The sequence below is a fragment of the Rhinichthys klamathensis genome, unplaced genomic scaffold, assembly GCF_029890125.1.
Source record: "Rhinichthys klamathensis goyatoka isolate OS25496 unplaced genomic scaffold, OSU_Roscu_1.1 h1tg000403l_1, whole genome shotgun sequence".
Taxonomy (NCBI): domain Eukaryota; kingdom Metazoa; phylum Chordata; class Actinopteri; order Cypriniformes; family Leuciscidae; genus Rhinichthys; species Rhinichthys klamathensis.
In genome coordinates, this window is record NW_026606904.1 from 155,751 (window position 1) to 227,839 (window position 72,089).

Consider the following 72,089-nt stretch of genomic DNA (forward strand, 5'->3'; position numbering starts at 1 on the left):
TGGGAGCTGTTATTTGCTAGTGTCTGTTATTTGTGTGTGTGTGCGTATGACATTCTATGTAGGTTCTGGACGGTCGGACCAGACACCCCGGCGCCCTTCTCTAACCTGCGAGGCCACCACAGACCTAAATCCAATGAGTGGACGACAACTATCTTTACTAATGGCGATAGGCACCCCTATCTCCTCACATGTGTTAAATTGTTTAGGCTCTTAATGTTTCTTAGCCAATGAGAATCATTCAACCTGTAAGCAATGACGTAGCTTAGACCTTGGAAATGGTATAACTGCTGTGATCTTTGTAACTGTAAGCGGGGCGGCCTACGAACTCCTGTGTGAGTCTTGAAGCTGACTTCTGCTGATGAAAATGCAAACTATCTTCAGTAAAACTTTTCTTTAATTTTTTATAATTCTGACTCCGGGTCTTCATTCTTCATATCTGGTTCTGGGTCTTTGACTGTATACCCCTTACAGTTATGGTGGAGGATGCGCTGGCAATTATTCTCGGTGACACCCCTGGCAAATCAACAAACAAGGTAGTAAGCTTTTGTTTATTGTTAGGGCTGTCTGACTGGAAGAGATTTTGAAGGAGAGCGGGAGAGCTTCACTCCGATGAGGCGAGTGAAGGAGTAAGTTAATTATACTGCTGACAGTATAAGAAGTCGCTGAGAGCGTCGTTAAGGGTAACGGCAGCAGACAGCGCAAGCGAAGCGTGCTCTGTGGGGGCCCCGCTGGGCATTACTGGTGTAGCACCACCCCAGCAGAGTACGTCCCTGGGCTAGAGGTCCAGTGGCACCGTAAACCTGCTCAATCTCTTCCATCTCAGATAGGGGATCCCCGAACTTAGTGAAGTGAATCAGGCAGTTAGGGATACTAACAATAATAGGGTTGTTTGCCAGGGATGCATCAGGAACGATTCCGAGAGAAAAATTAAAAAAGTTGTGACCCAAATTGGCATGGACCAGTATATGTAACTGTGATTTTGGAGTATACTTTGCAGTTTCATCACGCAGAAGCCAAGCTGTGTTGTTCAAAGATCGCCGCCTCCATTTCTGCAATAACTTCAGGTGAGTATGAACCATGATTAAGATATGACAGTAACCTGAACAGTCCTGAAACAAATAGTGAGACAGGAAAGCAAATGCTGTAAGCAGCTGTGCTCTAAAGCCCTCACTTTAAATAAATTTGCAGAAATGATTAAGTAAATGGTAGTCAGGATTTTGATTCTGATTGGAAATTTAAACAACTTGACTGGCTACAAACAAACAAAGAAACAGAAAAATTAAAATGTTTAGCCTCGTATTGCTTACGATGATTACAAGAAGCAAGTGAAAGAAATTCTGGGTCAGGGATAATTTCCCTCGACAAGCGACTAAAGTTAAACAGACACTTTGTGAAAACAACTTAGAATATTTTGCAGCTTATGAAAATTAATGTTCTGCCAATAATAATGATGAAGATTATGATTGGGCTATTATGATTAAATCCGCCACTGGTGGACTGTAAAAGAATACAGAGAACTGCTTAATCAGTAGCTCTGTTTACATTCCTGAATGGGACACACACTGCTTCAAGGGCGTGTAGTAAGTTGGAGCCGTTGAGGCTGACACACGAACCCTTTTGAAGAAAAGATCTATAATACTAATTTTTATAAGTGAATTGATGAATACAGGTTGATGTAAAATGAATGACTCCAACAAATGTGAGTTGCAGAATATATCAAAGTAACTAAAAGGATGATTGTGTTGCCATTAAAATTTTTAAAAAGGTTTTAGATGATATAGAGAGACTAATCTCACAGATGATTTACCATAACTGCAAAAGTTTCACAAGCAGAGAGTGCTTGCCTCGTCAAACTTAGTGTGAATCCTAATTGGAGATTGATAAACTCCAAGAGAAATCTTAAGTCAAATATTAAACTATGGTTGAGAACTTGACAATTAAAATTGAGATTGAGAAATGTGAAACGTTATTGAGAACTAGAATAATTATTTTTATGTAAGAACAAATAAGCAGAAGCAGTACTGGATTAACAGTGGCTAAATGCTGATTAAACAAACAGCTTGAAAAGTTGACCATGAAAGAACTAGAAGCTGATGTTTTGCTTTCAAAAGATAAGTTTGTTATTGGCTGTAATGAAACAGTTTGCTTATCTGAATCTGATGTGTGCTGTGGCTGAAACTGCCAGTGCAACAGACTCAATCTGAGTGGAAATTTGTAATGTCTAAATTCCCTGATGTGTGGGCAAAAGACAAATATAAATAATATGTTTATTTGAAACCGTATGTAATATCTGGCAAAGATGCCTTAAGCTGGGATAGAGTTAAAAGATGGTAGATAAAGTTAGACGTTCAGAGTGCAGTGTACCAGTCCCTCTCTCATTCAATGTCTCTCTCTCAGTCAATGTCAGCTAAAAGCTGTTACCTGAGTCGGTGTCATAAGTGATAATAAGCTATTTGTAGTGACATCTTTGATTAGGTTATTTTAGGAACAGTAACTTCTTTGTCTGATCTTAGTCCCCACCATGAAACGGGGGAGGGGCCGACGGAAATGTACACTGAATGTACGGTTGTGATCTAAATTCACTGAGTATAATCCAAGTAGCTAGGTTGCTGCTTTTAAGATAGTTAATGGATTTAAGTGATTAAATACTGTTGTTATTGACCTGTCTCCCTATGTGAACACTATTAGGCAATCCGAATGGCTCTGGTGACTCTTGAACGTGCCTTTCCTAAGCTCTAGAAAACAGCTGAGTTCTGTTGAAGCAAACAGCCTGTGATGGGAAAGAGCGGTCACCAGTGGGCACGAGTGGCTACTCAATGACGGGTAAGACCTTCTATTGGCCAGACAGGGGGCAACCTAAGCCAGAGTGGATCACGTAAAGTCACTGGGCATCTCAAGATGGAGGTGTTTATGTGAGAAAGGTATGAGAGTGGAGCGGATGACTGTGAGGCCAGCAGCATCCTTTATCGTTAGGGCGGATGAGCTGTGAGGAGTTACAGGCAGTCTGACCCCGAAACGTGAGTGTTCCTCTATACCAATCACAAGAAACCGCATTAGTTGTATGGCTTGTTTTTTTTATTGTGACAAGCGTCTGCAAATATGCCAGGGGAAAACACCCTGATGGAGATTATAGATAAAGGGCTAACAGAAATGGGCTTTCAAGAGCCAGCTGAGGCCATGAAGTGATTCCCATTAGTTGTTGTGGAGACAGTAGCAAAACTTTTATGTACTGGTTTGCCTTATGGGCAAGGAAAATCATAGTGTTGATTTTGAACTAATAGGTCTATGACATAGTTTTAACTCCTGAAGGTCGTTAGACATGGTGGTGGCTAAAGATGAAGACAGCTCTTGTAGATTTGAGAAAAGTCTGGATAACAAGGTGAATGGTCAAAGGTTATTGTAATTAATTTAATATTACATTATGTCTAAGTTACAGCCTTAGAAGGCTGTTGAAAAAGATTATTTATTTATAGTGAGAGAGACTGCTTGAGCAGAGGAAGGGATGGTAACTGTGTCTGTCTTTCCATTATTGGCCTGCTAGAGCAAGCTGAAGCAAAATAATGATAATGAAACAAAACAACCCAGCTGACCTTGTTAAATTCTAATGAATAATGAACAAGACGTGCTTTGAAACTGGTTGGGAGACCATGTAAAATTAGGTAGAAGCTACCGGAAAATGGGAAGTTTAAAATCTTATTTAAAATTTAAATCTTTTAGCAATAATATAAAGAAAAATGAACATTGAAAATGAACAGTTAACATATGTGTGTCTAGTATGAGTGTGTGTGATGGTGACAGCACTTTATGTCTTGTATGTGTTAGTTTGGGGTACTATTATTTCCTGATTTTGAGGATATTGTGTCATTAACCTCTGGAATTAGTGTTTTATCATTACAGATGGGTTAAGTGAAATGACCAACTTTAGAAAAGTTGATAATTCTAAGTCAATCTGATGAAAAGACAATGCAGAACATGGGACGAGCTTTAATTGGAGTGGTTCTCCAGCTCTGTCTGCTATTGAGATGAAGAGCTCATTACTGATTCAAACACTCGATCATTAAAGAGGGTGTTTCCTGTGGCGCTTTTCCCGGATCCGGTTTTACCGATCAACAGCAACCGGAGATCTTCATCAACATCATCTCCTTCTCCTCTCACCTCTGTGTTCTCAAAGCTCTAAAAACGCAGAACAACACAATTGATGTTAGATTAAACACCTACTGTACATATGCTTGTTAAAGTAGTAAAAGTGTTGTTCACCTGATATTTCATGGTCTCTGTTTGCTTCTTCAACAACACTTTCTCCAAGATGTATTCACCAACACTAAACACCAACAAAAACATTGCAGGGTTATACAATACAAATAGGCCAATTGAAGCAGGAAAGATCAACATGATTATTACATTTGATTTCTGTAAATTATTTGTTTCTGTTTTACAAATTTGAGGACCTAAAAACAAACAAAACATTCACAGGTTCACTCGTGGGCCGGATGGGCTGGATTTGTCCAGGGCCGAATTTCAGCCTCAGTCACCCTGTTAACTAATAACATTGTAGTAAAATAACATTGAAATCTGTAAATAGAAAGTGAGACGTAAATGTGAGCACTGCAGTGATAAGCTATTCAGTTTGTACGTTTGGCTATTATAGTTATCTAAAAAAAAGCTCTTTGACTGCTGATACAACAACAACCAATCAGCTGTGCCAGAGACAGTGTTGTAGTCGAGTCACCAACTGTCGAATCTGAGTCGAGTCTCGAGTCCCAGTGTTCGAGTCCGAGTCCAAGTCCGAGTCACCAAAGAAGAGTCAGAGTCGAGTCCAAGTCGAGTCACTACCTGAGTTCAAGTCCGAGTCGACTCTCGAGTCCCGTGTTCGAGTCCGAGTCGAAATTATATACACTTAAGCCAAATCAAGCAACATTTTTCAGGCACTCTTTCTTGCAGCTAGAAATGTGTATGATATCACTAGAATTGGCTTTGACCTTAGTTCAAATCATTGTCAACTAGCTGTGGCACAATTATATTTATTTAATTGTTTAAATACATTTTTGGATGATCAGTCAACTGGAATGGATAAAGAAAACAAAAAAGAAAGCCTAATTGGACAGAGGAGGAGAAATGCATTCTTCTTGACGAATATGGTAAAAGAAAAACAATTTTGAAATTTTGAAAAGCAAACTAAATCCCAATGTAACTGCGGCAAAAAAACAGAAAATGCAGTGCTATAACATTTACATTTACATTTAGTCATTTAGCAGACGCTTTTATCCAAAGCGACTTACAACTGAGGACTAAACCAAGCGAGACATCGTGAATAGACAAAAACAACGCAAGAAGTGCTCAAAATATAAAGTTCAGACATTGCTCGGAGTAGCATAAGCCAGATAAGCAAGGATTTTCAGGAAAGTTTTTTTTTTTTTTTTTTTTATAAGCAGTTGTTAGTCTGCAGGAAAAGAGTGGTTGCGATGTGTGACATAGTCAAGGTCGCCATCTAGTTTGTTAGCTAAAATAAACATAATTGTGTTATTGTATGATAAACGAGATTAAGCGCTGAGCGCGTCCGACTTTGGCTCAGCGCCAGCCATAGCACGAAAGCACAGTTTAAATCTGGCAGTTATGTCACGTCACTGTACATTCGCTCCTTAGTGGTCAGCTGCTGCAAAGCGAGCCAAAATCAAAATTTCTGATTAGATGAAGAGGAACTTATCTAGTGTTAAATGAGTGTTACGTTATTTCTCTCACGAGAATGCAGCGTAAAGTGATTGACGTCAGTGAGTGTGTTGTCAAGCAAGGAGAGCGAGCGGTAGCAGTATCTGTGAGGGAAAAAATAGATCACGGCCGGTCTTGGACCCCGAAACAGGAAAAGTGTAACATCTTATATCAAATTTTTATAACCTATTTAGTCAGAAACAACGTCATTCATTTGATGAATAGACTTCTATAATTCAATGTTAGGCTGCATAGATTAGGTCAGCCGGAACTGGGAACACTTCCCTTAAATCTTGATGTACTCGTTACATCATGAGAAGAATGGCATCTACGCTAATATGTCTTTGTTTATCCCGAGGTTTTCCCGCAGCCTGCCGGATCCAGGCCGTATCCAGATCTGACGAAGGAGATCCGCCTGGACCCGATGACAATGCAGTGCTGAAGTGTCAACTATCCTCTCCCTATGGAGGATCCCTTTCCCACTCTACAGATAAAGCGTTGTGAATTTCGGTTCGCGTACCCCGAAGTGATAAAATAAAACAAAATTCTGTATCAAAATTTATAGGCAAGACAAGTAGTTTGTTTAGGCATGGGTTGTATGGAATTACAAACCTGCGCACATATTTTCAAAAGCACATAACTATAGAATCAATTCTGAATGTGCATGTGAACGCCGTCAGCGTTAATCACAGGTTCGCGTTTAAAGTCTGATCATTTCGACGGAGGTGAATCAATCAAAATTAACTTTAGCTGGAAATCTAATTATTCAAGAACCGCTATAAAGCCAAAACAATCTCTGTTACCTTAAATTATATGTTTATCTATGTAAAGCTGCTTTGAAACAATCCATTGTTAAAAGCGCTATATAAATGAAGATGACTTGACTTGACATGAATGCTCAAGTCCGATTTTATATATTCTCGAGTCCGAGTCCAAGTACTAGTCATCAGTCCGCGAGTCCAAGTCGAGTCACGAGTCCAGAGAATGGAGTCTCGAGTCGGACTCGAGTCCAGAGAATAAGGACTCGAGTCCGAGTCCAGGACTCGAGTACTCCATCACTGGCCAGAGATAACGATGAGATGCTAGCAGATTGAGCTAAAGACCAATCAGCTTGTGCCATTTGTGAATGTTGTGAGTTGTGAATTTCGGTTCGCGTACCCCGAAGTGATAAAATAAAACAAAATTCTTTATCAAAATTTATAGGCAAGACAAGTAGTTTGTTACCTTAACAATCTAAACAATTGTAAAACAATCTCTGTTACCTTAAATTATATGTTTATCTATGTAAAGCTGCTTTGAAACAATCCATTGTTAAAAGCGCTATATAAATGAAGATGACTTGACTTGCCATCTCGAGTTTCAAGACAGAACTTTGTATTAATACAGTATCAGAGGTGGAAAGTCCAGGGGTCAGAAAGTAAAAGTCCTGCCATATTTTTATTCCACCCACAGCAAAACCTCCAGTGTTAAATGAACTTTACTGGGAGTTTATTTGGATCCAGACTCAAGAGTGTTAAAGTGAATGAGATAATTAAGTGAATAATTGAGTGATGATTGAGATATTATTGAAGACACCAGATGTTAACTAGCAGAATCACTGAAGGAGAAAATCTATATTTTAGTCACCGTTATGGTGATCAGTGTTTGCTTTAGTTGGGCAGGTGACCTTTAAATGTGTAAATAAAGATTTTGTTTGGCTGTTTTAACAGCTGGATGAACAAAGAGATCAGATCAGATCAGATGTTCTAGATCATGTTTAGACATAATCATCATTTGACCTGAATCACTGAACTCATTTAAAGCCTACTTTCTGACTTAAATGTAAAATGATCATAACAGTCACACAGTGATTCTATAACATTAGATCCAGATTTTTCAAAATAAACCAAATGATATCTTAAACGTTGTTCTGAGAAATAAAAATCTTTCTTTTAGGCACACACAGACATCAAGATTCAGTGTATGAATCTCAACAATGGTGACAAACAGAATATTCAATTAGGAAAAGGAAATTACTAAGACAATTCAGATCATAATTTATTCATACCGCATTGCATGATGGGAGCCATGAATGAGTTTTGATTGGTGGCACCCAGAATGCACTGCAACATGCTATATAATTGTCACCATTGTTGAGAATCACAGGCTGATTCTTGATGTCTGTGTGTGCCCATATAGTATTTATAATAGAACAGCTTTTAAGAAACCTTTTGGATATTTAAATTTCTGAAAATGTTTTACTGTGTAATCAAAAGGTTAAACTCTACAAATGAGTTTTGTGACAAATGATGATTATGTCAAAACATAACCTCGCCCAGCATATCAGCTTTCCTTGTTGTTCATCTGGCTGTTATAACTCATGTACAGCAGCCAAACAACATCTAAAGTTAATGATTTAAGGGTCAAGAGTCCAACTAAAGCAGACACCGAACGCCATAATGGTGACTTAAAAAATGTGACGTTCTCCTTCAGTGATTCTGCTTGTTATCATCAGGTGTCTTCAATAATGCTCAATCATCACTCAATTATTCACTTAATTATCTCATTAACTTTAACACTCTTGAGTCTGGATCCAAATAAACTCCCAGTAAAGTTCATTTAACACTGGAGTTTTTGCTGTGGGTGGAATAAAAATGTGGCAGGACTTTTACTTTCTGACCCCTGGACTTTCCACCTCTGCACAGTATAAGTGTTTTTGTTATGCTCCTGTTCTCATGCTCCACTTTCTTGTGACTTTTATGTGTAAGTGTTTTTAGTTCCTGTTTGTCCTGTTCCTTTGCACCTCTTGGCTGCATCCAAAATGTCTTCCCTACTATATAGTAGGCAAAAAGCAGTATGTAACAAAAGTAGTATGTCTGAATTCACAGTACTAATAAAAGAGTGGGCAGAAAGTTCCCGGTTGACCCACTTCTTGACTGAGATTATGAAGTGTGCATTTGTTACTCCTCCTGTCCAAACCAGCCCCACTCCGAGCGGGACTCAAACTCTGGTCGTCAGCGCGAGACGTGCGAATAACAAGGAGGCTAAAGACCATAGTCTGTCACATCAGTCGATAGTGTGCCTATTGAGGTTTACTTGCACAGCTCTCTACCAGCTGATCTTCATTACACATTCGATGAACACTTTACTATCCCATGAGGCAACAGAGAGTATTTGTGAATGGAAGTAGCTTCGAGGTCCGTGTAACGTAGGCCTGTAGCGGCGCGTCGATGACGTCGACGCTTCGACGTCAAAATTTCGTCGACGTCATATTTTTTTGTCGACGCTTCTTTATTTATGTATTTATTTTTTTGCACCGTTCCCGGCGGTACAGCTCGCCACACACACGTGGGAGACCGAAACATTGCAGAATCGAGGACGAAACAGCAACCGAATTCACAACAAAGCCATGCAAAAGTCACATCAAAAGAAAAAGTCCTAAAAAAAACAGCTCGCACTAAATCATCAAAGGTATGGGAATACTTCAAATTTAGTCCCAAACGTAAATGTGTCGTTATTTGCGCTCTTTGTCAAATGGAGTTGACATCCCAAGTCTCCCGCATATTGATAGCGGCTCCCTGATGCCCGCAAATTAGTTAAAATCTCCCGGAGTCTAGAGCTCGCGAGCTCCAAACCGTGTAGCGCGCGGCAGAGAGAGAGAGAGCGAGAGACCTTGCGTGTGTGTGCAAATGTGCGTGTGTTCCTTATGAAGCGCATGTAAACCCCACCCCCGTCAACAAAACCGAAAAATCAGTCCGGATGTTTTTTATGAGCACTGAAAACATTAAAATGAGCACCACATCCAAGTGTGATAGGGCTCATTTGAGTAGCCGACCAAACATTTTACAGTGTAGATACTCCGTAAGAACCAGATCAAAATTGTTGTGGCTTGAATGTGCACTCCTGCAATTTCCATGTTACAAAAAAGAATCGTTCAATTAGTCGTTAGATTAGTCGACTAATCGATAAAATAATCGACAGACTAATCGTTTGATTAATAATCGTTTACCCCAGCCCTAGTGTAACGCTTCACAATTCAGTTTTCAGACAATACAATGCAAATGCAAAAAAGAAAAATTGAAACCAGATATTCATTTTTCTTGTTTTTCCAGTTACATTATCAATGGATAGTTGCATTTTTCTCAACTTTTTTCAATTTTACTTGTGCTAAATTTTTTCCATTTAATTAATATTGCTATTTATTATTTATTTCTTTTAATTTTGGGCTAGTCCTATTGAAGGTTCCATGTTAGGTCTAAATAATGAAATGTAATATAAAATTAAAAGAAAGAAATAATTAATAGCAATATTAATTAAATGAAAAAAAAATGTAAATATAGCTGCGAGCAGCGATTACGGGCCCAAGCCGGTGGCACCGCTACCCCGGTGCCTTTAGTTCCCTACCTAAAGGGAACCGGGGTGGCGGTGCCGCCGGCTTTTGTGGCAAAAAAATTTACACCGGTGTGGTGAAGTGCTGGGTCCCACTGAAGTTTTGGCCCCATTTTGCTTGGCTGTGTGCACGGCTTTTGTTGTACCAGCGCGCGCGGCGACGCGTCCGAGGATGAACGACTTCAAGCCGAATCTGCCCGAGCATGTACGTCTCACCGCACCGGCACCCAGTTTGCGCGTCTAAATTGCAAAGTTTTTTTCAATGTTTTGTTTACTGTGTGTGATTTATTTAATGGAAAGCACATTCACTTGTAGTTGTCTTGCTGTTAATTTAAAATAAACGTAGAGCAAGTAGCTAATCAGTGTCTGCTCATTTATTCAAGTTGTTCTATAACAGACGAACGTCGCTCTGCATACGTCATCTCCTTCATCGCTCTGATTGGTTTTAGGTCTATCCAATTGCGCCCAGAGGCATTTGAGCGACGTCCGTTGGTGACACCCCTTTGGAAATGATTTTTCTATGAAGCTTTGCCAGACCATAACTCAGTTACTACTGCAAATGTAATGTAAGCGGAATGAAACCACTCGTTCCCAGCCAGCACAGCCATGTGGGGCCCACATGGGTTTGACGTGGGCTATCTAACTGGGACCCAGCCAGTTTTGCTCCCAGTTTCCATGTAGGCCCCACATGGGTTTGCCCAGATGAAGTGAACACTGCTCAGTGTGCACACTACAGGCTGTTAAATGTAACACTGATCAGTGTTGGAGTTAATGAGATAATTAAGTGATTGAATATGATTGAGCATTATTGATGAACACCTGGTGTTAGTAAGCAGAATCACTGAAGAAAAGAGAAACACAAGAGCTACTTCCAGTCACAGCCTTAGATGAAATCAACTGAAGATAAAATACACGAAATCTCTCAAGATCTGATTAAACAACTCCACAAACAGCATTACCAGCTTCACTTATTACCAACCAGGTTGCCTTTAATTCTGTCAGACGTCTGCAGAAGTTCTTATTGAAAATTAACAGAGGTTAAAATGTTGATTATTGAAATCAACATATGATTATTGAAAATAATAGTTTGGTTTGATGTTACTTACCATTATGGTGATAAGTGTTTGCTTTAGTTGGGCTCTTGATTTTTTAACATCAGTTTTTCTCTGCTCAGTTGTATCAGATTGTTATGTTGAGAACACCAAGAGAAAATGCAATCAGAATCTATAAACTGATTGATGATTAGAATATAATCATCATGTAGGGGTGATCAGAACTAGGGCTGGGCGATATATCGCATGACATTGTTATGCGCATTTCATCAGTAAAACCGGTTCCTTGATTAGTAGTAAATCACCCTCACCTGCTTTCAGATGGAAGATATGACGCAGATATGAGTGTTAAATTAACACTCAAGAGTGTTAAAGTTAATGAGATAATTAAGTGATTAATTTAGTGATGATTGAGCATTATTGATGAACACCTGGTGTTAACAAGCAGAATCACTGAAGGAGAAAATCTAAAATTGTAAGCCACCGTTATGGCGATCAGTGTTTGCTTTAGTTGCTCTTGACACTTATACTTTCACTTTAAATTTTGTTTGTCTGCTGTTATTGATTTATAACAGTCAAATGAACAAAGAAAAGTGTGATCTGGTTGTGTTGGTTATGTTTTGGCATAATCATGCTGTGATCTGAAAAACGATACTTATTGAGATTATCTGGTTTAACTTGTTAACAGCGCTTTGTGATTCTACAGCGTATGATTATCAGTATTTTTTTTTTTAATCTAAAATATTTCATAAACATTGTTCTGATCAAAATACTTTCAAATGAAATTATTTAGAAACACAGACATCAATAATCAGCCGGTGAATCTCAACAATGGTGATAATAATAATGCATGTTGCAGTGGCTGCCACTAATCACAGCTCATTAATGGCTCCCATCATGCATTGCGGTATGAATAAATTATGATCTGAATTGTCTATGTAATTTACTTTTCCTAATTGAATATTCTGCTCGTCACCATTGTTGAGATGCATTGACTGAATCTTGACGTTTGTGTGTGCCTAAAAGAAAGATTTTTTTTAAACAACTTTTAAGAAATACTTTATAGTATATCTAAAATTCTGGATATTTATGCAGTATCACAATTATGCTGTAACCCAACAGCATTAATCACAAACATAAAGTTGAAATGATGATTGTCATAATATAACCAACACCATTACATCACTTTTGTTTTTTTATCTGTCAGTTATAAGTCAGAAACAACAGCCAAACAAAATCTAAAGTTAATAACATAAGGGTCAAAAGCCCAACTAAAGCAAACAATGATCGCCATACCGGTGGCTTACAATTTTCTCCTTCAGTGATTCTGCTTTAGTTGTCTTCAATAATGCTCAATCATATTCAATCACTTAATTATCTCATTAACTCCAACACTGATCAGTGTTACATTTTACAGCCTGTAGTGTGCACACTGAGCAGTGTTCACTTCATCTGGGCAAACCCATGTGGGGCCTACATGGAAACCGGGAGCAAAACTGGCTGGGTCCCAGTTAGATAGCCCACGTCAAACCCATGTGGGCCCCACATGGCTGTACTGGCTGGGATTATTGTGTGGTTGACGGACCGTTTATCAGTTTGGACCAACGCAGGCCGATCTTGATCATCAGCACTGTTACTACACAGCCAAATCCAGTAAAGAAAACACTTGAATTCGCCACTGAAGTAATAACATCGCTGCGAGATCTAGTGAGAAACATTCGCATTTCTCCGTTATTAACGGATCAAACAACGGTGACGTGGAAACCAGGAAGAAACATTATGCCATGAATGAACTATCCAGTGTCCACAGATCTGCAACATTCATCATGGATTTACTGTAGTAACACTACTAACTGTAACCATGGGAGTTTGGCAGGAATTGTAGGCTATAATGCTTTCAAGTAACATTACGTCGGTTTTATTTTGACATTATGAATACAATTGCTGCCCTCAAATGTTAATCTGAACTAAAATAAACCTTTGTTTATAACTACTACAATATTACATTTAATTTTGTCCAAGGAGCTGTTTTGTTTTATAAGCTCCTAAGAAAAGTCAAGTATAGCTCCATCATTGCTCAAAGTTAAAAAATAGCATACTTTATGATGTTAGTATTAATAAAAATATAATAAAAAAAATTAAATCAAGGAAATTTCTTTCTTATTGCTGTATCGGAAACGTACCGAATCGTACCGAACAGAACCGTGACACAAGTGTATCGTATCGAACCGAACCGTGAATTTTGTGAACCGTTACACCCCTGAGAGAGAGAGAGAGAGAGAGAGAGAGAGAGAGAGAGAGAGAGAGAGAGAGAGAGAGAGAGAGAGAGAGAGAGAGAGAGAGAGAGAGAGAGAGAGAGAGAGAAAGCCTTATACTCATGTTGAAGTTATATACAACCCATATGCAGTAGTCTGTTCAATATAAAGGCCAACTAACAGATTTTTTAACCTTCCATAAGCTTGAGATTTACATAATTCATAATCTTTTTTATAAATTATTTTTATATTTACTTTTTCTAGACTTTAGGTTTCGTCAGCGTTGTTTGTTGATGTCATTTATTAGCACAGCTGTTTATGCTCTCGATGTCATGTTAATCTCGTCCCATGTTTAATTTTGTATAACCTTATATTTTAAAGGATCACAAAACCGTATAGGCAAATAGGCCGATTAAAGTTCTGGTTCGTTTTACGTTAGTATTACCCAAAACCGAAAGCATATGGAGACCTAAACCTTAAAACAAAAACATTTCTGTAACATGTCCTATTATGTATTTAAGATTTCACATATACTTTCAGTAGCTTACAATGAATTTGTTAAATATACATTGACATGAATATAAACTTACCGATACGATCACAAACAGTCGATGTAAGATGTCTTCCGTCAGAAAGGAGCTTGCACAGAATGTCCGTATTGAAATGTTCCTTTCACTTTCAACAGTGGCTCTGAATCCTGTGACGCTGTTTGTCTTCAATAGGAGGCGCTGTGATTCCATCAGGTGAAGCAGCGACGACTGAAATAACTAAATCCTTTAACATATCATCAAAGCCTTATCATTAAGCTTTAAACTTTGTCTGAGGCATTAAAATGGTCTGTGGGTAAATCTGGCCTGAGTGAATGAATAATGTGGACTACAGGCAGTCAGTGGTTATGGCCACACTCTAAAAAGAGATGTGTTAAAAATAACACATGTTAGTGAGTGTGCTTAGGGACAAAACATGTTGTGTCAAATTTAACACAATAAATGTGTAAGTCATTTTAACACACAAATTGTGTCAGGTTTACATACTCAGATGTAATTTTAAAAGTAAAGCGAAAGGGGCAGATGTAAAAATATGAACCATTTAGGTAGCCTACTCAATATTTGAGTACAGAATGCATGTGCATGTAACAGAGTTAAAAATGCACTTTATTAATTCAAATTTCTAATTTATGTTTAATTAAATTTTAACCATATTTGAATTATCATTTAATCATTTGTTGGGTATTTGTGAATTTTATCTTATTGAGTTTAATTAATTTAACATATTGCTATTGTACCTCCTAAGTCCTAACTGTACGTTCACACCGTCGCCGACTTGAGCTTCCAAACTACCGGAAGTCATTCATTTTCAATGGAACCCTGTCAACACACCGATGAGGGGCCCATAAGGGTTGGATATGGGCTGGTGAGTGGGCCCTATCTGGGCTGCCCAGATGGGGCCCAGTTAATTTTGTCCGGGGGTTCCATGGTGGCCCCATGTGGGCAAGCCCAGATGGGCTGAAGGTGGGCTTCACATGGGCCCTAGCTAAAACCCACATGGGCAAGCCAGGTTTCTCCCATCTGGGGCCCACACTAGCTGGGCCCCATGTGGGCTGATTATGGGTCCCTGCTATTCTACCCATATGGGTAATAACCGTTATTATTATGGGCAAACAAATTCATTTTTGGGGCTTATTTTACAGTCAGCCCATACAGTTCTTTAACCCTTGTATGTTAATAGTTTTGTTTACACAGCCAATATTCCCGGGTCTGGTGGACCCACCACATTATTAGGCTTTTAAATCAGCCATAACAATTTATGTAAAAATATTTAACAGATGTTTACTTTAGCTCAATATTACCAATGTTATATACATAACTTATGGTTCATATTCACCATTTACCCCTGTGAGATCACAATTATGATCATATGATCTTTTTTTTTTTGTGAGAAAACAAGGAAATTCAATTATATATATTAAAAAAATAGAAACAAGATTTTTGATCATTATTGGTGCTCATTTCTTATAACTTAATCAGAACAGGTGAAAGTGCTTGAAATGTAACAATTTTGTAACTTTGTGTGGGAATAGCAGGTGCAGAAAGACAACATTTGCGCACACAGACAAGACACACAGCAGGCCTAGTTAGGAGGAGGACACAGTTAAGTTTCATAGCACCAACAATTAATGTAATAGTTGTGTAGGAGGGTGTACCATGTGCAGTCATTGAAAATAAGTTCTTTTTTATGTTCTTCACAGAAAATGAGCCAGGGCCAATGAGTTTGAGTTAGAAGAAATAATATATACCATAACTTTTTCTTTTTGCAAACATTGAAAAAGGGTCCCACAGACCTAAACACCTTGGGTTAATAAACAAGCTATAACAAAGAGACCAGTAATACAATTAATTACGCTTTTATTAAATTAAAATTTAAAACAACATGCTTTTGCACAGTGTTCCCTCACTGTCACAGACAGAATTAGTTTATTTCCACCTCAAATGAGCGTTTTTCATTAAGCCTCTTTCAAGAAACAAATATAACGGTCACTTACTTCATATGTGCCAACACAACTCTCAGCCAGGACTGTAAAGACAACTATGTTAAGAAAAGCGCTATATAAATTAAGATTATTATTAGAAATACACACATTCTCTTGAACACAAGCTACGCAACTGAGAGACATGTGCGAACACACTGCTCAGCCAGGACAACAAACGCCCCATTCACAATATTTAAAATCGACATGTTTATAATGTTAGGGTATTGTGACACCTTGGTACAACTTAAAACATTATCCACATGCGTACCTACCATATGTTACTTCATACAGTTTTAAGGCCTTGAACTCTCCCTTCCCATTTCGGCCCAGAAAGTTATACTGCCTGGAAAGGCCATGGTCTAGGAGGAAGGTCATCATCCTTTTTGTGGCCTCGTCAACAGTCCAACTCGTCATTTGCTTTTCTCTCCACTGTACCGAACTCGTACCGAACCGTGATGTCTGAACTGACCCGTTACTTCTGTGTACCGTTCCACCCCTAGTGTGATCACACTTGAGAAGTTTCAGATCAAATTCACTGCAAGCCCCCCAATAAAATTGAATTGAGTTTCATTACCCTAGACTTAACATACATACCAGTTCGGACATGAAGTTTGAGTTTGACAGTTTCTCTTCCATGATTTCCACATCCCTAACTGTCTTTAGGGCAGTGGTTCTCAACTCCAGTCCTCGGGAGCCACTGCTCTGCATATTGTGTATGTCTCCCTTATTTAACACACCTGATTCAGATCCTCAGCTCGTTAGGATAGACTCTATGACAGGGGTCCTCAACTCTGGCCCGGAAGCGAATTTTTTTTTTGCAGGGTGGTAGGGGAAGACTCATTAATATTCATTGGGGAACTGATCCGCAATTGGTTCGCTGTCACACGTCACTCAGATTGACGTGGCAGATCAAGACGGTGTCCCCGCAAAGATACAGAAGTTTGCGAAGTTCGTGAGCGGTCTCCGCACAAATCTTCCGGATTTGGATAACCAAATGTTGACGGGTATGCCTTACCTTCGCGAAAGTGTCTGTTGTCACGAAGGAGACGATGTCTGTTTTCTCTATCACACCTCATTAGAGATGCGTCACGGCGAGCCAATCAGGGATCAGTTCCCCAATGAATATTAACGAGTCTTCCCCTACCACCCTGCAAAAAAAAAAAATCGCGGCCCGGAAGATCCACTTTCCTGCAGAGTTTACCTACAACCCTAATCAAACTCACCTGAACAAGCTAATCAATGTCTTCATGATTACTACACCTTACAGCAGTGGTTCCCAAACCTGTCCTGGCGACACCTCAACACTGCGTGTTTTCTTTGTCTCCCCAATCAAACACACCTGATTCAACTCATCAGCTCATTAACCCATGTGATTATGAGCTAATGAGTTGAATCAGGTGTGTTTGATTAGGGAGACAAAGAAAACACGCAGTGTTGAGGGGTCGCCAGGACAGGTTTGGGAACCACTGCCTTACAGGAACACAGAAAAATTCCCAGTGTTAAATCAACACTGCTCAGAGTACATATTGTCCCAATCTAAAGAGTGTTAAAAGTGGTAAAGTTAATGAGATAATTAACTGATTAATTAAGGGATGATTGAGCATTAGTGATGAACACCTGCTGTTAACAAGCAGAATGACTAAAGAAAAGAGAAACCCTATTACAACTGACTTCAGCCAGAGTCTTAGATGAAATCAACTGAAGACATTAAATCTCTGAAGATATCAGCAGAGGAGGATTAAACAACTCCACAAACAGCATTACCAGCTTCACTTATTACTAACCAGACTGACTTTATTTCTGTCAGACTTCTACAGAAGTTTTAGAAGTTTTCAGAAGTTTTGTACATTGAGAATTAACAGAGGTTTAACTCTTTCATTTGAAGTCACCATAACAGTGATTAGTGTTTCCATTAGTTGGGCTCTTAACTCTTATGGTGTGTTCACACCGAACGCGAATAGAGCGTCAAATAAGCGTCTATCGCGTCTAGTTAGACGCTTGAACATTCGCTCGAGTTCAAACTTTTCAACTTGCGCGGAAGACATTCGCGGCAAACGCGCCGCCCAATTCGCATCATTCGCAACGCGAATAGTGGTGAAGTTAACGACTCATCGGCCAGCGAGCTTACTCGGGAGATTGTTGCGTCTGTGGAGGACAACGGCTTAGACCTTTCCAAGTGCAGAGGGCAAGGGTACGACAGTGCCGCAGATATGCGCGGCATATACAGTGGTGTCCAAGCAAGGATAGCTGCCAAGGAGCCAACTGCCGTGTATGTACACTGTGCCTCACACAATTTGAATCTCATCCTTAATGATGCGGTGAAGATACAAGAAGTAAGACAGTTCTTTGACATTGTTGAGCGCATTTATGTGTTCTTTGGGCACAGCATAAAGAGATGGGCAATGCTCTCAAATAAAACACACAGTGACGACACAAACAATGACTCCAACATAACACAATAACGCAGTAACCGCTCTGAGATATCGGTACAGTGTTGTGATGAAGGCATTGGCAAAACTTTCACTGACAAGCAGTAAGAAAGATGAACGGGACGAGGCTGCATCGTTGAAACAGGCAATTGAGAAATTCTCATTTGTTTGTCTTGTTGTCCTCCAAAGCAAAATCCTGGAACGAACTAATGTGATATCAAAACTTCTACAATCCCAAGACATGGATCTGGCTACAGCAGTCCAGCTACTGAACAGCGCCATCAGAGACCTAACTGCGTTACGAGAAAATTTTGAAGATGCCAAACAAACAGCGAAGAGCTTTTCAGAGAAGTGGGGAGTGAGCAAGACATTTGAGAACACTCGGTTGAGAAAAGTGAAAGCGCATTTTGATGAGCTGTGTCAAGATGAACGTTTAGCAGATGCTGAGTCTTACTTTCACGTCCATGTGTTTAATGCCTGCCTTGATATTGTCATCTCTCAGTTGACCCAGAGATTCGCCGGTTTACGATCAACAGTTGACAATTTCAAAGTTTTACTGCCCGAGACTCTTTGCACTGCAACAGATGATGAACTATTTTTGCAAGCAAACAGGCTGGTGGAGATTTACAGAGATGACATTACCACTGATTTCCCAATGCAATTGTTATCATTCTGTTCATGCTTGAAAGACCGTATCTCACAAATGAAAACAGTGCAACAGCTGACGAAGATGCTGATCGTCGAGAACAGCTGCATCACTGCGAGTTTCGGTGAGGTTTGCACTGCTTTCATGCTTTTTCTGACCATCCCAGTGACAGTGGCCTCTGCAGAGCGTTCTTTTTCAAAACTGAAACTGATAAAAAGCTATCTCAGGAGTTGAATGGGACAGAGTCGTCTCTCTGGACTTGCCATACTGTCAATTGAGAATGCCCGTGCGCGCCATCTGGATCTTAAGGATTTAATCGACAACTTTGCACAGAGGAAAGCCCGGAAAATGCCGCTATAATGTAAGTGAGCAACTTTTTTATGTATTTGGACCTAGGCATATGTGTGTGTAGTCATAGCGGTGAGTAACAATGTGTTCCCTATCGGTCAGTCACTACAACGTAGGTCAGACTGACCAATAGGAATCTCGCTAGAGAGGCCAATCTACTTCGAGTGAAACTAAAACAAGCCAATGCACATTGGCATGCAATCATTTGCATCAGCTGCGCGTCCTCGTCAGCGCGGGTATTTAACAGCAGCTGTTATGATTGCACGCTAGCTTTTTGCTTCGGAGCCAAACGCTTCATGTTTAATCCTACAGAGTGTGACTACGAGCCTCTTCTTTGGACCTCTCCTTCCCGGTGCGGGCGTTACAGCACGGCAGCGCGAACAGTCGTCTTTTTCTCTCTCCTGTCTGTGGTATTGAGCAAAACCAAAAAGCTGTTGTAACAGCTGGTAAGGTGCGCCGTACGAGCGCTCAAAAGCTGTTTTCACAGCTGGTAAGACAGCGAGAGAGAGAGAGAGAGATCGCGCACAGACAGGTGCACATTCCTGTCTGTGTTCGCAGTGACTGTTCCCCTGCGTGTTTCAGCACCAGTGAGAGTAGTCCCTAAAAGAGCTTACACAAATAGAGAGCGTCTTTTAAAAAGAAAAAGATGACTTTCTATTTGTGTGTTTCTGGATGCGGTCGTTACCTGGGCTCACAGGATGGTCACAAACGCTGCCTCGTGTGTCTGGGCATTGAACACGCTGAGGCAGCGTTTGTGGATGAGTCATGTACCCATTGTGGGAAGATGACCATCGCGGAGCTACGGTCGAGACTCCTGTTCCTGCAAAGGGGCGGAGTCCCCGTGCCTCTGCCTCGTTCCAATCCTCCTCAGAGGGTTGCTTCGGGCGGGGGCGCGGGTGACCTGAGGATCACGGTGAGCGCGTCTCCTTCGGGGAACCAACCCCCTAGGAGCCCTCACCCCTCTCATGCTCCGCAGCCAGTTGAGCTTCCATTGGAGAAAGCTGGACCATCCTCGAGGTGTGTACCGGTTGTCTCCTTTGGGGCTCCCAGTGACCAGATGTCGATCGCTGCATCGGAGGGTGGGTCAGACTTCTCTGCGGACGACGACTCGGCACCGCTGCCTCCTTCGGGGGTGCCAGCGGTGCCTGAGACGGACCCGGAGATGATGGCCATGCTCTCCCGGGCCGCCAACGGGGTCGGGCTCGTGTGGAATCCTCCACCGTGTCCCGAACCCTCGAGGTTGGATGATTGGTATCTCGGGGTGGCGCGCGCTGGTTCTCAGCAACCCACCCCAGTGCCTTTCTTCCCGGAAGTGCATGAGGAGCTTACGGGAACGTGGACGGCACCTTTTACTGCCAGAAACCGTTCCGGTGGCTCCTCCTCCCTCACCACCCTTGATGGCGGGGCAGCTAAGGGATACACGCGCATCCCGCCAGTGGAACGGGCCGTTGCTATGCAACTGTGCCCTAACTCCACTTGGCGTGGAGAACCGTGTCTCCCTTCCCGGGCCTGTAAGTACTCGTCGGATTTAACCGGCAAGGCTTACAAGGCCTGTGGGGAAGCTGCCTCTGCCATGCACGCCATGGCGTTGCTGCAGGTCCATCAGGCCAAGGCACTGAAGGACCTGCACGAGGGTGGTCATGATCCCCAAGTTCTTCAGGAACTTCGCATCGCGACGGACCTCGCGCTTCGTGCGACGAAGGTGACCGCGCGGTCGGTGGGTCGTGCGATGTCCACCATGGTGGTCCAGGAACGCCATCTCTGGCTGTGTCTGGCTGACATGAGGGAGTCTGACAAACTCCGGTTTCTCAACTCCCCTGTGTCCCAGACCGGCCTCTTCGGCGACGCGGTCGAGAACTTCGCCCAGCAGTTCTCGGCTGTACAAAAGCAGACGGAGGCCATCAAACACATCCTGCCGCGGCGGCCAGCTGCTGCCTCCACCCCGCCGCCCGCGGCACCTCAGTCTGCTCGTCGCCGAGGGCGTCCGTCTGCGTCTGCCCCTGCTCCCGTGCCGCAGCAGCAGCCTCCACCTAAGCGGCGCCGTGGAGCCAGTCGCAGGCAGGGCGCCCCGCCCGTCCAGGCCCCCGCCAAGAGGGGCGGCAAAGCCAGGGGTAAGCGGCCCTAGGACGGGCGACCCGGAGATGGAAGGGACTGCTCTCCAGGAGACGATGACTGCATCGCTCCCTCCCCCGGAAGAGGGCCGGGTGGAAAATCCTGTGTTTCGTTTTGTTTGTGTTCCGCCGCTGGCCTTAAAACCAGCGGTACCCAAAATTTCAATAAAAGAGCAGTTTCTACCATCTCTGGGTCCGAAGAGGACCCGGAGAGCAGTGGGGGGACAGAATCCTCACCACTCTCATCCGCCTCCTCTGTCGCCAGTGAGCAGCAGTGTGCAGTTCGAGAACGCCACCGAGCCGCCTCCTGCACCTCCTGCCCCGTGGAACCAGGTAAGTGCTGCACAGCACACACAGACCCTGCTACGGGCCGCCTCCCAGAGAGAGCCTCCCGAGCCGCGTCCCTGTATTCCACCTCGCTGCCCCACTCCGGGTACGCCTACAGTCCCTTTGGTCCCGCTTGCACGGTCTCTGAGAGCCTGGTTAGCGCTCCCCAGTCCGTCTCGCTGGCTCATTCGGACCATCAGGCTCGGCTATGCGATTCAGTTCGCCCGGCGTCCCCCCAAGTTTCGGGCCATCCACTCCACTACAGTGAGAGCAGCCGATGCCCATGTCTTGCGTGCGGAGATCGCAGTCCTACTGGCGAAGGACGCGATAGAGCCGGTCCCTCCAGCCGATATGAGGTCAGGGCACTACAGTCCCTACTTCATTGTACCCAAGAAAGGTGGTGGGTTACGACCGATCTTGGATCTGCGAGTTTTGAATCGGAGCCTCCACAAGCTACCGTTCAAAATGCTCACGCAGAGACGCATTTTCGGATGCATCCGTCCCCAAGATTGGTTTGCAGCGATCGACCTGAAGGACGCGTACTTTCATGTCTCGATTCTTCCTCGACACAGGCCGTTTCTGCGCTTTGCGTTCGAGGGTCGAGCATATCAGTACAAGGTCCTGCCCTTCGGGCTGTCCCTGTCTCCCCGTGTCTTCACGAAAGTCACGGAGGGGGCCCTTGTTCCCATGAGAGAACAGGGCGTTCGCCTCCTCAACTATCTCGACGACTGGCTTATACTAGCACACTCTCGAGATCAGTTATGCGAACACAGGGACCTCGTGCTCACGCACCTCAGCCAGTTGGGCCTTCAGGTCAACTGGGAAAAGAGCAAACTCGCCCCTGTGCAGAGGATCTCTTTTCTCGGTATGGAGTTGGATTCGGTCGCACAGACAGCGCGCCTCACAGAGCAGCGCGCTCAGTCGGTGCTGAACTGCTTGAACACGTTCAAAGGCAGGACAGCGGTCCCACTGAAATTTTTTCAGAGGCTCCTGGGGCATATGGCAGCGGCAGCAGAGGTAACTCCGCTCGGCTTGCTTCATATGAGACCGCTTCAGCACTGGCTTCACGGCCGAGTCCCGAGATGGGCGTGGCATCACGGCACTCACCGGGTGGCAATCACACTGGCCTGCCGCCAGACCTTCAGCCCGTGGTCAGACCTCTCGTTCCTTCGGGCAGGAGTCCCCTTGGAACAGGTCTCCAGGCATGCTGTGGTATTCACAGATGCCTCTGCCACCGGCTGGGGTGCCACGTACAACGGGCATGCAGTGTCAGGGGTGTGGACGGCTCCCCAACTGCATTGGCACATCAATTGCCTCGAGTTGCTAGCAGTACATCTCGCTCTGAGCCGCTTGAAAAGGTCGCTACAGGGCAGGGACGTACTGGTCCGTACGGACAACACAGCGACCGTTGCGTACATCAACCGACAAGGTGGTCTACGCTCCCGTCGCATGTCGCAACTCGCCCGCCATCTCCTCCTCTGGAGTCAGAAGCGTCTGAGGTCGCTTCGAGCCATGTATGTCCCTGGCGTGCTCAACCGTGTGGCCGACGAGCTATCACGAGCTGTGCTTCCGGGAGAATGGCGACTCCACCCCCAGGTGGTTCAGCTGATCTGGAGAGAGTTCGGAGAGGCTCAGGTAGACCTGTTTGCCTCTTCAGAGACCTCCCACTGCCAGCTGTTTTACTCCCTGACCGAGGGAACACTCGGCACGGACGCACTGGCACACAGCTGGCCCCGGGGCCTACGCAAATATGCGTTTCCCCCAGTGAGCCTACTTGCACAGACACTGTGCAAAGTCAGGGAGGACGAGGAGCAGGTCCTTCTGGTGGCTCCCTATTGGCCCACCCGGACTTGGTTCCCAGAACTCATGCTCCTTGGGACAGTCCCTCCCTGGCCCATTCCTCTGAGGAAGGATCTTCTGACTCAGAGACGGGGCACCCTATGGCACCCGCGTCCAGACCTCTGGAAACTCCATGTCTGGTCCCTGGACGGGACGCGGAGGTTATAGGTGACTTACCCCCTGAGGTACTTAACACCATCACTTCAGCACGGGCGCCATCCACGAGACGTGTTTACGCCCTGAAGTGGAACCTGTTCGTCGAGTGGTGTTCTTCTCGCCGAGAAGACCCCCGGAGATGTTCGATAGGGTCTGTGCTTTCCTTCTTGCAGCAAGGGTTGGAGCGAAGGCTGTCTCCCTCCACCCTCAAAGTACATGCTGCCGCTATTTCAGCTTATCACGACCACTTAGATGGCAAAACAGTGGGGAAGCACGACCTGGTCGTCAGGTTTCTTAGGGGGGCGAGACGATTAAATCCTCCTCGACCCCCCTCCATACCCTCTTGGGATCTTTCCCTGGTGCTTCGAGCACTTCAGGATGTTCCCTTTGAGCCTCTGCAGTCAGTAGACTTAAAGCTTCTTTCCATGAAGACTTTGCTACTGGTTGCACTGGCCTCTGTCAAGAGGGTAGGAGACCTGCACGCATTTTCGGTCGACGAATCGTGCCTAGAGTTCGGGCCGGGTGACAACCATGTGGTACTAAGACCCCGGCCTGGCTATGTGCCCAAGGTTCCTACCACTCCCTTCAAAGACCAGGTAGTGAACCTGCAAGCGCTGCCTTTGGAGGAGGCAGACCCAGCCCTGGCTTTGCTCTGTCCCGTTCGCGCTCTGCGTATGTACGTGGACAGAACTCAAAGCATCAGGACCTCAGACCAGCTCTTTGTCTGTTACGGAGGCCAGCAGAGGGGAAAGGCTGTCTCCAAGCAGAGGATGGCCCACTGGATAGTGGATGCCATCGCCTTGGCTTACCAAGCTCAAGGCGTGCCCTGCCCGCTCAGGTTGCATGCACACTCCACGAGAGGCGTCGCATCCTCCTGGGCGCTGGCACGTGGCTCCTCGCTAACAGATATCTGTAGAGCTGCGGGCTGGGCGACACCTAACACGTTCGCTAGATATTATAGCCTACGTGTAGAGCCGGTCTCCTCCCGTGTTCTCACCCTAAACGGGTAGAACCACCGAGAGGCCCGGCTCTGTCGGCTTGCTGCACCCTACTGTGCACCCTTATTGCTCTGAAGAACCGTGAAAAACCTGTTGAGTCCTCCAAAAACCCCTCGGCCCGGACATGGCGGAGCGTCCGGTGCCAGGCCTTTATCCGCTGAATCCTTGAGAACCGGATCTGGGCTGGGTTCCATATGTGTGACCCTACGGGGATCCCATATGTGTATATTTTCCACGGATGCTCCTAACGGAAGCCCGTGTCTTTCCCTTGGGCTAAGTCACCCACTATCTCATATGTAGTACAGCCTTCGGGCTAGTCCATATGAATTCCCCACATAACTCCTTGAAGTAAGTGGCTTCCGCAGCGTCCTCCTTCCTAACTGAAGGGCACGCTTTCCCAGTGTTATCCAATAATCTCACTGTATGGGTTATTACGGAACAACAGTGACAGATACACTCTGTGTGTAGCCTCCTCCTATCGTCCTTCTAGGCAAGAAGGTGTAGAGGCTTGCATGGGGCGCTGGATGGGGTGCAGCAGCTGTGGCGCTTTGGTAGGGATTCCTATTGGTCAGTCTGACCTACGTTGTAGTGACTGACCGATAGGGAACGTCTCGGTTACATATGGTAACCCTCGTTCCCTGAGGGAGGGAACGGAGACGTAGGTCCCGTCGCCACATCTGCTGCCGCCCGCTGGGGCGGCCAGCTTTTTCAGGTTTGGCTCCTTAGCAAAAAACTAGCGTGCAATCATAACAGCTGCTGTTAAATACCCGCGCTGACGAGGACGCGCAGCTGATGCAAATGATTGCATGCCAATGTGCATTGGCTTGTTTTAGTTTCACTCGAAGTAGATTGGCCTCTCTAGCGAGATTCCTATTGGTCAGTCTGACCTACGTCTCCGTTCCCTCCCTCAGGGAACGAGGGTTACCATATGTAACCGAGACGTTATTTTGTTAAATTCACTGACAGCGCGTTCTCTTTTGTCTTGTCGCGCATGAGTGGTTTAAAACATTTGCGTGAATAAGAGCATGGTCATAACCCTAGCAAAAGGATGACAGAAAGAACAGATGCTGCGTTTGCATTAAATATTTTAACACGTTAAAGCTGGACAAAAATGAATCGCGAAAATATTTTTTTCCTCACGGCCGCACGCCGGAGATCCGGCACGGTGTCGTGCCGAAAAGTGATTGCCTTATTTATTGCAATAAGTAGAGGCTTTAATCGTTTTGTTGTAAGTAGAATAGGCTACTGCATTTTATGGGTTAGTTTCGAAATTTAAAGGTATTTTAACAGGTAAAAGGGTTGGATTGGTTGGTACACAGCAGGTAAAACCATGCAGAGGATAATTGCAAAAGAGATCATGTCTGTATTTATAGCTCAGCAGTAAGTCATGTTATTATAGGTTACAGTCCGTTTTCCAAATACAAACACGTATTCCATCCGCAACAACAGGCTTCTTTTATTTCCTATAATCATGTAAATGTCATCCCTGATTAAGCTATAAACTGCAAACACTTATTTGGCCACAATTGTTATTATTATGTTAAAAGAAACATTAAAGTATCACACAGATACATTTGCTATTACCACGGACATAAACTGATAGTTATTTGCACGTTATGTCTGTTTGATCTAGCTGTGTATGACATGACACAACCGACTTTGTTGCTGTGCAGATATTGAGATCCCTCGGCGGCTTTCAGATTGTCCAATTGCTTTTCCATCCAGTAGTAGCAAATCTCGCTGTACGTTATGCTGGGCCACGTCGTCATGTTAGTGTTCTGCACTGAATTCGGGTGGGGGATAGTAACGCCATCTCCAGTCAAAACTGGAACCGTCGCTGTGTTTACACCGGCAGACGCTGTGCAAACCAATTCCGGCAGAAATGAATTGCATTTGAGTAGAGTAATGGCAGCGCCCATGATTTGGCGCGTAAACTTGTGTATACAACCATGTGCATCTAATCACTGCCATATAGTGTCAAAAATACTAATATAAATATATCCAAACAAAATAAACTATCATGCCAACAATAAACATAAATGGCTCCTACAATTACTATTTTATTTGCTGTATACTATTTGTTTATTTTATTGACTAAACTATTATGTTATATTTACTATTTGCACTGCACTGTACCATAATATATATTATCATAAAGGATCCATCAGTTATCTTTGTTATTGCTAAAATCTGGTCAATCACAGAAAATGCTTTTTCCACAATAAGAAAACTTAAATTATATCTCAGTATGGGGGTCTTCACCATTCTTATCCAAGAATAAAAAGCCAAATACATGACAAGCCTGAGCTTTGACCATTCTTTATTAAAAAAAAAATATTTTACAAGTCTAACTATCGAGATTTTAAATAACTAAAGATGGAACTTTTTGTACACCACATACAAACCACTGAAATCGGTTGATAAATGTAAACACAGTTTTTGTTTTTAATCCAGAAAAAACGCAGCTCACCGTTTACTTGCATTAGATTACAGTGCAGTCTTGCCCTCCGCAAAATGGCGGACCCGTTGACGTATCACAGCAACGTTCCAAAGTGGCCAATAGGGCGTCTATGTATTTAATAGGGACTTTAAGCAACAGCTGCTGATAGAACGGCAACGTGAGCCGGAAGTAAACGGTAAACTGCCGTAGCTAAAGAGCGGAAAAATCACTAAAGAGGACGGGATAGGGGATAATTTAATCATCAGACAAAATACAAAAAATAAAGTGATTTTAAAAAGTAAGAGAAGGGTTGATTTTGGCATTTAATGATATACAGAAACGATTATAATGCCACATAACCTAAACCATAACATTAACTTTCTTAATCTGTCACGTAATGACTACGGCAAATCAGCTGTTCTCTCGTAGTAGACGGTTACAGTAGAACGTCGTGAAGTAGCAGTTAATGTCGCGCATGCGCAATAGAACGACAGAATGTTGCTTAAAGGGGGGGTGAAATGCTGTTTCATGCATAGTGAGTTTTTTACACTGTTAAAGAGTTGGATTCCCATGCTAAACATGGACAAAGTTTCAAAAATGAAGTTGTAAGTTTGATGGAGTAATTCTGTTCCAAAAATACTCCTTCCGGGTTGTCACAAGTTTCGGAAAGTTTTTTCCGAATACGGGCGTGTGTGACGTCAGAGTGGCCGGAATTTCCTTATACGGCTCTTAAGGGCACTTCTCCCGGAAGGGCGCGCGCGCATCTGTAGCCTAGTGCGTGCGAGAGTACGCCTATGCCCATCAGAGCGCTGGGCTCGGTCGGCTGCGCTGCAATAAAAAAAATGGCACCAAAAAAGTGTGTTTTTGGTTGCCAGGGCAAGACAACACTGCACAAATTTCCAAAGAACCCAGCGTTAAGGGACCTGTGGATGGATTTTGTTTTTCCAGAGCAGCAACGGAGTTGTGCAAGTGTTTTTGTTTGTTCCCTTTATTTCGACGGTAATAGTTTTATAAACAAGGCCCAGTTCAACGCCGGATTTGCAGATCGCCTAATACTTAAAGATGGAGCAGTCCCAACGATAAAGGTTCACGGTTGTGCGTTGGAACCGCAGGCGGTGAGTAAAACTGCTTCAAATGTCTGTGAGTTGTTAACTATCGGCGTGTAAGCACAGCAAGTAAACAACATGATCACATACAGTTAATGTATATCTATGGAGCATGCGATGTATGGTGTGTGTGTGTTTAAATACATTTGTTTAGCTGGCCACTGTAGGTGTCAGTTTGTTTATTGTAAAAATAAATCATGTCCTCATAAACCACGAGTCTGTCTGTTTACAACACACAAATGTTATAAAACTCGCGCATGACATGGTGTTCTAAAAACACTGCGCTCAAGTTCAAATCATTTCTATTTTTTAAAAAAACGCTCGAGACCTTATGGTTTTCACCCATTTCACTGCCCATCTCACGTTTTTGTGAGCAAAAACGCGTTCTGTATGAACGAGCCCTTAGTATTGTTTAGATCCTTGTTCTGCATGGGATTACTATCTGATTGTTAGCAATGGTTTATTTTCGGATGTCACTCACAGAGCTTCCAGACGCTCTCAATGCAAAAGCTTCGCGCGCTCGTGTCGTGATTATTTAGCTCCGCCCACACGGCAAGCCTCCACCCGCTCGGGTTTTTCCGGAAAGACTCGGTACAGCCTATCTTTCTTTTATAATTATAATAAAACTAAAGACTTTTTGGAGATATGAAGGATGCAATACTACTCTATAGGTACTCAAGATTAACATGAGATTGAGTGAAACTGAGTGTTTCACCCCCCCTTTAAAGTCCCGTTGTATATGAGGCGCAGCCACACACAGTGAAGTTTCCTGCCGCCAGCGTGTCCGTATCTCGGCCAGATTGCGTTCGTTACTAGGCAATATAGATACAATATAGACACACGGAAGTTGACGGAACATTCTCGGCCACCGCGACATCACGCGAACACACACACGCACGCACGCACGCAAGCACACATGCACACACACACATTCTCGGCCACCGTAGCCTACGTTCGTTACTAGGTAACCAACAATATCGCGCGAACACACGTCGTGATCATATCGTGATGGAGAAGGTAAGTTGGAAGAAAGCTCGTCTAACATTTTTAGGCTAGAACATTTATTATATAGCCCATCGTATACATTATTATTGATGCAGTCAAAAACTCTACAACTACTTTGCAACCAGGCCAGAAGCTTTGGCTAAGGGAAATGTTAGTGGCTATGGGAAGGAAGATGTATTTCTAAATTTTATTTTAAAGGCACACTATGCAAGAATTGTACCTTAATATAACAGCTGTAAAGTCATTTCGGTGGTAAAGAAACTCATAGTAGGGCGAATCATTCTGGTAGTAAAGCGTGGGGGGTCGCCACTGGAAAAACCAGCAATGCAAGTTAGAGAGGAGCGCCCCGACAAATCTCGCGAGAATCACGACATGCTTTACGGCAACGACGTCACACACATCAACAACTTATGAAGCATGAAGACACTTGCGCGCATTTCAGACGTGACTCGACCTCTATGGACTCGACGATGGAAAAAGCAAAGAAAACGCGGTCGGTAGAGACTTGGCAAAGGAAAAGAGAATCTGACCGCGTGAGGAACCGGAAAAGAGTCCCTGATTCGCCCTCGCTATGTGTGTGCGTGTTGTGTGAGTGAGCGCGGGCGCGGCTGATGAGCTGATCAGCGCCAGCTGTTTTGAATGAGGATGTCCTATATATTGTTTGTTACCTCGTCCTGTCTTTGTCAGATGGTTGTTGAGGCTACCAGGGTTCTACCCACCGTGTTCTCCTGCATTCCACTCCTGTACCCATGCAGTGGTTTCCTGAGATTTTCCCGGAGGAATTTCTACCTGTTCCTGCATCTGTGTCTGCCCACTGCGTCCCTGCGTCGCCGAGCCTGAGTCTTCTTCTGCCTGCTTCCATTTGGACCCACACGGCTATCTACTATTGTGCTCAATAAATTACTGTTTACTCGCAACTCAATCCTTTGACTATTTCCTTCAGAGTTGTGACAGTCCCACTCGGTCGGTCTTTCACTAGTTGGCGCGAGCTAAAAAGCAGCACTCAACAGCGATGCTGACCTGGCGATTTTGTTGATGGACTAGTAAATAAATCTCTTATTTCTAAACTTGTTTGCGTTCTATGTTGTATGTTGTTGCGCTTGCTTGTAAAATGTCATTTTTTTTACATTGCTGTTCATTCATCCATTGTTGATAATTAGACCAGTCCAATAATTTCCACATATGTCTAGCTAGCTATTTACGACAGTGCAAGTATTCCACAGCGACTAGGGGTCACTGTTTGACAAAAACACAATTTCTGCATGGTGTGCCTTTAAATTATATATTATACTGTATTAATAGTCTTTCTAGTTACATTAAGGCTACATGTATACTTTCAATTTCTTTTTCCAGATGCTGAAAACATGATGCAAACTGTTGAGACGAAGGTATAATACTCAGATTTTCATTCCATTCCAAACTCCATACTTTTTTTTATTATTATAATTCAATTTACAGCTATTCGTTCTGTGTTTTCTTTCTAAACAGTTAGGCTATGTTTATGTGGTATTTTTCATGTTTTCATCACGCAATCATGTTTTTGATGCGGTGGTGACGCGTTCATGTAAGGGTGGCGGCGGCGCTGCCGATAAAGCAACTAAAAGCTGTCACAAAGAACCGGCAAAAGCAATGATTATGAATATGTCAAATATAGCAAGGAGACATTTTAATTGTTTATTAATAAAGTCAAGATGAAGTTGACGATGCTGACTCGCGATCTTCGCAGTAGGCTATGCGCCAGAGAGAAATGCACATTTCATTTCATAAGCAGAGAGCAGTCTGTTTTCTTTCGTTTTGAATTGTTCTGTTTACAAGTATACATTTCAATATAGATATATTTTTCAGGTCCGTGAATAGGCTACCTTATACGCTGAGTTTCGGTTCATTTATGAGACGCGCTCCTGTTCACGCGCCGGCGCCTCTGTGTCGTAATTGTCTGCTATATTTAGCCTACTTCTTATTTATAAAATCCAGGCAATTGGTTGATGAAACATTGATTAAAATTAAGATACAAAACGAAATTCACTTTAAAGAAAGGCTTGTGTCTGTGTAAGGTCTCTGTGAAAGTTTTAAAGCAGTCTTTTAGTGCCGCTTCAGAGCGGTCGCGTCCGTAACGGAGAACTGACGTCTGTAACATTGTTTTTTCCTCATAAAGGCAAACACGAAAAATAAAATAAAATGAACGTTTTATGTTCTGTGGAGAGCCAACCCTTCTTCATCCGATTTGCGCAGTCTAATTCACAGAATTACAAAAAAAAATCTTGCCTCCTAAAAGTTAAAGATTTTTTTTGTCACGCATGACTGTCTATTTCCCTAAAATTAAATATAAAACGCATGTGTAGACTGATATTTTTCTAATGTCTGGACTCCTTTCAGCGAGGAGCCTATGGATAAACAGACGTTTCAATATTTTGGTATTAATGCATTTATATTTCAAGTTTTGACTGCAAATGTCATGTCCATAACGCTGGAATTCCCAAATTTTAAATAATTTATCCTCAACTAGTTTTGTGGTGTAGGTCTATGTATTTTATAATGTTAGGTTAACCTCAAATAATACTAATAGTGATTTAAAGATGTGGTAGCATTGGATCTGGACGGTATGGATAATGAATTACTTTTAAATAACAGTAACAAGTAATATATAATGTATTACAGTTTGGAAGTAACTTGCACAACACTGCTAATCAGTAATGCTGTTTTCCAGGGCCCGTATCCCTAAAGATTCTGAGAATCCTCTCAGAGAGCTCCTAACTTAAACTAAAAATTCCTTGCCAGGAGTTTTAGCTTAGAAGTGATTCCAGAACATTTTCAGTGAACTCTGAGCAAGGAATGGATGGAAAATCCTATCTTAGTGAGGAGGTGTGGTTGACCCCGTTGCTAGGTATGAGTCATCATTTCAAAAGCCGTGATTGGTTGATCCTACAAGTTTGATGAAAATGAACTTTTGGTGATAATGAGCAAAGGATGTACCCTCAAATCAATCAATAAACATAATTATACACTCTAACATACCTGCCAACTTTTGAGTTTTGCTCGGCGTGAGATTTGTTGACGGGGGGGGGGGGGGGGGGGTTGAGACGAGTGAGATTTGTTGACGGGGGGGGTCTCGCTCGCGCAAGGTCTCTCGCTCGCTCTACGCGGTTTGGAGCACAATCTCTGTCTCGCATGCACGCTCGCTCTAGATAACGGGAGCTTTTTAACGAATTTGCGGTATAACTAGTCGATCACGAGTGGCTCAACAGGTAGATATATAGATAAACTCATCTTCCAGGCATTTGACCGCCCGGATTGACACTTCAGCGTGAGAAATCGGGAGTGTGGCGTGTGAGCGTGTGAAACCAATCAAATGCGGGTGTCTCACGGCCAATGCGTGAGAGTTGGCAGCTATGCTCTAATCTTATGCTGACTGTAATTGTAAATAATATTTCACATTCAAGAAAATATCAGGAAAATGAATAGTAAGCTGTGGGTTATAGCCTAACATTAGAATCTAAAATATGTGAAAACTTAAGCTCATTACACCCTGTTCAAATAATGATTCGTGTCTTATTTGCTCATATTAATATCCTAGCTGGCATATTTTGTATTTTCACTCCCATATGGACCCCATTGAAAACAAGATGGCCTATCTCAAGGGGCTGTCCTTAATGAAGTATAAATTGCAACGTTACAACTCAGTGTGGTCTTAACGAGGGTAACACGGCTCAGCTTTTATCAATGTCTGTGATTGCTGATGGTCTATTTATGAAGGCTTGTTAACAAATATCCTACATGTAGTATATAGCGTTGCACACTTATACTAATGTTAATTAAATAGTGCCCGCTTAGAGGCGGATGTAGGAAATGGTGCGTATGGGTGTTCGGTGGTTGTGGGCTGTTGCCGGTGCAGACATTAAAAGAAGTAAACGATCCTGATGTTGTCGTCCTTCCTCTCACCACGAAGTACGTTAACAAAACGTAAACCAAAGCAGGAATACTACACTACAAACACAGAAAATGGAGAAAAAAAGGAATCGCAAGCCGAACTGGACTGAGGAGCAAGGTTTGTTGCTGGCCCAGTTGGTGAAGTAATTGCATCTCTCAGGAGATCCACCACAAACATGATTCCTGCACGATCCAATCTGTAGCGTCTCAATAATTCCCTGTCATCCAGTGTTTGCAGGACATCTCTCCTGCCTCCTCTGTTGGCCATGTTGTGCAGCTGCTTAGCTTAGGGGAACTCCTAAGCCACTAAAAGTCCTCTTCCCTGCTCTTAGCAGATCTCGCCTTAGGAGCCCTTTTAAGCGCTAGGAATCTTGAGGAATAGCTTTTATATTAACTGGGATTTCCGTGTCACTTTTAGGGGAAATTCTAAGAAAACGTCATGACTCTGAGAATTTTCTTAGAATTTGGCCGCTAGGAGCCACTTTTTGCTCAAAAATTGGCCCAGGTGCACAGAAGCTGAAATATGGAGGCATGCTATAAGGTGGTTTGCCTTTTCGGCGGACAGGAGAGGAGGGCGCCAGGAGAGACTGGCGCGTCAGCAGCAGGAGCAGCAACAGCAACCGCTGCCACAGCAGCTAGTGATTTTGTTTAAGTGCATGTTTTTTTGTGTGTTTTTTTTCACGTTGTGTTAATAGCCTGTGCGTTTTTTTATCCATTAATTCTGTGTTTGTTGTTGACTGTTCTGTGTTAATTGTTGACTTGTTCATGACTTTGTTGTTTCTTTTTTTTATAATTAAATCTATGAATTCGTGGTCATTAATTCTGTGTTTGTTAACTTTGTTCACGTTGTTTTAGTATGCGTTTTAATCATTAAATGATTTATTTCAGCTATAGCCTATAGGCCTATTGCTCCAAATAGCTCAAGCCAAGTCAAGCTTTTTATTTATAGCCAAGGCCTTATAGTGAAAATGTTTTTCTGGACATTCCACAGACTGTGAAAAATGTAGGCCTATAGGTAGCATAGGTTACTATACCCTAACTGACAAAAATGCCGAAAATAAGGCAAAAGGACAATCCAGTGATTTAAGCGGAATCGTAACACATCCGGCACAGCTCCGGTAGGCGGAATCGTTTCACGCACCCGTTACGCATCTGTAACGGGATGATCAGGCGGTGCTGGATCGGCGCTGGCACATATCCGCAACAACCTCTAAAAACAGACCAGAAACGGCTTCGACCCGATGTGCGTTTGGACTCAGGAACGAGTCCCTGAGGCGGTTGCGGGCCAGACCCGACTCTATCGTTTTGCGGTTGCGGCCCTGTTCCGTTACAGCGTCCAGTGGCTATCTGGGGGGTGTTGTTTCACTGGATGAGGCTGTGAGAATACCGGTTGTTGTACAATTGTCTCTTTAGGCCTTGCGCCTGATTCCAAACACTCATGCTTTGATCTTTTTTCTCTTAGAAGCTTTGGAGGAACAAATGATTTAGCACTGGCATTAAGACTTTATGTTTTCTTTTGTTCATTCTCTAAATTGGAATGTTTCCTTCCTGAACGGTCAGATTTACTGCTTGACACACTCTGAGATTTCAAAACATTCAGTTTGGCCATTTGAATTGCAATTTCTCCATGCAAATTAAGTTGTTCTTTCTTTTTCCGTAACTGTTCTTGATCCTCCAGCTCATGCTTATCCTTCAAGAATTTTTGTTGTGCCCTTAATGCTGCCAACTCAGCCTCTGCTTTGAGACGTACAGAAGAAGTAGATGATGCCACAGATCTTTTTTCTGTTGTTGAGCTTTGAATTTTGGATAATATACTCCCCACATTTGATACACTGTCAGTTGGTTTGATGTCATCTTGTACAAATGATGCACTTGCACTTGAGGATTGGGAAACTCTTCCTGCATTGCACCAGCACAAGACTGAACAGACATAACATTCTCCAATGATCCTTCTGGTTCACTCAACCAATGTTGAACCGCTTCTTTAAATGTGTTGCTGTATTTCATAATACTCCAAAACCATTCATTTTGTTTCATCTTTAGGAAGTAAATGAATCACCATGTCATGCATCTTGCTGGCATTTTCACAAAGCTGAACAAGAGTTTTAAACTGAATTTGCATCTGGGAGGTATTTTCCTTTCTCTTCATCAGATTTTTCATCTCTGGTCTCTGGCTCTTAATTTTGTTTACATTTGATTTCCGTTTCATTTGCAAACTTTCAATTTTGTTCGCCAAAGCCTTTGCAGTAAGTTTAGTTTCTCTTTTACCGCAATCCTTTTCAAAGCCAGTGACGTCATCAACACTCACTTCACTCATGTTTGAGTTTTCTCACAAGTCAACAATGTTCGTATAATCATTCAAATCCTCCAACATCACAGCATCAGCGACACGTAAACAAATGCCGTCAACATCGTGACATTATTTTTCAACACAAACTGATCACCAACGATCAGCTTTAAACACCAGGGGCCCGTTCTTCCTACGTCGCTAACTCACTTAGCTGGATTTGATTGTTGGCGATTTGGCATGATCTTGGATTGTTTGGTTCTTCGACGCTCATCCTGGACTTGCTGTCATAGCAACAGGTGCGCCAGCTTGAACCTGCTCGCGAGCAGCTTATTTCATGTTAACAGGATTAGATCGCGGCTTCATAAGCGGAGCTGATACGGGAAGTCTTTTAGCGCAGCGCGATAGTGTAGGCCTACTTATATCATTTTTTTCATGACTCGTGAGGATGTCGTTTACATCAATAATTTGTTGGAAACGTATAAATGTTCGACTCGTCTGAGGGTTGAAAAGTCTGAGGGTTGCACCTGACAGGGCCTGTGACATTGCATGGGCCATATTACACAACATTGCACCATCAGAAAAAATATAAAACATTTCATTAATAAAAGACAAGACAAATATGCTTAGTTCTTTGAGTTTTATTTTAATTGTTCTTTGTAAAGAAAAGCCAGTGATCAAGTCATCTTTTGCCTGCAAATAATATATATTGTACTCTGTGTGAAATAATATATTAGCACTTACTCTGAAGTTCCTATGAAGCAACTCTATCTCTAGTGCCAGTTTTTTTTTTCTTTAAGTTGTCAAGTATTTTCAAAATATTCTAGGGGTAAACCTGTCAACACATGGCCAATGCATCAAAAATTAAAAGGAAAAGTACAACACTGCCCACCTCTGCATCACTGCTTTGTGGAGACTCTTCTGTAGATGTGGACTCCTGCAACTCATATTGCATTCAGAATAATAGGTACTCAAGGGGGGGGGGGGGGGGGGTGTACATGAGTACACATGTACTCATGTACACATTACAACCCAGCCAGCACAGCCATGTGGGGCCCATATGGGTTTGACGTGGGCTATCTAACTGGGATCTAAGCTGTTTTCAATTGTGTGGCGATGTGTACAGCCCCAAGCAGCGCACAAAACAGTTTCTCAATTCCCGGTATGAGAGGTATGGGAAAGTTGCCATCCCAAATATGGCGGCGCCGTTGACGTACGCTCCAGCGGCCAATAGGGCGTCTATGTATTTATTATGTCTATGCTTGTGATGACATGTACCAAGTTTGGTCTGAATACGATAAAGCGTTGCGGAGATACAGCCTTACGTCTGTTTTCACAAGCGCTACGCCAAATTAGTTTGGGCGGTTTTCGAGAACAGTTTGACAAATCAACTTGAATTCCATTACTTTTTTGTCAGCACTGCCTGGAGATGATCTGGTGCATTTTGGTGCAAATCGGACAAACCGTCTAAGAGGAGTTCGAAAAAGTAGGTTTTTCGGAGAATTCAAAATGATCGAAATCGGCTTGAGCTCAGGAATCAGAGGAAAAAAGAATTTTGTTTCTAGCCCTTATGGTTCTAAAGTTATTAGCATAAACATGAGTGAATCTTTGGACAGTTGGTGGCACTAGTGGGATTGATTTAGAGACTCCAAAATTGCTATGACGAGAGTTCAGACTGTCCTCTATCTGTGTGCCAAATTTCATAACTTTCCCGGAAACGGTTCTATGGGCTGCCATAGACGCCCAGTCGGAAGAATGAAGAATAATATTAAGAACCAGAACAGATACAATAGGTGCCTCCGCACCTTTGGTGCTTGGCCCCTAATAAGAACGGGAACAGTTTCAATAGGTGCCCGCACCTTCGGTGCTTGGCCCCTAATAATAAGAACCGGAAGAGATACAATAAGTGCCTCCGCACCTTCGGTGATTGGCCCCTAAAAAGGAGAGCTGTAAATTAACGGTACATTGCTGCCAACACAGCTGCCAGTAGATTACTGTAATTTTACAGGACAATTTTTTACAGTGGTCTGACTTACTGTGCGTTGTGTAGGGCTGTTTATGTCTCTGTCCGTGATGTCGACATGCCTATCCTGATTCAGCTTGGTTTCCCCATATGCAGGTAACTGATATTGAATTTGATGTTGACTTTTGTTATATGAAAAATGTATTATGTTACTATAACAGCTATATTCCGGTGTTGAAGACACTGTACTGTTTCATATACTGTGTTTTCTACAGCAGAAATGCTTTAGAAATGCTGTGAAATAGACAAAGTATTGTAAAACATATATCACTGTACTTTTGTTAAAAATAACCATTCCACTATATGATCACAGTTGAACAAGTTTAATAAAAAGAGCAGAACTCCTGATAACTGCTGTGGGCTGTTTATGTCTCTGTCCGTGATGTCGACATGCCTATCCAACGATTTACAGATTATATATGTTTTTCATTCTACAATCTTTTCTTTTTTTTCCTTTTTTTTACAGACATTCTCTGGAAACTCTGCTGTAAAAATTACCTTTTTTTACAGTGAGAGACAGGAGATAGCACCACATTCGGCATTTATATTGTAAAACATTGAAGAATGACAGGCAACTACATTTCTTGTTAAGTTTATTTCACTTTGATTGCTGCAGTTAAACTGGGAATCATTTCTGATCATAGTAACTTAGATGAATCAATATTAGTTATTCATATCACACTAATTAGATCAAAGATTCTTTTCAGGAACTACAAGAAACTGCAAAAATTAAAGACAGATTGGCTCAGTTTGGATTGGTCACACTGAAGTCACATTTGGTTGCATACTTTACAAATCATTCTAGATTTTGTATACATATGATTATTTTTTTAACATTATTCTATACATTGCTATTTAAATGTTACAATCTTTGCTCTGAATCTATCCACTGACTCCTTATCACTCTCTCAATCTCATCTTGTCTTTGTTTATCTTGTTGTTTTCTCTCATCGTCCTCTCTCTGTCTCGTTACCATAAATCTTTCTTGTTCAGACTTCAGTTTAGCTTTCATCTCTGCTCTCTTTTCCACCTCTGTCACCTTTATCACTCTCTCAATCTCCTCTTGACTCCTCTTTTCTTCATCTTGTCTTTGTTTCTCCTCTTTTTGCTTTCTCTCTTCTTTACGTTTTTGGACAAAGCAACCTGTGCCACCTACTAAAGCACCTACTAAAGCACCTACTAAAGCACCAACTCCAGCACCAACTCCAGCACCAACTCCAGCACCAACACCAGCACCAACTCCAGCACCAACCAGTCCCCCCATAAGTGCAGCACTTAAAATATGGCGCCAGTACTTGGATAGAAATTTAACAAATCCAGTCTCTTTTTTATCATCTTTTTTATTTTCTGAGCTTGCTCCATCTTCTTCCTCTGTTTTTTTATTCTCCTTTTTTTTCAGTTTAGCTTCCATCTCTGCTCTGATTTTTTCCCCTGACTCCTTTATCACTCTCTCAATCTCATCTTGTCTTTGTTTATCTTGTTGTTTTCTCTCATCGTCCTCTCTCTGTCTCGTAACCATAAATCTTTCTTGTTCAGACTTCAGTTTAGTTTCCATCTCTGCTCTGATTTCCGCCTCTGTCACCTTAATCACTCTCTCAATCTCCTCTTGTCTCCTCTTTTCTTCATCTTGTCTTTGTTTCTCCTCTTGTTGCTTTCTTTCCTCTTCCTCTCTTTCTCTCTGCTCTTCTTCCTTTCGTTTGAGTTTTTGAGCATCTTCATACATCTCATTACTGTAATGTCCTCCTCCATTCTGCTCTATCATTGTGTCAATCTTCTGCAGTAGATCATTCACCTGATCTCTGTTATTCACATCTCCATTGTTGAAGACATGAAATCTGCCTCCACACTGCTGAACTAGATCTCTTAATCTACAGTTCTCCTCAATGAGTTTCTCTACACACTTTCCTTTCAGCAGATCTCCATGAGTGAAGAGAATGATGGAGTATTTTAACACTTCTTCACCAAACATCATCTCAATCATCTGAGGAATCTGCTGCTCATGTTCAGTAAATCTCATATTCACAGGAAACACAATGATAAAAGCGTGCGGTCCAGGACTGGATATATAAACACTTCTCGCTATCTCTGTCATTAACTTTTCAGTTTTCATCTGTGTGTCAAAGAATCCAGGAGTATCAACTACAGACACAGATCTGCCTGAAACAGTGGCGTGAGCAACTGAACATTCACTGGTTACTGCATTCATTCTCATCACAGAGTTAAACTGTCTCTGTCCCAGTATTGTGTTTCCAGATGCACTTTTCCCAAAACCAGTTTTACCCAGAAGAACAATCCGTCTGGATGAGAGACTGGAGACAGGAGTGTCTGGTTCAAAATCCTTTGGTATTTTTCTCTTCAGTGGATTCTGCTTCAGGATCTCTGTACCTTCTTCTATTACATGATAAAGAAAAAAATTAATACCATTTTAAATTCAAAGAATATTGATTAAAATATGTCCATGAATATTTATTATTAGTATAAAAGACTCACCTATTGTGTCTAAATATGGCTTAAGTATTTTTGGAAGCAGCATTTTAACTTGATAAGTATTTTTCTTTGTCTTGTTGTTGAACACGTGGCATCTCTGATCATATTTCTTAACAAGTTGATTCAGTGGTTCAGTCTCATCAAGGAATTCTTCTATTGTCATATTTTCCTCTTCTAATTCGTCTGCTCTGGTGAAGAGAATCCAGGTTTTCTCCAAGCGCTCTTCTCCCAGCAGCTCCTCAATCTTCTCCACAGTTTGTCTCTCTTCTTCAGTGAATCTGTCAGCTTTGATGACCAGTAGAAAGACACAGGGACCTGATTCACATTTCTGGAGAACATTTGCATAAATCTGCTGAATCTCTTTTTCATTCTGCTCAGTGTCAAATAATCCTGGTGTGTCATAAACAGTGACTGGAAACCCATCAACAGTTCCAGATTCAACTGCAACATCTTGAGTGACTGATCTGGAGCTTTTCTTTGATTTGAAAGCTTCTCGTCCCAGTATGGTGTTTCCTGATGCACTTTTCCCAGCTCCTGTTCTTCCCAGTAACAGCAAATTCAAACTTTGTTCCATTTTAAAGTTGTGGCCTAAGGATAGAAAGTGCTGTAAGAAAGAAAAAAGAAAAAAACATAACCAATCTTTCAAAGATTCTCTACACCAGTGGTATTCAAAAGGCAGACCATCCAGACTGCGGGACATAATTATTAGTGGTCGACCGATATGGGTTTTTTGATGGCCGATATCTTAGAGAGCAGAGTGGCCGATTGCCGATATGTGTAAAGCCGATATTTATATTTATATATATTTATACACACACATTTATACACACACACATATATATACATATAATATATACATATATACATATATATATACACTGTTAGACTTTTCAAGTTTTTTTTTACAGTAACTTACTGGCAACACTGTTGCCAGTAAGTTACTGTAATTAAGATTTACAGTACATAACCGTATATCAGTTTTACAGTAACTACATGGTACTGTAATTGTGTAATACAGTGTATTACTGTAAAAATCAAGCTAATCAGTACACTACTGTAATTATTTTTATTTGTACTAAAAATATAAATTAGATTTCATGATTTTGATATAGAATAAATTTTTATCCTACATAAGTACCACTGACATTCAAATCAATTAGACAAAATTTTTACAAAATACCATTTTTTTTAAATTTTATTTAAAACATTTCATAAACATCACAAAATAAACAGTCTGCCAATGCTGGAAAGGATGTGTTACATTTTTACACATTAATGGGTGAGTTTAGGGTTTTGTGTCAATTTTAACAAAGTAAATAGGTCAGAAAGGTTAGCTCAAAGATGTGTAAACATGTTAAATTTACACATTATGTGCTGTCCATCACTGCACACATAGTTAAAAAAAAGTACATAAAATCCTAAACAAAATGTTAGCATATGACAAAATGATTGTGGAGGCATTGGTTGTTTAGCTTATACAATTATTATAATTAAATAGCACCCATTACATTCATAAAACTGCAGAATATTAATACATTAAGTAGTCAAAAAGGAATTTTTTTTACCAACACAGGGTAAAACACAGTTCTTTTCACAATACATGACACATAACATAACCCCACCTTCAAAATTATTATTTCCAAAGATTTGTTGGATTCATGTACACTGGTGGCCAAAATAAGTATTTAAAGGCACACTATGCAAGAATTGTACCTTAATATAACAGCTGTAAAGTCATTTCAGTGGTAAAGAAACTCATAGTAGGGTGAATCATCCTGGTAGTAAAGCGTGGGGGGTCGCCGTTGGAAAAACCAGCAATGCAAGTTAGAGAGGAGCGCCCCCGACAAATCTCGTGAGAATCACGACATGCTTTACGGCAACGACGTCACACACATCAACAACTTATGAAGCATGAAGACACTTGCGCGCATTTCAGACGTGATACTCGACGATGGAAAAAGCAAAGAAAACGCGGTCGGAAGAGACTAGGAAAAGGAAAAGAGAATCTGACCGCGTGAGGAACCGGACAAGAGTCCCACTCGGTCGGGCTTTCACTCGTTGGCGCGAGCTAAAAAGCAGCACTGGATGCAACACAACAGTGATGCTGACCTGGCGATCTTGTTGATGGACTAGTAAGTAAATCTTTTTAAGTTTGTGTGCATTTTATTTTGTGATTTCACCTGAATGAATAGAGTCTCCGCAACGGCGATAGATTGAAGAGCGCGTCCGAATGAAGACTGCACGCGCGCCGCCACAAGAGACACTATGTATCCATGACACTGATAGCAGCGGACACGAGCGCTCAGGTTGAGTTCAAAAACACATTTTAGGGCTAGATCTCTTATTTAAAGGCACACTATGCACGATTTGTACCTTAATATAACAGCTTCAAAGGGGTATCAGGCAGTGAGTGCAGAGACCAGTCTATGGCAGACGCTGTGCGTGAGTGGCATTTACGACAGTAACGTTAAATACAAGTACTCCACAGCGACTCTAGGGGTCGCTGTTTGACAAAAACGGAATTCCTGCATATTGTGCCTTTAAGTATCCTAATGTTTTTGAAAGAAGTCTCTTTGATGCTCAAGAAAGATTTCTTATTATTATCAATGTCTGACTGTCTACTCCTCTATCTTTTCCACAGCATAGGATTAAAAGTCATCATCAAAATAATCTTTAAAAAGCCAACACAATGTTTTTGTCCACCTTTGTGAATAAACAAACTTCTCCAAAGATTGGTTCCTGCACACTTAGAAAAAAAGGTACAGTGAAGGTACAATTTTGTTCCTATGGGTACAAAATATATAACTGTACCTTTATGGCTCGTTTCCACTGAGCGGCACGGTACGGTACAGTACAGTACGGTTCGGGTCGGTAAACCATGATCCAGCTAGCGTTTCCACCGCCAACAGTACCCTTACTTGATAGGCGTGGTGTTTGCCGGAAAGAAGCAATCGACGTCATTTTCGCGCGAAGAATAAAGCGACATAGTAAAGTGACATAGTAAACAACTACGGATGACATACTGCAGATCTTGTTCTTGCTTCTCGGCATGTTTGTCACAAGAAACAATTGTTTCTTGTGACAAACATGCCGAGAAGCAAGAACAAGATCTGCAGTATGTCATCCGTAGTTGTAAAGTTGTAGATCTGGCCCACATCTGGACCTTGTGGAATGCGGATCTGGTCCACATGCAGCGTGGAATGACGGCCCTTGGGTGGCCCACTCCTGTTTGCCAGATCTGGGCCACAAGCAGGCCACAGCAATGCCACATGTCAGCCAAGAGCAAAGAAATAAACCAGAGCTGGACCTTATCTGAGCCACAAAATCTGTGTACATTAAATATGAAGTCATCTCAACCTTAATAAGCCTGTTAACAAGCAGAATCACAGAAGGAAAGAAGAGAACAGAAAAAGAGACGAGCAGAAACACAATAACTACAACTGACTTCAGACACAGTCGGTGAAATCCACTGAAGAGAAGACATTAAATCCCTCAAGATCTCAGCAGAGGAGGAATAAACAACTCCACAAACAGCATTACCAGCTTCACTTATTACTAACCAGATTGACTTTATTTCTGTCAGACGTCTGCAGAAGTTTTTATTGAGAATTAACAGAGGCTTAACTCTGTTTAATTTGAAGTTTCCATAACAGTGATCAGTGTTTCCATTAGTTGGGCTCTGAACTGTTATTACATTTAATGTCTGTTTTGGCTCATGTTTGTCAAACACATTGCAGCAGCAAAGAAAGCTAAAGTGAAATGAAATCAGGTGATGATGGTTACCTGTTGATGGTTTTGTAATCATCATGAAATGAACTCATTCACTGAGACATTTTAATATAACAATCATGTCACATTAATATTTTTTTCAACACAAACCCTGTTATTGCAATATTATAACAAGAAGTTAGAAGACTTTAACAAACATGAAAAAATCAGTTTACGATGACACACACAGACATCAACAATCAGCGTATGAATCTCAAAAATGATGAAAATCAAAAGTACTTTGCTGCAATGCATGCTAGGTACCAGCATAGTACAAAACTCCCAGCATGCATTGCAACATGAATACATTCTAAATATTTGCTTTTATTTTGTGCTGTTGTTTTTGTTGTGAATTAGTATCTTTTCAGTGATGTTCTGAATTAATCTGTTCATCTAAATATTTGTGATAGTCACCATTGGTGAGATTCATACGCTGGGTTTTGATATCTGTGTGTGTGTGTCAACGTAAATCATTTTTTGTAAATTTCATGTTTGTCAATTCAATTTTCAGACCATACAATGCAAATGCAACATTGCATTTGAAGCAGACTCATTTTTCTTGTTTTTCCAGTTACATTATCAATGGATAGTTGCCTTTTTCTCCCTTTTTTCAATTTTACTTGTGCTAAATTGTGACTTCAGAAATAAACATTTGAATAAATGAAATCAAACTTATTTTCTGTTTTTCTAATTTTCGTCTTGTAATTTGCGCCGTGGGCGGTACCATTAGTACGGGGGTGTGGCCGTGGACTAACTTTAGCCACTATCATTTCATTGATGCAACTGCTTTATTTACACTGCATGCACGTTGAGGAGAAGTTTAAAAGACTGAACACAGGATGACATTTTTCACCCGAGGTGACAGTTTTTATTGATAATAACAGCACTGTTAACCCTTGCTGTAAAAAAGGGCCAAATTATGACATAATCATACAATTTTCCATTAAAACAGTGTTGCATAAATTATTTGCAAATAGTTTAAATTGATTACTTAACTACAATTAGACCTACCTTTTATTCCTTTAAATCCCTTTTAAAAATGTAACTCGATTATCATTATTTTTTAAATAATAAATCCCCCACCATACGGAAAGCTGCAATAGCAACACCAGCTATAGCAAAGCTATTAAATCATACAAAAACACTAAGACAGTCTATACAAGAAAAAAAAATTATTAGTTTGCAAATCAGAACTCGTTTATTTTTAATGAATAGAAATACTGAAAACTGGAAGTACTGGAAGTAGCTCTTGTGTTTCTCTTTTCTTCAGTGATTCTGCTTACTAACACCAGGTGTTCATCAATAATGCTCAATCATATTCAATCACTTAATTATCTCATTAACTCCAACACTGATCAGTGTTACATTTAACAGCCTGTAGTGTGCACACTGAGCAGTGTTCACTTCATCTGGGCAAACCCATGTGGGGCCTACATGGAAACCGGGAGCAAAACTGGCTGGGTCCCAGTTAGATAGCCCACGTCAAACCCATGTGGGCCCCACATGGCTGTACTGGCTGGGTATCTATGGATATAATTGTAAATCTGACAATGACCGGTTATTATGTTTATTGGAGGAAAAGCTTAAACATTGGTTATCCAAATTTCCGGATTCCTATCTAATAAAAGGGGGCGATTTTAATGTTGTTTTAAATGAATCAATAGATAGATGGCCACCAAGACCACCTTCAAATTTAAATGCTAATTTAAAGTTGTTTATGGGCAGATTTGGTCTGATTGACATATGGAGAGAGAGAAATTTAGATGATATTGTGTATACTTGGAGTAACAAGGATGGCTCTCTAGACGTTCTAGGATTGATTTTTGATTTGTGTCTCTAACCATTTTGATGGGAACAATATTTTTGTTAATGTTAACGCAACACCATTAACTGACCATAAGACCATACTAATCAAAATTAATATTTCTCCAAACATAAATTGTAACAAGTATAATTCATACTGGAAAATGAATAGTTCTTTGCTTAAATTGAATGCAGTTAAACAGGAATTGGAAAAACTCATTAATCATTACTGGATTAAAGCCAAAAAGGATGGGTTGTTCCGTCATAATTGGGAATTATTAAAATTTTAAATTGGAAAATATTTGAGGAAATTTAGAAGCACATTAGTTAAATCACAACGTCTTATGGAAGAGAAAGTTGTTAGTGAAATCTTAGCCATTTCCAACATTCCCACAGTGGACCTGTTAGAAGGACAGAGATTGCGTCTATCAGAGCTCCAAAATGAGCTTGATATTATGTACAGAATGGCACAAGGTGCATGGCAAGGCCTATGATCTTCAACGAGCACAAGGTGCCTTTATTCGATCAAGGCAAAAATGGTTAGAGCACGGAGAACAGATGTCTGCTCCTTTTTTTTTCTTGAAAAGTCGAGGGCTAAATTAAATTCTGTTTCTAAAATGAATGTTAATGGATTGATTACAGATAATTTTGACACAATTTCTAACTTTTGCTATAATTATTACTCTAATTCATACACTTCTAAATTCAGTGAGCATAATATGACGTCATTTTGTTAACATTTTGAGAATGTTAAAACAATTACTGAAGAGGACCAAAAGTTATGTGATGTCCCAGTAACGATTACGGAAATTAAGCAAGCAATTGAACGTTTAAAATGTAATAAATCACTGAGTAATGATGGAATTACCACTGAGTTCTATAAGCATTTCTCTGAGAGTCTGGCCCCATTTCATTTTGAAGTATACTCTGAAAGCTTAAAGTGCTCACAACTTCCTACAACTATGACGCAAGGTATAATTTGTTTGATTCCTAAGCCAAAGAAAGATTTGTTGCTTATTGATAATTGGAGACCCATTAGTCTGTTGAATAATGACTATAAAATATTTGCTCATGTCTTTGCTCAATGGTTCAAATTAGTTTTAGATTCCATTATTGACGAAAATCAATCTGGGTTTATGAGAAATAGACATATATTTAATAATATCTGACTTATTTTTGATCTTATTAATTATTCTGACTTTGTAAAAGATGATAGCTTTATACTTTTTTTTACACTTTTTTAAAGCCTTTGATTCTGTTGAGCATCCTTTTATGTTTTATTGTTTAGAACACTTTGGTTTTGGGGCTTATTTCTGTAATGCCATGAAAACGCAGGTGGAAATAGTTCTGAGAAATTGAAAATGGCACAAAGATTTAATCTGGAAAGAGGAGTCAGCCAAGGTTGCCCAGTTTCTGTTTACCTCTTTCTCGTTGTTGCTCATGTAACAGGGTTGAAAAATGTTACTAAATGTTATGTCTTTCACCAAAATTACTGTTTTGTTTTATTTAATAACTGTTTGGTGACCCCTTTTGGCGACATGAGTATATAGTGGACATTTGCCCTTTCACCTGTGAGACCACACCCCCACCTCCAGCACAGAAGTTTATCGATGCTGAAGATGGTGGTAGGTAAAATGTGCTCCGGGGAAATTAGTGTTTTTGTAACTAAATATTTGTTAATTTCACGAATAACATTAAGAATGGAGTTCGTGGATGTTATGTAACAATATGTAAAATGATGTTGATTCTATGTGACGAACTTTAGATGCAGTTTTCTAAACGTGCGTTGCATGGCTGACGCCATCATCTTTGTTTGCTTTTGTAGATGCATGTGTGTGTGAATGCCGAATGCCTACTGTCGCCAGAGAATATATATTTTTCCTTGTGTTACAGGTATGTTTTTATGTTTGATTCTTAACTGTTAAAACTGTTCTATTGAGATAAATTTGCGCTGCGTCGCATTCTGATGTTTAAAACAACAGCAGAGAAGTTTATCAATGCTGAAGATGGTGATGCATGTATGTGTGAATGCCTACTGTCGCCAGAGAATATATATTTTCCCTTGTGTTACAGAGTAAACAACGCATGAAACAGTTCTCCGTGTCCGCCTGTAATTTGAGTGCTGTCGGATGAGAAGCGTTACACTCAGGCGTTTTGTCATTTCATGAAATCAAGTCAGATAAAGGGAAGTTGAAGAGAGAAGTGTCCTGATAAGTCAGTTGGCTGATGACACAGCTCTTTTCCTGAAAAATGCTGATCAAATCCAGTCAGCTGTCGAGCTCATTGGAACTTTTTCCAGTGCCTCAGGTCTATGCCTTAGTTTACATAAATGTGAACTGTTCAGAGGTGGAAAGTCCAGGGGTCAGAAAGTAAAAGTCCTGCCATATTTTTATTCCACCCACAGCAAAACCTCCAGTGTTAAATGAACTTTACTGGGAGTTTATTTGGATCCAGACTCAAGAGTGTTAAAGTTAATGAGATAATTAAGTGAATAATTGAGTGATGATTGAGATATTATTGAAGACACCAGATGTTAACTAGCAGAATCACTGAAGGAGAAAATCTATATTTTAGTCACCGTTATGGTGATCAGAAAAATTTTCTCATTCCTGCGTAATAATCAAGAAACTTCACTGCCGTACCATGAGAGCAGCAGGCGTAATGATATGACGCAGCGCCTGAAAATAGTCCCCAGCTCGGTAACTTCCAACGTGACCGGGACTAAGTTCGTCATATCATTACGCCTGCTGCACTCATGGTACGGCAGTGAAGTTTCTTGATTATTACGCAGGAATGAGAGTATAGTTCCTAGCCATATCAGCCTAGAAAATCGCAACTTTACATTTTCCGTCGGTCTTAGTGCACGATGTAACTACAGAAGAGTCAAGTTTTAAATAGGAAAAATATCGAAACACTTTGGTAATTTTTTTTTGAGAAATGCTAATGGTCTTGTCCACTTCAGTGATGTATGCTAAGCTATGCTAAAAGTGGTACCGCCAGAACCGGAGATCGGCTGAATGGATTCAAAAACGGTAAAACTCAACAGTTTAACTCTGGGGGAGTTGTAAAATGAGCCTATTTCCAAAAAAAGTGGAGTAACCCTTTAAGATATTGCACAAATTTTACCCCGCTAAACATTTTCTATCCAAATTTAACAAAGATGTAGAAGTAAATTGATCATTTTGTTTTGTTGTACCTCATATTTTTTGGCACTGTCAGTATACAAAGAGGTTATGGTGGGAAGTTTCTTAATTTATTAATGACAAATTGGATTGCAACTTCCTTTTGTTATATGAACATGTAATAATTGGTTTTGTCAAATATGAAACAGGTATGGGAAACGAAGCATCTATTATTAATTTGGTGATTATATTTGTTAAGTTTCATATTCATCGGTGTAAATTTAGCAATCAGAAACCTCTTTTTTCTGTGGTATTCAAAGATCTAGAACATTATATGGTTTCTATTAAGGACAGTACAAACAAAAAAGCTGTTAAAACCATTCATTTATTGAATACATTTATGATTTTGTGAATTGTCAAAGCCTTTTAATATCTGTTTGGTTTATTATACCATTGTTTGTCTCTTATGTATTTTTGTATACCTAACCCTGGCCCTTTTATTTCATTATTATTTATTTAATTTCATTTGTTCAAGTTTTGTAACTGTTGTTGAAGCAATAAAAAAATAAAAATAAAAAATAAAAAGTTTAAGATATTGTATTTTAGGTTAAGGAAATCGAAGACGACCGCGGATATGGAGACACGGGATGTAATTCGCTCTATTGTGGAGAATATTCCCGGCATTTGCAAACTGAAGCCCGAACAAGAAGAGTGTTTGTTAAAGGGCCCCTATCATGGATTTGTGAAAATGACTGTTCATGTAGTGTGTAATATAGCTCTAAGTGAATGAAAACGTCCTGCAAAGTTTTATATCTGAAAGTGCACCGTATATACAGTTATTGTCTTTCAAAAGTGAGAGTCGACTCTGAGTCAATGAAATTAATTGTTTTTCAAACGAGTCATTAGCCGTTTCGTAGTGACGTAGATATGAAATATTAGCATATTGGCCGCGCCCAGTTATTGCACACGCACTGGAAGGGAAACCAAACATTATGTGATTGGCTTACGGGTAACCAATAATTTTATAGCCTACTGCAGACAAGCTTCAGATTTTATCATTATTTTTTATTTGGCTGCATTAACTGTGTGACACTATTACATAATTTTTAAGTAGGATTCCAAGAGACATTCAGATCAGATGATCTTCATACCTTTAAGATTTTCATAACTGTATAGCTGATTATAATGTATAGCTATGTATAGCTGATTATAATGTTGTGAATATATGTGATTACCTGGCCTACATGCATTAGCCTTACCCCCTTCTCTCTTGCACTGACAATAAATAGGATATGACATCAGTTGTTGCTAGGCAGAATTCATACTGGTATGTTCCGATACTGGAGTTATGGAACAGATGTGTAGAATAAACTGCGTCACAATAAGTGGTAACACTTTATTTCGATAGTCCACTTTAGACATTTTACTGACTATAAGTAACTGCATACAAGTCAACTTATTAACCCGAACCCATCTAACCGTAACCTACCAGTCTACTAATACTCTGAGAGTTAACGTGTAGTTGCAAAATTACTTCTAGTTAGTAGAACGTCAAGTTAGTTAAGTGGACTATCAAAATAATGTGGAACCCAATAAGTTTACCCATTTGTTTCTTTACTCTAGTGACACTGACTGATGCAAGTTCAGTGGGGACAGCACAGTAAGGACTAGCGAACAAACTAGTTTCTGCAATTGTAAGTGATGTAAAAAACAAAACGAATAGGCCTGTGATAAAGATAATGTTCCTTTAATATTGGAAATGCAATTTGGGTTTTCTGTTATATCATAGCGCTTTGTGTTTGGAGTGAAGTGATAGTAAACCTTCGACTTGTCTCGTTTGTGGTGCGAATAATTAGGCTAGGTAAACATGTTTACATTTTCTCTCGATGCGACAAACAAGGAAGTAGGAATTGAGAATTGAAAGAAAAAAAAAAACGTTATTTTGCGAAGACCCTAATATGAGCTGTGCAGACGGCAAAGGTTTACGATAATGACAGATTTTAATTAAACAATACATTTGAATTATAGCCTACCTGAAACAGGTTTAACACATTTGAATCCCAATTTTCTAATTGTGAATTTCTTTCGATCCCCAAGTTAGCCTAAATGTGATTAAATTATTAAACTGAGAGCATAATTCCTACGTTATTCATGAAAGCGTTTTAAAAGGTTATTAATTAGTGTCGTACCTATATTAACTAAGATAGTTCATGTCTCTACGACAATCGCTGCGAATTTACGCAACTTAGCCTATTTATCTAGGCTAATAAAGGAAAATGTGCTGTCGTCATTAACCTTACCTTTACAAGAACGTCGAGAAAAAAGTTGTGTTCAGATGCACTTGCGATGTTTGTAATAGTAAACTTTAAACAGTCTGAGAAATCTGCTTTCGGTTTTAAACTAAACGTCACTCTACGAATGTTGGAGGCGGAGCAAATGCCATTTCAGACTGTTAACATCCAGTAAAGAAAGAGAGATCAGTTTCCACACACACACACACACACACACACACACACACACACACACACACACACACACACACACACACACACACACACACACACACACACACTACCTGTGAGCATATTTCACAAATCAGTCTATTACTATATACTACCGTTTTAATTAGTAGGCCTACTAGTTTTCACATAAAAGAGCAGCTGCTCTTATCCTATAGTATTTTAGTCCCTCTTTTCACTGGGAATGTTTCAAATTTATTTATTTATGTTTTCAATCTTATATTTGTCATTTATGACCAAGAATAGGCTACTTATGTGTATGGAATTACTTTTGTGCCAATAATAATGAACGCAACTTTTCAAGAAACTGATGAAAATATAAATTGAAACTGAAAAAAATATCTTTGAAACCAAAAAAAGAATAAATCGCGGGCACATTTTTTTACTTCGTTCTTAATACACTGCATGTTTTGATAACTATTTCTCATATTTCTTTCTTTTCTACACACACATAAATCTGAACTTACAAATGCGCTTCCAGAGTTTTCAGTTACGCTTCTGAAGTTTTCGTTTACGCTTCCTGAGTTTTCGTTCGCAGTTCTGACACATATCTCTCGTGGGGGCGGGGCTAGTAGCAGTGTGTTCTCATTGGCTACTGAGTTTTTGATTGACAGCACCTTCTTGACCTGGAAGTGAAGACGTCAGTGTTGTGTTTACATGTGTGGATGTGAGCGTCTTTAAGCGCAGGTTTCTATTTAATTTTACTGATATTAAGTTATGTTTGTTTTTTAATTGTATCTGTATTTACCTGCTGCTACTCCTTTGTCGACAGAAGCTTTTAGGAGTGCAAGAGATCTATTCAGTCTATTCAGGTGTAATTGTACATTAAAATAGGCCTACTGTATATAATACTGAAAATATTGTATAGTGTCCAATGTTTTCGGAGAATATTTGTTTATTCCTGATGATTCTTTTGCATGTTTTGCTCTGATTAGGTTGAGCTGTTATGTAAAAATAATACTAGCATAGTGTGTGATATATTCAGCCGTCAAGCATATGTTAGCATATGCATTTACACCATTAACATTAATGATCACTTACATAAGAGGAATTTAAACAATATGAAAATTACAATTGTGGCTTGCTGTCAAATGATACAGACCTCAAAGGGCATTTCATTACATGTCACACAAATAATGTTTTTTATCATACTGATAATTTTATTTAGTTATTTAATTTAGTTAATATTATCTTCTAACATTTAAATTGTAAATTTAAAATTTTAACAATCATCAACAGTTTCAATTGTGACTTATTCAACCAGTTAAATGGATGTAATTAAAAATATGAATTCAAATAAATGTACATTCTTTATTGTCAATACGGCATATACACAAGTATCAAAGTGAAAGTCTTGGATGCAATAATGTTGTGACAGGAAAGACCAGAATCCACAAAACATTACCTGCATACTATACATGTAATGCACAGTATTATCATGATATACATTACTATACAAATTGCACAATTACAAATACAGAATACATATTTAAAATTCATATACATTTTAAATGATGCTATGATCCTTTGAACAGTTCCTGTTATAGTAAAAGTAACAAAGCAGTGACTGGGTGGGTACAAGGATAGTCCACCCAAAAAAGGAGAATTCTCTCCTCATTTACTCACCGTCATGTCTTCCCAGATGTATATGACTTTCTCTCTTCATAACATAAACAAAGATTTGTAAGGAAATAATCCGTCTCTGTGAGTCCATATAATACAAGTGGATTGTAATTCATGGATACATCTGGATACATCCAGTGACTGCGGTGAATAGTGCTGCTGGCAACCAGGGAAAGACCTTGTGACAGCCTGGAGAGACAGCTGACAGGAGGAAAGAGACCCCAATGGGGCTGGTAAGGGTTAGCTACCCTTGTCGGCAGTATCCAGCTCCGTGTTTACAGGATGCTGGAGACACCCGCCCAAGGCTTCTGAGAAATTAAAGAGAAAAATACCCCTAGAGTCTGCGAGAGCGGGGGCGGAAGATGACTCAATGTTGGACAACATGGTTAACGACTTAGGAATGGAAACGGATATGAGTATGGAGAGTAAGACTAGTTCAAGATCTGCAGTAAGTAAAGTCATTGAACTCCAAGTTTGTGTCTGTGGCTGGAGCAAGGTGACAACGGTCAGGGGTTTGAAGGTTCATCAAGGGAAAATGAAATGCTTGAGGGAGAAGGGACAAGGGCCTCGCATTGATCAGTACTTCTTACGAAGTCAGTCAAGTCAGTCGAATGAAATCCAGCGACAGGAAGCAAACCACAGCTCGCAGGATATCAGCACCCCTGTCATAGAGGAGAGGAGGGCTTGCACAGTTAGTGATGAACATATTCATACTTGTGAACCCGGTCAGGCTAACCAGCATAAGAGAGAAAAGAACCTCAACGGGCATAGGCCTGGAGTTAGATGGCCAAGAGCTTGTGAGAAAACTGCATGGGACACGGTAAACACAGATCTATGCTTTGCATTGGAAAGATTAACTGGTACAGTTGAAAAGAAGCTGGATAAATTTGGGGACATCATTTACGCATATGGAAGTGAGAGGTTTGGTGTGGAAAAAAGGAAGGAAAAAGTACAAACTACTCCTGGAATGTCTAGGCGGCAGCAGAAAATTGAAGGGTTAGTTAGAGAAAGGAGACAGCTGAGGAAGCAATGGAAAAGAGCAGAACAAAGTCAGAAGGAGGGACTCAATCTCTTACAGAGGGCCATAAAAGATAAGCTGGCAACATTACGCAGAGCTGAGCGCCTACGGAAACGCTACAAAAAGAAGGAACGTGCGAGGGCTAATTTCTATAAAGACCCATTCAAATTCGTAAAGAAGTTATTCACCAGTGAGAAGAATGGCACTTTAAAAACATCTAGGATTGAGCTAGAGAGATATTTGGAGGACACGCATACAGATGCAAAAAGGCATGAGCCTATGTCAATTCCATCAGACATACCACCTATCAACCCACCAGAATACCAAATGGAGGTCTGTGCACCTAAGTGGAAAGAGGTAGAGCAGGCTGTGAGAAAGGCAAGGGCTTCATCATCTCCAGGGCCTAATGGAGTTCCGTACAGAGTGTACAAGAGTGCTTCAGGAGTTCTGCGAATTCTGTGGAAATTGATAAAAGTGGCATGGGAAAAACAGGTTGTACCTAGAGCATGGCGCAGAGCAGGTGGAGTCTTTATACCTAAAGAAAAAGATGCTACAAGCATCAGTCAGTTTCGTCCTATTTCACTATTAAACGTTGAGGGTAAGATTTTCTTCAGCATTATTGCCCAGAGATTGTCCACCTACCTGTTAAAGAATGGCTTCATTGACACCTCAGTTCAAAAAGCGGGTATTCCAGGGTTCTCAGGATGCTTAGAACACATCAATGTTATCTGGCAACGAATTCAGTCAGCTAAAAAGGAGAGGAAGGAGCTCCATGCGACATTCCTGGATTTGGCTAATGCATATGGTTCAGTGCCACATGAGCTTCTTTGGGCAGCATTTGATTTTTTCAGAGTACCAATGTCAATAACAAATTTAGTGAAAGCCTATTTTGGAGATTTGCAATTCAGTTTCTCAACTCCAAAATTCAGCACCACATGGCAATGCCTAGAGGTTGGAATAATGGCAGGATGCACCATTTCTCCACTGGCTTTTACCATGGCGATGGAAGTAATCATGAGGGCATCAAGATGGGTAGTAGGAGGAGAGCGCTTGGCTTCTGGGATGCGACTACCACCAATCAGAGCATACATGGATGACATGACAACCATGACTACAACAGTAGCCTGCACTAATCGGTTATTGGGGAAGTTAACAGATAATATTGAATGGGCACGAATGAAATTTAAGCCCTCTAAATCAAGGAGCATCTCGATAGTTAAAGGAAAGGTAGTAGATAAAACATTCTTCATTAATGGTGAGGCAATACCAACAGTTTCTGAGAAGCCAGTGAAGAGTCTTTGGAGATGGTACGATGGGGATCTAAAGGACACAGTTCGGGTGGGAGAAGTTAGACGACAAGCAGTGGAAGGGTTGAAGAGCATAAACAGCTGTGCTCTACCTGGTAAACTAAAACTCTGGTGCTTTCAGTTTGGTCTACTGCCGAGGTTGCTGTGGCCACTGACCGTGTACGAGGTTTCTTTGACAACAGTGGATAAGCTGGAAGCGTTGGTAAGTTCATACATCAGGAAATGGTTGGGAGTTCCACGCTGCCTCAGCAGAGTAGGACTTTATAGTAAAGGAATATTGCAGCTGCCAGTCTCTGCTTTAACCGAGGAGTTCAAGTGTGCCAAGGTCAGACTGGAAATGACATTAGTAGAGTCACGCGACAAATGTGTAAGGGAGGCAGCCCCTGTGTTAAAAACAGGTAGAAAGTGGTCAGCAAAGAAATCTGTAGTAGAGGCAAAGGCTGCCCTTCAAATTAGGGATATCGTGGGACAAGTACAGCATGGAAGAGGGGGTTTTGGGCTCAGTTTAGCTCCTCCTAAATGGCACAAGGCAGGCCCAGCTCAGAGGAGGAAGCTGGTAGTCAACGAGGTGCGAAAGCAGGAGGAGAGGATGAGGTGTATAAAGGCCATTTCACAGGCCAAGCAGGGAGAGTGGATGAGATGGGAGAGTGTGGAACAACGTAAGATGGGCTGGCAAGACCTTTGGTCAATGGAAGAGAGTAGGATCAGTTTCCTTATTAGGTCAACATATGATGTTCTCCCATCACCGCAGAACCTAAACCTCTGGGTAGGAGAGGATCCCTCTTGTCCTTTGTGTTCATCACCTGCCACATTAAGGCACATTTTGACAGGATGTAAGGTGGCTCTTAGCCAAGGTCGGTTTACTTGGCGCCATGACCAAGTACTGCGATGTTTGGCTTTAGCATTAGAAGGCAAGCGTAACATGACCAATAAGTTGCCACCTGTTCTAGCAAAACATTACACGCAGAAGACAATATTCCTCCGCCCAGGCGAGCAACCACCAAGAAAAGGTGTTAACACCAATTCTCGCCCAGGACAACTGGAAGCTGCTAGGGACTGGAAGATGCTGGCTGATCTTGACCAACGGCTTATTTTTCCACCTGAGATTGCCACCACTAACCTACGACCAGATATTGTTTTGTGGTCTGGATCAGCACGCATTGTTCAACTGATAGAGTTAACAGTGCCATGTGAGGATGCGGTAGATGAGGCATATGAGAGGAAGAAACTGCGGTATGCTCATCTGGCCACTGAAGCAGAACAGCGAGGATGGAGAGTCCAGGTTTATCCAGTGGAAGTGGGTTGTCGAGGTTTTGTGGCACACTCTACAACCCGGTTCCTCAGAGACGTCGGATTCAGTGGCCAAGAGTTGCGTCGCACAGTAAAGAACTTATCTGAAGCAGCAGAAAGGAGCAGCAACTGGCTGTGGTTGAGACGGAAAGATTCTAGCTGGCTGTGTACAGGCCGCCACGCTACGGTTTCGTAGAGTTCTTGAAAACTTGAAGAGTCTGTTGGTTTGTTTGTATACGTTCCTGTGGATATTGCGTGAATGACGGGTGGTTGGGTAGATATTGTGTTTTGCGGTAGGTGGTATGCCATACGGAACCGTTGTCCACTGAAACTGCATATTAACGCACCAGTGGGGCTCGACAGCCTTAGTCAACGGGTTGGCGCGTATGGTTGGGTCGCGGAGAGATTGTGATATTGTGGTTAGGTCTCAGCAGCAGGAGGGATGTAGAGGTCAGTAAGCTGGGCTGAGTTGAGTGGGGGACGGAGGGGGGTGACTCTGGGACGCCAGAGTCACTGTCGAGCCCTCTTGAGGTGTCGTGGGCTAGTCGACGAAACACTGAGGACGGAAGGTGCCCACTTGAAGACCCTAGAGATGTCCCCTACTCGGTTCAATCCAGACGGTTGTCGTGCTGGTCCTGTAGTTGCAGCCGTCGCGTGCGCTAACGCGCCAAGTACACTGCTGCCGTTAACGCCGGACAGAAGGGGAGTCACACTACCTTATGGAAAGAAGCGTAAATGGATGGAGAAGCATAGTTTACTGTAAAGCTACGTCTTAGTTTTGCTTATCTTGGCGAAAGCCGAGTACAAATCAGCATGAAGTTTTAACATCTACTCTCGTGTAATGGAAATCATGTACGTATGACAGTTGGTCGGAAGTGATTTTTAATAGTTTACATTATTAGTATTTTTCTTGTCTAGCCTATTGTTTCACTCCAGAAGGCATTGATTCGTCCACTGAGGTCGCATGGACATCACGCTCACTGTGTGTGGTTTTTAAAGCATCTTTAGGACACGCAGAGATGGATTACTTTCCTTAAAATCTTAATTCGTGTTTATCTGTAGAAAGAAAGTAAAATGCATCTGGGACAGCATGAGGATGAGTAAAATAAGTGAGAATTGTATTTTTGGGTGAACTATCCCCTTAACATTCATATGCTGTTGGTATGCTAATCCATGATCAGCATAAACTAATATGAATAAAGTACAACCTCTTGTGTACATGTGAACTGTGTTTGTTTTGATCTAGAGGAAATTAAAATATTTGCTATTTTATAAAAAATTATAAAAAATCAGGTGTCTGATGATCAAGATCCCAGTCATTCAAATGTGATGTGTCTGAACAAAGTAAGATTATTGTCTGATGTGGACAGTGTATCTTTGGTACTATCACTCCATCCTCTGTCAGCATCAGAATTTTGTTTATGGAAATGTTGCTCAACTCCCTGGAAAATGAGAAAAGGAAACATAATTATAATCTAACAATACAAACTGATTTGAACTCCCACATACAGTAACAAGTTGAAAACTTAAAATAATTATATAAATTTTACAGTACTAAATATTTACATCTGAGTCATGCACCATTTATCATCTGTAATACTGTTGTGTAAGCAGTAGATGGCTGTTATAGCTATAGACAGTAGGTTATACCCCTATACACAGCGGTGTAGTGCAGGGTATACGCAGGTTACGTATACGTAAGATACGCAGATTTGTTTATTCCGTGTATACCGCGACATGCAAATAAGTAGGCGTGGTTAACACACGCGTAGCGTGCGTGAGACTGAGACACCGAGGCTGCGTCCAAAACCGCATACTTCCCTACTATTTAGTATGGGAAAAAGAGTAGGCGAGCGAAAAAGTATGTATGAATCCAAAAGAGTAGGCGAGAATTACCTGGGTGACGTACTAATTATCGTGAGATTCGGACTTAAGTGCGTTCGAATATGCCTACTTTCCTACTATATAGTAGGCGAAAACAGTACGTGAAGGAAGCAGTACGTTCGAAACATCAGTATTCATAAAAGAGTAGGCGAGAAGTTCCCGGATGGCTTACTGCTTCTGCCCAGATGTTTGAGTGCTCGTCCGATGGATACTCTTCTATCCCAGGAGGCCACGCGAGAGCATACGTCATTATCAAACATCACGGAGATCAGCGACGCGGGGGTTTTCAAATGTGAGTAAACACGGTTCCTTATGTGTTAAACTACTATAGAGTAAACGTTTTAACTGTTGAAGGTGTAAAGGAGTTAGACAGTATAGTAGTTGTGATTTTGCTGTAAAAACATGTTTTATTATGTATAACGTTAGCTAACAGGGGAGCTCCAGTAAGCACACGTAACGTTATACGTCTCTAAACTGGATTTACATAACCATATACATCTTAAACACGCTTATTTAAAATGTCTATTTACATCTGAAAGGAAAATATTGTATAAGTATTGCAGATGAGCACATCCCAACATGAATAAGACATCTGAGCGATGTGCTATAATGTAGGATAATTCACTGTTGTCAACACTGTTTACATTAGACAAATGTGCTATAAATAAGGTAAATAAACAAATCTATAAAGTAACTAAACATGTTATATATTTTATTTGTCCCTTATTACTGTTGATAAATTGAGGAACATTTAAGTTGGATAAAAAGTGAGTTAACACATCAGCTACACCCTCAGCATGTAAATGCAGTTTTGAGCTCATAAATCACAGAGGTAACGTTAATGTGAATCTTGTCTGTATGTTACAGGGACAGAAGAACACGCGTGTGTTTATCCGGTGGAGAGAGGCTCATGATGCTGAATGCTATCATCAAAGGCTTTGAGTGAGTATACTACAGAAATGGATAACAAAATCTATTAATTCTTAAGTTGTAGTTTATTTGAATTATTGTTATTTCATGGAGAAATTACAACACTTTTCTGATTCTTGATTTCTGTGCATTTGCTGCAGAGCTTTTGTGGTGGAGCAGGACCTGCAAGGAAAGATGATGGCAGCATTTGTTGGGAAAAAAAGGTTTTAGGGATTTTACTCAAAAATAAAGGTCATTTTTTTTATTTTTTTTATACATAAATCAAATGACATTGTGTTGTTAAAATGACTGCTTCTGTATAATGTTTGTGCATTTTTGTAGGATCTGAAGTCTGCAGACTGGTGTGAGCACTGAGGATGAGGAGCACAGAGCTGAATCCTGAAAGTGGTGCCATGGATGCAGTGGCGGTTTTAGGCACGGGCGAACCGGGCAGTTGCCCGGGGCGGCATTTTTTCATGTCACATGGGGGGCGGCACGAGCAGTTAAAAAAATCCTCTGCGCCGCCAAGGTTTTCTATTTTCTATCATTTCAATTCAATTATTGGCAATGGCGCCCAGGGCCGTTTGAAGGAATTTGGGGGCCCCAAGCAAAATGGACATGGAGGCCCCCCAAGCCCCCACCACACACACACACACACACTTTATATGAATAAAAAAGGTTTACAGTGCAAATACTGCTGTTGCATACTGTGCATAAAAAAATTAAAAATTACAGTGACATAAGCTATGAAAAAATCATGTTCCTCTGCCTTTTTCAGGTTAAATAATGTTTATAGATGGGTAAGGTTACAAATTATTTATCAAGTAAAAAGACTGTTTGCTAACAGTTAAATTACAATTAACTAAATATTAAATAACTAACAATTTACCATCTATTAATGATTGTTATTATAAAGTGTTAGAGAAAACTTAAAGATATGTTACCATTTCCATATTTTGATATTAGAAGGGAAGGGATGCTGCTTTTACTACCAATGCTTAAAAACATCCCAAGCTAATGTTTGATGCACGGAATTTATTGTGTGGTTTTCCTAACTCCCATTGGTAAATAGATTATCACGGTGGAATAGTTATGCTATGCCACTTTCATCAAAACCTATTACAAAGCTATAGCAATGTCATGTCATTAAATACGATAAACAGTGATTCTGGAACTCCTTAAACCGTTAAAAAACATATTACAGTATGTAACGTTAACCATATTCCGTCCGTTCGAAAAAAAAATTGCACTAACTGTTCGTTACAAGCAGCATTTGCCGTCAGGCAGGTAGCTAACATAAACATATTTTTGCTAGCCTGTTACCTGCTGCAAAATTACACCATTTGTACAAGACAAGTAGAGCTATTTTTATGCTGTGTAATTTATTACTTTACCACTATCTGGTATTTTTCTTAACCTTCTCTTCCTTTCTCTTCTTTCTTTTCTGGCTTCCTGAAGCATAATTCCGCTTCATGATAACTCCCGAGGAGGTTTGTATTTTGCCGGCAGCAGAGATCACGTTGGCTGGCTGCTGTCAGCGACTACTGAGGGGGCCCCCTTGAGGGGGATTCCGATAACAGTGTCATTGCACTTTACTGCATTGACTATCAAAGGGTCGCTCACAGTTTGTCGTTGCATTTTATTCTTAAACAGTCGTTGTCTTGGGGCCCAAGTCCAGCTCGGGGCCCCAAGCAATTTCTTGGCTTGCCTGTCCTGTTCCGACGGGCCTGATGGCGCCCCTGCTTGCTGAGAAGGCGCCGTGCACAGAAGCGATGTCAAGGAAGTCTCCAGATTGGAGGTAGTCTCAGCCTCAGACGTCACGCCCACGGAACGTTGGCTAAACGTCTGATGCATATGGTACACTTAACTGGAAACACTTCAGGAATGTCGAAGTCGTCATCTGATTGGTTGAATTTTATCGGATTTCCGGGGGGGCGCGAGTGTCGCGTTTGTTTTCGGTCCGCCGGGAAACAAAGCGCAGACGTGTGATTGCGGAAGAAAAACTGTTGTGTTTACATGAGTGACAATGAGCATTTATCAAGATCAGCTAAACGTAGGATTCTCAAAAGTATGCGAGGTTCACGGCATAGACTCTTGAAGTTTTCTTCTCCTTCTTTGATTTTCTATGCTGACTGATATGTTGCACGCAGGTCTGTTGTTGTGGGGACATTTCCACGCCCCGAAACGTGACGCTGAACGAAACGCTCTGTAATTGGTTGTTTTACATGTCGGTCAAACGGCCTTATGGGCGGGCCTTGGCCAAAGAAAGCTGCTATGAATTCCAGACCTTCAGCCGTCAGTCTGAAGGTCTGGCTACGCGAGACTAGATTGGAGGTAACTCACCAAGGGGCAGTTCACATATCGCGTCTTTTGCGCGCTCGAGGTCGTTATTTCAGATGTAGGCGCACGGGAAGCGCGCTCATAATTGAAGCGACGCGCTCATTTTTTCCAGGAGCAGCGAGATGAATAATTTTAAACTTTTCAGTATGGGGTGGACCCAAACACGTGGGTGTTTTTCTCTTCTCCGTAAATAAATCTTTTAGCAGAGCTACAGCAAGCGTTTTTCTGTGGTGGAAATCCATTAGCTACTAAAACTTCTTTGTCGTTGTGTAGAGCGCAGGGCATGGTTGTATATAGCAACGACAGCCATGGGAAAATCCGACCGAATTTTACTATCAATAATAAAAGATAAGCTACTGTGCATTATAAATGTCAGGAATTTATCTTTATTGACTCATTCTTTTTATAAAGATGATTTAAAGGCTGAAATATGTGAGGTTTATCTTTTTATAAAACCTTTTTTGTCAAAAGTTTATTTGAACGTGTACATGTTATAACATAAAAACCACTCCTTTAAAATCTTTAATGTTATTAACTTGGTGAATTGATTTCATTGTGTATTAGGCCTACTTTTTGATCAAGATTCTGTGTTTAACCGTGATAATTTTGGTCACTATATTCATGAAAGGAAAATAATTTTCATAATGATCAAATAAAATCAACTGTAATTATGTGTTTTTACAGTAGCCTATAAAATGCAAAGTACAATTTTCTATTAAAAAATAATCTCTGATTCTGTCCTTTTCTCTGACATTTAAGAGTGACAGGCCTACAAAAGCTATTTTAGGTCTAAAACAGTTTGCATAGTTTTTAATATGAGAGTTATTAGAAATTATTTAAGAGATAAGTATTGTGTTACTACATAAGTAGCTCTCGGCCACTTTCACTTTTAAAAACTATTTCGTGACAAAGTATAGTTTAACAAGTCATAACTAAAAGTGTGCCATGCATAGAATTCGAGGCAGTAACCAATGAGCTAATGGTTCCTCCCTGAAAGTTAGATTAATAGCTATATAGCAAAATAACTGGATTCTCTTAACTGTGTTTTTCAAATGAACGGTATGTGATTTTATTGTTGGTTTTTTTTTGGTGGTGGTGGTGGTGGGGGGACCGCCAATATAGAACCGCCACTGCATGGATGAATCCTGGAAGTGGTGCCCTTACGAGTCCCTCCATCACTCCACCTGCCCTTACGAGACGCTCCATCACTCCACCTGCCCTTACGAGACCCTCCATCACTCCACCTGCCCTTACGAGACCCTCCATCACTCCATCTGCCCTTACGAGTCCCTCCATCACTCCTCCTGCCCTTACGAGACGCTCCATCACTCCACCTGCCCTTACGAGACCCTCCATCTCTCCACCTGCCCTTACGAGACCCTCCATCACTCCATCTGCCCTTACGAGACGCTCCATCACTCCACCTGCCCTTACGAGTCCCTCCATCCCTCCACCTGCCCTTACGAGACCCTCCATCACTCCATCTGCCCTTACGAGTCCCTCCATCACTCCATCTGCCCTTACGAGACGCTCCATCACTCCACCTGCCCTTACGAGTCCCTCCATCACTCCTCCTGCCCTTACGAGACGCTCCATCACTCCATCTGCCCTTACGAGACGCTCCATCACTCCATCTGCCCTTACGAGTCCCTCCATCACTCCACCTGCCATTACGAGACCCTCCATCACTCCATCTGCCCTTACGAGACGCTCCATCACTCCATCTGCCCTTACGAGTCCCTCCATCACTCATCCTGCCCTTACGAGACGCTCCATCACTCCAACTGCCCTTACGAGACCCTCCATCTCTCCACCTGCCCTTACGAGTCCCTCCATCCCTCCACCTGCCCTTACGAGACCCTCCATCACTCCATCTGCCCTTACGAGACCCTCCATCACTCCATCTTTCCTTACGAGTCCCTCCATCACTCCATCTGCCCTTATGAGACCCTCCATCACTCCACCTGCCCTTACGAGACCCTCCATCACTCCTCCTGCCCTTACGAGACGCTCCATCACTCCACCTGCCCTTACGAGGCCCTCCATCACTCCACCTGCCCTTACGAGACGCTCCATCACTCCACCTGCCCTTACGAGACGCTCCATCACTCCATCTGCCCTTACGAGTCCCTCCATCACTCCACCTGCCCTTACGAGACCCTCCATCACTCCACCTGCCCTTACGAGACCCTCCATCACTCCATCTGCCCTTACGAGACGCTCCATCACTCCACCTGCCCTTACGAGACGCTCCATCACTCCACCTGCCCTTACGAGATCCTCCATCTCTCCACCTGCCCTTACGAGACGCTCCATCACTCCATCTGCCCTTACGAGTCCCTCCATCACTCCATCTGCCCTTACGAGTCCCTCCATCTCTCCACCTGCCCTTACGAGTCCCTCCATCCCTCCACCTGCCCTTACGAGACCCTCCATCTCTCCATCTGCCCTTACGAGACCCTCCATCACTCCATCTGCCCTTACGAGGCCCTCCATCACTCCACCTGCCCTTACGAGGCCCTCCATCACTCCACCTGCCCTTACGAGACCCTCCATCACTCCATCTGCCCTTACGAGGCCCTCCATCACTCCACCTGCCCTTACGAGACGCTCCATCACTCCACCTGCCCTTACGAGATCCTCCATCTCTCCACCTGCCCTTACGAGACGCTCCATCACTCCACCTGCCCTTACGAGTCCCTCCATCACTCCATCTGCCCTTACGAGTCCCTCCATCTCTCCACCTGCCCTTACGAGTCCCTCCATCTCTCCACCTGCCCTTACGAGTCCCTCCATCACTCCATCTGCCCTTACGAGACCCTCCATCACTCCACCTGCCCTTACGAGACCCTCCATCACTCCACCTGCCCTTACGAGACCCTCCATCACTCCTCCTGCCCTTACGAGACGCTCCATCACTCCACCTGCCCTTACGAGACGCTCCATCACTCCACCTGCCCTTACGAGACCCTCCATCTCTCCACCTGCCCTTACGAGTCCCTCCATCCCTCCACCTGCCCTTACGAGACCCTCCATCACTCCATCTGCCCTTACGAGACCCTCCATCACTCCATCTGCCCTTACGAGTCCCTCCATCACTCCACCTGCCCTTACGAGACCCTCCATCACTCCACCTGCCCTTACGAGACGCTCCATCACTCCATCTGCCCTTACGAGGCCCTCCATCACTCCACCTGCCCTTACGAGACGCTCCATCACTCCACCTGCCCTTACGAGACGCGCCATCACTCCACCTGCCCTTACGAGACCCTCCATCACTCCACCTGCCCTTACGAGACCCTCCATCACTCCACCTGCCCTTACGAGACGCTCCATCACTCCACCTGCCCTTACGAGACCCTCCATCTCTCCATCTGCCCTTACGAGACCCTCCATCACTCCATCTGCCCTTACGAGACGCTCCATCACTCCATCTGCCCTTACGAGACCCTCCATCACTCCACCTGCCCTTACGAGACGCTCCATCACTCCATCTGCCCTTACGAGTCCCTCCATCACTCCATCTGCCCTTACGAGTCCCTCCATCTCTCCACCTGCCCTTACGAGTCCCTCCATCACTCCATCTGCCCTTACGAGACCCTCCATCACTCCACCTGCCCTTACGAGATGCTCCATCACTCCACCTGCCCTTACGAGACCCTCCATCACTCCACCTGCCCTTACGAGACGCTCCATCACTCCACCTGCCCTTACGAGACCCTCCATCACTCCATCTGCCCTTACGAGACGCTCCATCACTCCACCTGCCCTTACGAGACCCTCCATCACTCCCACTCCATCTGCCCTTACGAGTCCCTCCATCACTCCACCTGCCCTTACGAGACCCTCCATCACTCCACCTGCCCTTACGAGACCCTCCATCACTCCACCTGCCCTTACGAGACCCTCCATCTCTCCACCTGCCCTTACGAGACCCTCCATCTCTCCACCTGCCCTTACGAGTCCCTCCATCACTCCACCTGCCCTTACGAGACCCTCCATCACTCCACCTGCCCTTACGAGTCCCTCCATCACTCCACCTGCCCTTACGAGACCCTCCATCTCTCCACCTGCCCTTACGAGACCCTCCATCACTCCACCTGCCCTTACGAGACCCTCCATCACTCCACCTGCCCTTACGAGACCCTCCATCTCTCCACCTGCCCTTACGAGACCCTCCATCACTCCACCTGCCCTTACGAGACCCTCCATCACTCCACCTGCCCTTACGAGACCCTCCATCTCTCCACCTGCCCTTACGAGACCCTCCATCTCTCCACCTGCCCTTACGAGACCCTCCATCTCTCCACCTGCCCTTACGAGACCCTCCATCTCTCCACCTGCCCTTACGAGACCCTCCATCACTCCATCTGCCCTTACGAGTCCCTCCATCACTCCACCTGCCCTTATTGCTTCAGATTGTGAAGCGCAGCACAAGCTCCGGCACGAAGGCACGGTCACCTCTGGTGAATTCATCAGAGTAAAGCCGCAGAATGGGAACCGCTGTGTTGAGATGGCAGTAGATGTGGGGTTCAGCGCCTGTAAATACATGCTTGCAGTTTGAATAAAGCTTTGTTTCATGTGTTGTTGACTTGTATATGCATTTGTTTATTGTGTGATGGTTACTTTTATTTGTTCTTTTACTCATTTATTCATGTTTTTTATTGTTGTCAGTATATAAAATATAGTTATTTAATTAATGTATGGATTAATTCATTGCTTGACTGACAATTGAGATGTTTCACTGCATTTATCAATATAAATGTATTCATGCATAAGTATGTCAAATGACAAAACAAATTACATTTTGCTTGTTTTATTAAATTATATCATTTTTAGTATATAAAAAAAGTTATAAGGTATTGGTCAGCATTTAATTTTATTTTGTTTAAGTTTTGGGGTGGGCTAACAATGCAATTCATTCTGAGGTAATATTAATTGTTAAGGAGTGATACTTACATTTTTCGAGTATAAAATCAATCTTCGAGCAGCGGCCCGTCTCCTTTGTGCAGACATTACAAACGCAGAGGAAAACTGTTCTAGGTTGTGCTGTCGAGTTTATGAAGTGTTAGCGCACCTGTCGCTCATATAATTTAAACTTATACACTTATTACATAAAGATCATGGAAAGATACCATAGTTGTATCTAACAATGAACAATCATAATGACAAAACAGAAAACATAAAGATCATTGGTTTGTGTACATCATAATATGATATATATACACAGGAAAAAAGAACAATAACAAGGCTAAATATCTTTAAATAGTTCTTCATAAATAATACATTAAAAAAAATTGTTGTTATAAGTCTGAGGGATGAAACGAGAGGTAAATTCATCAAGAAAAAGAGGAAAACTTAAAGGAGAAACTTTTTGGGTATAAAATAAAGAAATTAACAACATATTCAAGAGATGACGATTTGGGGGTTTCTTAATAAAAAATTATATTGTTATAGCCTAAGGATAAAAGTGTGGGTCACATTATCCTAGGGTTTAAAAAACTTAAATCAACCCTAAATGTATTCACAAAATAAATTGGCAGCTGTTTCTTCAACAATACTGCCACAAAATGAGCAAGTTTCATCGATATCAAGATATTTACAGATAGATGAATTAAACGTGTCGTTCATATATTTTAAGTTGTTGCGCTTGTGATAACGCGTCGTAGGTCACATGATAACGTCAACATGGCAGATGTCCGATCGCATTCATACTCAACGAGATTTGGCTATAAAGTACCTACTCTTTTAGCGCTCGTTAAAGTCCCCATGAAATCAAAATACTACCATACTTACTTTGTTTGCCTAAATTGATCGTTTTGTGGTGAACAATTCATCCATGCAAGTCAATCCACCCCAAAAAATTTTTTGGCTTCGTAATCTTTAATCAAATTTTGAAAATGCCCCTCCCCTCTGCATTGGAGGACCTTGCCCGATGACGTAGGCTTTACGGTTTGGGTGTCTGCTTAACATCCGTAACCACGCCCCTCCAACTGACAGTAGACAGGCTGAATGAAACACCTACTTTTCTAGATCCAATCAGGTGCTAGTTGGAAAAAAAGCCACGCCCACTATTTTGCCTCATTTAGTATTCCGTTTCTCTTGGAAATACGTCACAACACTGGAGAAAAGTCGTTTGCAACTTCCGGTTCACGGGGACTTTAAGTAAGTGCTCATTGAAATTAAGTACCTACTCATTGAGTATGCGGTTTCGGACGCAGCCCACGTCTCTTCCTCTTTTTAAAATACGCCCATTCCCATCTTGACCAACCACAGGGTCGGTTTTTGAGATTATATAGCCTATTCACAGTTTTCATTTCACAGAAAATTTTCAAAGACATGTTTTGACATTTAAAAAAATTCAGAAAGATATCTCTTTATGTTCCTTTTATAACTGTTTAAATTTTCCTTGCTTTTAATTCGGATTATTTTAATTCCTTTCTTTGTAAAGCACTTTTTCTCCCTCTTGTTTTAAAAATCGTGCAACACTGAGTCTAAACGAAAAAAGAAATGCGGTTGCGGAAAACTTGAATAGCCAACTTGAGCAAAAGCACAGACCCTAAACACACTTCCTGAGCATTAGCAGACTCAGTGAACACAACACAGCCTGACACTTCAGTCACCGTCAGGACGGCCAAAACTTCCCCAGTGACGTCAATAACATCATCACTGTACACATGCAGAAAATGCACAGAAACATTCAGGAAAATGATCAGGGCCTCATTTATAAACCACAGATTTGATCTAAGGGTACGTTTACACGACAACGATATGCTTAAATTGAGAAGTATCCCTTTGAGTTTTCCGTGTACAGGCGACACCATTGTCAAAACGATCCCCATTCACGCGGATACGCGGAAGACTAAAAACGCTGTTTTCTGCTGCCAGGCCACTAGATGGCGATGAAACACTAACGTGTAATAGACATGTGCATGACATCATCGTCTTCAGAGATTCGCGTTTTTTGTCATTTACATGGACCAGTTTCAAAAACTTGCACTTTGAAACCTGTTTTCAAAAGTTTGCATTTTCAGGCACCCAAAAACGCTTTTTTTGTGTGCGTGTGTGTGTAAATGAACGGAAACGCATAAAAACTTACACGTTTGTAGTTGAAAACACTGTCGTGTAAACAGAGTGTGCGTATGCTAAAATCCACGCCAACACAAACAGTCTTCGATGTGGAAAAGTGTGTAGCACCACCATGTCAGGGTCGGAGCAAACGTACACACTTTTCCTTGTCGGAGTACTAGAGGTTCTGGAAATCTGAGCTATTCTTGCAGATCGCCATTGTGAATAAAACGATTTTTGTAGTAAATGAGATTTACAAGGCGGAGAACTGAATCCAGATTCTTTTGCAATTTCTGAAAGAGGCGTATGCGCGTTTTATGTGCATATGTTCATTCTATAAATCACACGTACGGTACTCACATTTAAGAAATGATTGTAAAATCTAATTTAGGATCGTTTCTTTGCAACATTATATGTATATATGTGACGAGTGTATGTTGTTACACTAGATTATTGACATAATTAAATCAATAACAGTATTATTTGATGGGACTCTTATTTTGAAAACATTTGTTTTGGAAGTTTCACAGTTGTCAATGGTCATGTGATCATAAACTTAATAATTTGCGTTGTTTTAAATTCTTCATACATGTATATTTCTTATTTTTTTTGTATTGTTTTTGGTTTCACTCTTGATAAATATTTTTACACTAAATTAAGGAAGCACTATTACGTAAGCTTCGTTATGCGTGAGGGTAATGCTGATGCAATTTGCGTGCGCGCTCTCTCTTTCGCGGGATGTCGTGGCGAGAGGTATGTTTTTATCTGCTCCTCAGAGAAGTGTATAAATGTGCTTTATTGAGTGTTGTATAGGGATTTTTTGTAGGTAATGAGTTTATTTGTTGTCTTTTCTGTACTGAGCGATCAACAATCTGGGTTATAAATGTTATAAGAGTATGTTTGATCGAAGTACGAATTTGATTAATGGCCGCAGTTACATGTGCGGTATGCTTGTGAGTTTAGACATTTTTCATTAACCTTTACAGTTGAATTTAATATGAGTTATACATTGGTAATTGTGTAAAGTTGTATTTGTTTATTTTGAAGGATCCATGCAATGTTCAAATGTATTTTCTGTATATGAATTTACATTGATATCGTGTGTTGATTGACAGGCACGGCTAGACCAGAAATGCCAAGTATGTGTGCTTAAGTGTGATCGTGTCTGTTATTTCTTTTGACACAGGTATGTAGATGGATCTTTTACTATTGTTATTTTTCTATATTTCTTATTTTTCTTTCTTTTATTTCATTTATTTCTATAATTGTTAAGTGCTCTCTCTTTCGCGGGATGTCGTGGCGAGAGGCACGGCTAGACCAGAAATGCCAAGTATGTGTGCTTAAGTGTGATCGTGTCTGTTATTTCTTTTGACACAGACACAGCAAGGCTGAGAGTAAAGAAAAACAAAAGTACATCATTGTGTGGGATCTCTTTCTTTAAAAATCAAACACAACGCAGAAGAAAACCCACTACATATATATCTGAATAACTTAATGTGAAATGATAATTATTGCGTTTACATGAAGAATTATTATTTTTCATGTTTACAGTAATAATTAATTAGCGCTTTCTTTTTACCAATAATAAAGACACAAATTCCAATCATAACTGGATGTTTTATAAACCTGCTAATCAAACTTTTGGGCCAACGTTTCACCAAATAGGTTTTGCCATGGCTATTGTATGAAGGTATATGGCCCAGATTTATTGGGACACCAGATTCAGGATCCAATCAGATTATTTTAAATATGAATAGTCATGAATCTTCTGACTCATCTGTACATTAAACATCATCAGCTCTTTCATGTTTCAGTCAAACTCAGTTTGATTCACTCACGTTTTCTAAATCATTCAGACGCTCGGCTCTGATCTCTGAAACATCTGAACACAGAATGACACTTTACTATAAATGTACTACGTAAATTTAAAATACGATTATAAATGATAAAATTGTGCTGCATAATTATAAAGTGTGCATTTACAGATGAGGGAATTTGTGACAATAAACAAGCAGAGTGTATTCTTTACGGACACACCCATTAATAACCATATTTTAGTTGGCTCTTTCTGACACAATTAATGCTTCTAAATGTACCTGAAGATCCTTTTACACAGCATGAAACATATGGAGATGGCCACTGTGAAGTTTCTTATGTCAGTGAACACATCTACTCTGCTGACTCTCAGTCTGCACACCATAGACTGCACTCTCTGCAGGAAAGTGCAATGCTACTGACACCTAGTGGTCAGTTTCTGTTTCACATCCACAACCACACTACAGCCACCAATACAGATCTATCCAAGTGATCAAATATCAAATCAGCTGATCTATAATGATAAATCAATATTAGAGTTTAGATTTAAAGCTCTTGATGTTTTACCTTCGAAGATAAATAAACACTTAATAGTCATATGCAGAAGAGACTTTGAGCAGAAATGGCAGAGGACATAGACCAGCACTTTTGAGTACAAGGACTATTGTATTGCCAAGACACATTTACTTATATAAAATACATTTATTTTTATTATTTACAAAACAGATTAAAAGTAGTTTTAAAAGTAGATTTACAGAGAGAGCGTCGCAGTCCAGCTTAAAGGGGCACTTGGCAACTATTTCAACTTAATAAAACCGTCTAGAAATCATTTGGATGGTTTAATAACCTGTTCTGGAGAGAGTGGTGGGTTTCCCCGCTCCCCCCAGCGTTCGGTAAACCAACCTTGCAACATGAGGACTAGCGTCCCGGTAAGATGGAAATAGAAGTCTCGTGAGAAGCGAGAAACACGAACTGCTTTATGGCAATTCGACATAATTCTTATGATCTTGTGTATGATGTATTACCCACTCGGTAGACACAGCTCCACACGATAGAGTTGGCCGGCTCCGGTAATAACAAATACACATGAGCAGCGGTAGAAAGCGGGAGGAAGGATAGTGTTTCTTTATGACAGTGTTGTGAAATATACACCGCACAGCTGTAGGGGGAGCTGATGAGAAAACATGCAACAACAAAAGTGGAAATCAGCGAAGAAGTGACTAGAGTTGCCAAGTGCCCCTTTAAAGGGGTGATGAACTGAGAAATCAAATTTTCCTTGAGCTTTTGACATCTAAGAGGTCATCATATTATAAGAATATCCTGTAAGTTTCAGAACTGAAAACGTCCTTGTTAGTCCAATAAAAGCTTTTATTGACACCAGGCTCAGCAAACAACTCGTTTTTCAAAGTGGGGAACTGTGACGACAAAGGGGATAAAACACCAAGAAGATCCAACACCTACTTCAACACGGCCGGTTTAGCCCCGCCCACCGATTCGCGCATTACACGTTAAACTCATTATAATATGCAAAACTGTTATCCACTCACAGCAGTGGGCGTTTACTTCCAAGTCTTCAATGCGAG

At 41.6% G+C, this 72,089-nt stretch overlaps 1 protein-coding gene and 1 long non-coding RNA gene across 2 annotated transcripts; both read right to left on the reverse strand.

Moving 5' to 3' along the window:
• Positions 1-4,027: 4,027 nt before the first annotated feature.
• LOC130070355 (uncharacterized) lies at positions 4,028-14,064 on the reverse strand. Its single transcript, XR_008803869.1, has 3 exons — positions 13,972-14,064; positions 4,258-4,321; positions 4,028-4,173 (listed from the first exon to the last, which is right to left on the reverse strand). It is a non-coding gene; the product is annotated as an uncharacterized LOC130070355 (long non-coding RNA).
• Positions 14,065-38,415: 24,351 nt separating this feature from the next.
• LOC130070346 (GTPase IMAP family member 8-like) lies at positions 38,416-40,654 on the reverse strand. Its single transcript, XM_056234722.1, has 3 exons — positions 40,044-40,654; positions 39,092-39,944; positions 38,416-39,055 (listed from the first exon to the last, which is right to left on the reverse strand). The coding sequence occupies exons 1-3, from the start codon at positions 40,612-40,614 to the stop codon at positions 38,416-38,418; spliced, it is 2,064 nt and encodes a 687-aa protein (XP_056090697.1). The 5' UTR covers positions 40,615-40,654.
• Positions 40,655-72,089: the final 31,435 nt, after the last annotated feature.

Excerpts from the sequence above, each read along its gene's own strand:
- LOC130070346 (XM_056234722.1), bottom strand. The coding sequence starts at position 40,614 with ATGGAACAAAGTTTGAATTTGCTGTTACTGGGAAGAACAGGAGCTGGG. Across the intron at positions 39,945-40,043 it reads GCCATATTTAGACACAATAG|AAGAAGGTACAGAGATCCTG; the intron begins GTGAGTCTTTTA and ends ATCATGTAATAG. Across the intron at positions 39,056-39,091 it reads GAGATGGAAACTAAACTGAA|AGAGGACGATGAGAGAAAAC; the intron begins GTCTGAACAAGA and ends TACGAGACAGAG.